Raw genomic sequence first — 58,173 nt, 5'->3', positions numbered from 1 at the left:
GAATGAACAATGACTAGAGCAGATGAGGAAGAGGAAAAGTCACGCCTGGGAGGACTGTTGGTGCCAGAAGCTCGGAAGTTGGTGATGGTGTCATTTCTAAAAGAAAATTCAGGGCTGGCCCGGTGGCACAGCGGTTAAGTGCACACGTTCCGCTTCAGCGGCCTGGGGTTCGCTGGTTCGGATCCCAGGTGTGGGCATGGCCCCGCTTGGCAAGCCATGCTGTGGTAGGTGTCCCACATATAAAGTAGAGGAAGATGGGCATGGATGTTAGTTCAGGGCCAGTCTTCCTCAGCAAAAAGAGGAGGATTGGCAGTAGTTAGCTCAGGGCTAATCTTTCTCAAAAAAAAGAAAAAAATTCTTTAAAAAAATTTAAAAATTAAAAAAATAAAAGAAAATTCAGTCACTCCTATTGCTTAAGAGTCCAGACCCAAGGGGGCCAGCCCCGTGGCTGAGTGGTTAAGTTCGCGCACTCCACTGCAGGTGGCCCAGTGTTTCGTTGATTCGAATCCTGGATGCGGACATGGCACTGCTCATCAAGCCACGCTGAGGCGGCGTCCCACATGCCACAACTAGAAGGACCCACAACTAAGAATATACAACTATGTACCGGGGGGCTTTGGGGAGAAAAGGGAAAAAAATAAAAAATCTTAAAAAAAAAAAAAAAAAGAATCCAGACCCAAACTCTTCAGTCTGACAGCCCAGCCAGCACTCTTGATAACCTGCCCCACTTAATACCTCTAACTCTCTCTCCTCCTTATCAGAATCACTGCTGATGCTCTCTTTACCATTCTACTACCTTACTTATTGCTATTCCTTCTCAGGCACCTCAGGCTATACCTTGAAGGCACCTCTTCTTTTGTGAGCCCTTTATATGCTGGTGTACTTGAGAGTTCCGTCATGGACCCGATTCATTTTTCAGTCTACACCTTTCTTTAGAGATTTAATTTTCTTGTACAGCTTTAACTATGACTAACATGCTGATGATTCCCACATGCACCTCTCTAGCTCAGACCTCTCCTGGGCCCCACGCCTGTATGTCCAGTGGTGTGCAGGATATTGATTCCTTCATTCAGTTAATATTTACCATTCCAGGAACTGTGCTAGGTACTGGATGTACAATGGTGGGGACAAGCAGACATGGGACCCAGTCTCTGACCTCACAGAGCTTATAGTGTAATGGTAGAAGAAAGACGATGGATAAATTATTAATATTATAACCATGATAAGTGCCACAAAGGAATATAGGATGCTTTGGCAGTATGAAGTGGGGGACCTATCCTTGTGTGGGCATAGCGGAAGGCTAAAGAAATTATATTTAACTTGGAACCTGAAAGAGAAGAGAAGTTGAAGACAAAGGATCATGTCCACCTGGATGGTGGATGCTCAAACTCAAAGAGGAAAACCACAATCACTGAAGTCCTCAACTTCTCCTCCAAACCTTTGTCTCTTGTGTTCTCTCTCCCATGACTGGCATCACCATTCACTCAGTAACCCAAGGTAGAAATCCGAGAGTTGTCCTGTGTTCCTCTGGCTTCTTCACTGGCTCCTGACCCCACCCGATCCACCCCTCATCACTAGTTGTTGATTCTACTGCAGATTTAACATGTGCAAATCAGCTTGTACCTCTCTTGCCCATAGCCCTGACCCAAGTAGGTCCTCAGCATCTTTCTTACCTGCAAGGGCTCCTCACGGGTCTCATCGTTAGGCTTTAATCTATTCTCCACAGTTGTAAAATGTAAATCTTATCACATTATACTACTGCTTAAAATCTTTCAATGGTTCTCCATTGTTGATAAAGTAAAAGCCATTCTTTTTAATTTGAATTACAAGTCCTTCACAGTCTAGCTTCCTGCAGCTCCCCACTTCAAGCCAAATGCTATTTGAACTAGCTGCAGTTCCCAAAAGGACCTACACTTTGTTGTTATTGTTGTTGAGGAAGATTCACCCTGAGCTAACATCTGTTGCTAATCTTCCTCTTTTTGCTTGAGAAAGATTCTCCCTGAGCTAACATCTGTGCCAGTCTTCCTCTATTTTGTATGTGGGTCGCTGCCACAGCATGGCTGAAGAGTGGTGTAGGTCCACACCTGGGATCTGAACCTGTGAATCAGGTCACCGAAGCAGAGTGCACTGAACTTAACCACTACACCTAGGGCTAGCCCTCAAAGGACATACTCTTTCTGCTCCTCTGCACTATGGTTATCCTTATTCTCTCAAGAATATTCTTACCGGGGCTGGCCCCGTGGCCAAGTGGTTAAGTTCGCAAGCTCCACTGCAGGCGGCCCAGTGTTTTGTTGGTTTGAATCCTGGGCGCAGACATGGCACTGCTCATCAAACCACACTGAGGCAGCATCCCACATGCCACAACTAGAAGGACCCACAACTAAGAATGTACAACTATGTACCAGGGGGCTTTGGGGAGAAAAAGGAAAAATAAATGAATAAATAAATAAATAAAGCTTCAGTTGAAAAGAATATTCTTACTGCACTTTTCCTCTAGCAAACTCCTACTCATTTCCATCACCTCCTCTACGTAGTCTTCCCTGATCACTCAGTGACTATTGTCTCTTTGAAATTTCCTCTATACCTAGTCCTTCTCTCTATCATATCTTCGATCAAACTCCATGCAGTTATTTGTTAATTTACTTCTTTAAACTTTTTAATTTCCTGCCCCTTCCCCACTACATTATAAATTACTTGAGATCAGGGACCACATCTTGTCTTTGTATCCCTAGCACTTAGCACAGTGATTGGAACACAGTGAGGGCTAAATAAATGTTTGCTAAATGACTAAATGCAAAACATGTGATTCTAATTTCTGTGCTATTTTATTCACTTCTACCTAAATTTCTTACTTAGTTCAAGAATCCGAAGTGTGCCCTCTACTATCCTTACTCCATAACAACTGTTCCTGTTTTGAATTTCCTCAGCATTTGGATATCACATCTTTGTGCTGATCTAAGTTGCATTTGCTTTTCGGTACTGCCTTGAAATTATTTTTTAACCTTTCATTATATGCATGATCAGAATTTTCTCTAGGCAAAAACGTGACTCTTAAATTTCCTACAGCAAGGAGTTACAGATGCTCGAGACGATACGCGCCTGCAGACAGTAAAGCTCAGCGCCTGCGCACTAGGCACTTTTTTTTTTTTTTTTGCCTTTCGACTCCTCCTCTTTTTTTTCTTTGGAGCGTGCGCACCAAGAAAGACAAAGGTGGGGAAAGTGACCAAGCAGTCATTTAGGCGCATGCCCATCCCCAACTTGTCTAAGCCTGGGGGAGCTCCCAGTGGTGAAGTGGGTGTGGCCTGACCAGGCGCTGCAGAAATCCAATCCGACTGAGCGAGCTCGGCTCCTCCCTCCCCATGATTGGTTAGCTCTCAGTGTTGTGGGGCGGGGAAAGGAAGAGATGGGGGCGGTGGAGTGGTGGGGTGGCGAAGAAAGAGCGCCAATCTCGTTCTGCGCAAGCGCAAGTAAGCGACCAGAAGAGGGCGTGAGAGAGTGAACTGGAGTGTGGAAGCCCTGATGCGCTGGCGAGCGCGAGCTGGGTCGCCAGCCCAGACGCCTGCGCCGTGAGCCTCGGGGCCTCGCGCGCGGCGGGCGGGTGCCCGGTGCGCCTGCGCAGTAGGCGGCGGCGGCAGGGGGAGGCGGAGGCCGTGGAGAGGCAGCGGCAGCAGCGGGTCCCGGGACTGAGGCAGCTGCGGGGGCGGTGGCAGGCGGAAGCTGAGGTGACGAAGGCAGCGGCGGCGGCGGCCGTTTCCCTCACGGTGGCGGAGACCAAGGCGGCGGCGGCGGACGGGGAGCGGCCCGGCCCCGGCGCCCTGCTCGTTGGCTGTGGCAGGGCCGCCGTGGGGCCGGCCCGGCTCCCGCCCCCCGCGGCTCCCCCTCCGGCTCCTCCTCCGGGGAGACGCCGGGGGCCTGGCCCGGCCCGTAGTCAGACCGCTGCTGCAGCCGCCGCCGGGGGAGTCGGAGGCGGTGGCGGCGCCATGGGCGGCCTGGCCTCTGGGGGGGATGTGGAGCCGGGACTGCCCGTCGAGGTGCGCGGCTCCAACGGGGCCTTCTACAAGGTGAGGCGGCGCGCCGACCGGGGACACCCGTCTTTAGCCCCCTTCCTCCAGCCAGAGCAGGCAAGAATGGGGCGGGATCGAGCTTCTGGAGCGAAGTCCTGACCCTTGCTACCTGAGACCCAGGCTCTCGCCCGCAGCCCTCCTGGGGAGACCTCTGGAAGTTAACCCCCTTCGTCTTGTTTTTGGCCCCAGTGTTTCCCTGCTTTTACCCCCATCTCAGAGAGAATGAACATCAGGGCATCATTGTGCTTAGATCTATGCACCGCGCCCCCACCCCCGACCCCCGAGAGACCCTATTTACCCAGCTTCCTATTGACTTTTCCTGTTTCCTAGTGTAAGACATACCTTAGACCTTAATCACGTCTTCCCCACAGTCCAAGCACATGGAGAATTCTCATTATTCTCCCCTATTGCCCCCTTGGGAAGGCCGTCCCATATTAGATGCTTTCATCTTCCTGGGAGAGGCCTCTTCCTACTGGCTCTGGAAGACTCACCCCACTTTCATCTTATATTTCTGTTGCCAGCCCAAGGAGAAACGGTCATAATCCATTTATGACATCTCGTATCTTTGACCTCAGGAGCTCTGGGTTGTACCAGTCAAGTTGCTTCCTAGCCATAGGGTGGCATCTTTTCACAAGTCTCTCACCCCACCCCTTTATCCCAAGGCTAGCTGGTTTACCATTCTACCCAGGGATGGGTTTATATTTGTTATCTCACTTTGACCCCAGATACATTTAGATGATTCATTTAGTTTTTAAATGAGTGTAACGTTCATATTCATGATCTCTAAAAGGGGATTGCATGAGGAGTCCCTCTATCTTCTTAAGGATTTCCACTTCTAGAAGACTTTTGGCCACCTCTCCCAATTTGGGAATATGATAGCCTTTTTTTGAAGAAGGGGACTATCTTTAAAAGATCCTTGTTTACTTCAGCTCCCCCCTCGCCCAGGATTTGGTTCCTTGGAATTCCTTTTACTGCCACTTTCTTTATCTGTTCTGAATCCATTTTCTAGGATCTTTTTTCTCATTTAGATTAAGCCAGAGGGAGACCCCTCTTGCCTCTCAGGAATTTTTCTTTGTGTGACTGTTGTTATTTTGAACTTCTTTGGACTTTATGCCTGAAATTATTGCAGAGACTTTCTTGATTGCTGTCTTAATCTTTCATTTTACTCTGAGGAGCAACAGCTGAGATATCTTCTCATAACATCACTGTGAGAAGAGCCTCCTTTTCCTTCACTTCCCCTTCAAGCCTTTTCTCCCATAAAATACCTTTCCACCTTCATGCCCTTGGAAATGACTTTCTCCAACTTCTTCCTTGTGAAGTCATAAACTAAACTGGAAAGGGTCTCATATTTGCACTTGTAGTGGAAGGTTTCTGCCACAGCTTCAATTGGTAAGTTCAGTGTAGACATTTTTTACCCACTCTAAATGCATATCCATTTTTTTTTTTTAAAGATTAGATTTTTTCCTTTTTCTCCCCAAATCCCCCCGGTACACAGTTGTGTATTCTTCGTTGTGGGTTCTTCTAGTTGTGGCATGTGGGACGCTGCCTCAGCGTGGTCTGATGAGCAGTGCCATGTCCGCGCCCAGGATTCGAACTAACGAAACACTGGGCCGCCTGCAGCGGAGCGCGCGAACTTAACCACTCGGTCACGGGGCCAGCCCCTAAATGCATATCCATTTTTGCCTTACTTCCTTCACCAGGTTTATGTTCAGTGCTTGTGGGTACCCACATCTATCTTAACTTATCCCCTCAATTTAAGTCTGTTTTTTTATCCTAATGTTTCTGTATTCCACTGTAATCCTCAGGAACTACTTTATTCTGTGTATGAAAGACGCTCCCAGCCGATCCTCTTCTGTCATTTTTTTCTACATACTTTCCTAACTCATAGGACTTTTTCTTCTAGCTTGCCTCCATAGCATTTCTGTTTGCTTTGGCAATCTCTAATTCCTTTCTGATTCTGATAGAGTACATTTGTCTCTTATACCCTTTTCCCCCAAACTTGCATTAGCTTTGTTGAAATACCTTTCTTCATATGATTTTAGCCCCATTTTGTTCATCTTGTCCTTCATCTGGGTCCTTCCCACCCCTAAATTCTGGGTTCCAAGAAAAGGGATTCTTAAATTGAGTCTGATATCAAGATAGATGTTTACTTTTGTTCTAGGAAGCCTGGGAGCCAAGCACAGCTGGGAAAGATTGGTATCCAGTTGAAATTAACTGGGAAGGGAGATGTTTTCCTTTCCACATATGAGTGTCCAACAGAAAATCCCTCTCTGCATCTTTCCTTTTTCTCCTCTGGGCTGTGGCAATGATAGACTTGAGTGAATTGGGGACAGGATACTTTGAATCAGAGAGTAGAGTTTGGAGTTGAGCTTGAAAGCTACATAACATGGATTTTGTCTTTTGGCTACTTTAGCATTTTCTGCCCCCTGCCTCAGTTAAAAACAACAAGAAATCTCTAAATTCAACTGATCTTTCTTCAACTTTCAGTGCCATTTAGATACTTAACCATTCTGACCTTGCTACTGATTTAATATTCATGACTCAGCAGATTTCAGTGTGGGTCAAGGAGTGTTTGTTTACATTGCTCCTGAAACTATAAATTTGGGAAGGTCCCTTTTACCTCTCTCCGAATTGGGTTCTATTGTTGATAGTCTACAATACAACTACAAATGGCAGATCTGGAATCTAAGTTATCTCGTTGTTATCCAGTCACCTCTTCCTTTTCTGTCAGAAGTAATGTATTTTATTCTTTAAGTTATGCTCTCCCAAATGAAATATCTGTTCACTTTCCAGGGTGCAGTCATCAACTTTTCAGACCTTACCTGGATATCCTAATTCCCATTCCTTTCTTAAGGAATACAGCATCTCAACTTCAACACGTGGTTTTTACCCAGACCCTTTCTGCTTTTCTCCTAGAACTCCCTCCTTTTTTTGGGAGCCCAGGACTAGAAGATAGGTTGAAGATGGGGACTAATTTCATATCTTCTAATCTGAGGAAACTGAAGTACCTAGGAACCTAGGGGTCTCTTCCTCTGTCTGGTCCTAGGTCCTATAAACCAAAGCCATGATATACCATGGCCACTGAATTAAGTCATCCTTTGCATCTAGTTGGCCTTCTAGAATCACTCACCTGCTCTTGCCCTCACCTGCTTATCTTCCCAATGAGCATGGACTGAGCAGAACTAGGAGCTCACTTTGTAACACTGGTATCTTGGGAGGAAAAAAACTGGGATGATGTGGATAGAATTTAGGAGCAGAGACTGCATTGGAATATGAAGTTGAAGAGAAAGCTTGTTTTGGACAATGTTTAAAGGAACAAGACCCTGGAAGTATAAGAATGAATGGCGTTTGGTTGAACTGCTGAGTAATGTGAGGGAAAACTCCATTCTGAGCTCTGCATTTCTGCCTTGGGGATCATGGTAGCTGGAAAAAGCGGTAATATTGCTGCCTCCGCCTGAGGGCCAACCCTAACTGTTGGAGGAGAATTGGACTAGAGCCTTAGGCATATCCTTTGTGAATGAATATATCTAGGAGTGGGAATCTCTTCACAAAAGAAGCAGGCAAGTAATTGTCCTCTTCTTCTCCTCTCTCTTCTACTTCCTTTTATCCTTAAAATGTTTTGAAAATAGCTGACTCTCTCTTGATGAACTATTTCTAAAGCTTGGAGATAGGTATTTTGGATAAAGAATTGGATAAAGTCAGCTAAAGAGGCTGGTTGGACTGTTTCTAGAAATCCAGACAGACCCTTAAAAAGGGGGAAAAGAAGAGGAAAGAGATACAATATTAGTGGTTGTGGGAGGAGGACACTTAAGGAGCTAAGGGAAGAGCCCAAAAGGAAAGAGGGACTCAAGCAAATAGTGAAGAGTAGAAGTGCCTCAGAAGAAGACTTGAGAGAATAGTAGAAGTGGGTATTGTTGGTGCTGAATGAAGAGTGGAAAAAACATTTCTGGGGAAAGGAGTGGCAGAGAAAGCTAAAGCATGGGTAAGGAAGAGGCCAGGCAGTAGCCAGAGCACTAATGCCTTGGACAGTAGTAAGGCTCTAAGTAGTAAGGCTTCATAACAAGATCCTGTCTCGAAAGAAGAGAAAGATGGCTTGTATCAAGTGAAATTTATGCTTAGATTTTCCCACCGTAAGGAAACAGCAGTATAGTAAGTGTTTATGATTGACCAATTCTGTGAGATGGGAATAACACGTGTGCATTTTTTGTGTTTTCTCTCCTAAGCTCAGCTTTGTCCCTAGCTGCAAAGCTCAGGAATAGTTCCTGTGTATTAGCCCTTTGAAACCCCTAATTCTTTTCTAACAGCTTTAATTGACCTACAATGAAGTACACGTATTTAAAGCGTACAATTTCTTAAATTTTGACATATGTATATATAACAAACCATCACCACAATCAAGATAATGAACTTTAACTACCAAAAGTCCTCCACCAACCACCTTGGTAGATATACTTTCTGTCGTTGTCCATTAATTTTCATTTCCTGATTTTTTGACAGAAGTGAAAAGGCAATTCAGTAGAGAAAGGATGGTCTTTTCAACAAATGGTACTCAAACAACTGTATATCCATAGGTAAAAAATGAACTTTGATCATATCTTACGCCATATACAAAATTTAACTCAAAATGGATCATAGACCTAAGTGTAAAATAAAAACTAAAACTTCTTGAAGACATAGGAGAAAACCTTTGTGACCTTGGATTAGGCAAAGATTTCTTAGATATGAAATCAAAAGCTTGATCATAAAAGAACAAATCGATAAATTAGACTTTGTCAAAATTAGCAATCCCTAGTTTTGAGTATGTGAAAAATAGGGAGAGAAGGTAGAAAAATTGGGAGCATAGGATTGAACATAGATCTTTGGCTTCCTCGGTGAAGACACAGAAAATAGGAGGCTGACCAGCATTTCAGTCATTCCTTTTCCTCTCCCTTGTCATGATCTCAAGATTGGGGTCTTCTACAAATTTTATTATCCTTTTCAAATTCTTAGCAGTGTCATAGTCTAGCATTCAGAAATCTCACCTCTCAAGTCCTAATTTTTCCTTCTCTAAACTGTGTTCATTGTTTTGAACTGGTTATTCAGATTATTCTTTTAGGAAGGACCCAGGCATCAAGGCACCAAGTTTGCTCAGGTCTCTAGCTGTATTGGGGAGCTTGACCCTTCTCTCTCTTGGCAGATCCTGATGTCCTCTAGGTGTTCCAGGACAGCCTCACACTGTCTCATGGGATATTCTTAGCCTAGCTGAATGTTGTTGGTATTTTAATTGAACTCTGGCAAGCTGCTCAGTACAACACTAGGCAGACAGATAGGGAGGCCCCTGTGGGAGCCATAGAAGACCACCAGTTTCCAGGCTGTTCTGATGCAGATGATGTTTCCCCCTTCTACTTAGTTTCTGTCTCATCTTATTTCCGGATTTTGTCACATCTCTTTCCATGCCAGTATCGTTTCCTTTCACTCTACTTCATTCATATTCTTTCCCCAAGGCAGCTTTTTCTGGCCCTATCTTTAGATAGCTTGTGCCCCCGTCTAAAACTCTAGTTTAAGGCCTCCAAATGTCTCTCTGTGTTCCCTTGATGGCTGAGGTGGTGATAAATTGTCTTTTTTTTTTTTTTACTTTGTTCTAAAATTTATTCTAGGGCTTTGTGAAGGATGTCCATGAAGACTCTGTCACCATCTTCTTTGAAAACAAGTAAGACCTTGGGAATAGAGAATCCAGCATACTAGGTCCTAAATGGAGAGTGGAGAAGAGGGGGCGGCTGAGTCTCATGAGGCATGTAATAGGTGGGAGAGAGCCAGGGGTTTGGGTGGGCAACTTACGTGGATCCCAGCAGAGGAAAGGGCCTAAATGGGGATGGGGAGGGGATTGGACCCAGTATTTAGATTCTGACAAGAGGTGGAAGACACCACTATGGAGCAGGGCCTGGGGTTTAGCCTCTTTATCACCAGAAAAGTTGGAAATTGTCCAGTAGAGGCAATAACTCCTTCCTGAAGAAATGGGCAACCACATTAACCTGAACAGCTTTCGTATCACTGTTTCCCTTGCAGCTGGCAGAGTGAGAGACAAATTCCTTTTGGGGATGTCCGGCTACCACCTCCAGCTGACTATAATAAGGAGATCACAGAAGGGGATGAGGTGGAGGTAAGGGCCATGGAGTCCACCCTTTCTACATGTCACTTTTTCCAGGTTTCTGCCTCTCCCTTACCGTGATACCAGTATCCTAGGCTCCTCACTGGATGGTTTGCTCTCCATCCTCCCCAAGCGAAGCTACCACATCAGCCAGGTAGCCTATGGAAAAGTGAAATGCAACAGTTCCCTGTCCATCACTGTGGGGATCAGCCAGACTCTGGGGGAGCTTCCCAGTTTCAGGGGATTCACTTTTATTCATTTATGATAACAGCATCTAAAATCCAATGCTCTCTGATTGTGTGTGTGTGTGTGTGTGCGTGTGCGTGTGCGTGTAAGTAAGACTGGCCCTGAGCTAACATCTCTGCCAGTCTTCCTCTATTTTGTATGTGGGACGTCACCACAGTATGGTTTGGTGAGCAGTATGTGGGTCCATGCCTAGGATCCGAACCCGCGAACCCCAGGCTGCTGAAGCGGAGCATGCAAACGTAACCACTACTCCACCGGGCCGGTCTCGCCCTCTGATTTTTAATTAGCAGCTCCTTCTAGTTTTCTTTATCTTGATTTAGGATGCCTCCCAAGTGTCTTAATGCTTATTCCATTCTTGATGTTTTTGGATGGTCCTTAATATCTCTTTTATTTTCAACTTCTCTTCAGGTTTATTCTCGAGCCAATGAGCAAGAACCTTGTGGCTGGTGGCTGGCCAGGGTGCGGATGATGAAGGGAGATGTGAGTGATGGTGAAGGCCTTTGGAGAACTGCTGAAACAAATATTTTAGTCATGGAAAGGTGGGAGATAGAAGCTCAGGTCATCCACAACTTCTCCTTTCTTCCAGTTCTATGTCATTGAATATGCCGCCTGTGATGCCACTTACAATGAGATTGTCACCCTGGAACGGCTTCGGCCAGTTAATCCCAATCCCCTTGCAACCAAAGGCAGCTTCTTCAAGGTTACTATGGCTGTGCCTGAGGATCTAAGAGAGGCGTGAGTGTTAGGGATATTGGGAGTGGGGGGCCCTCTTTACAGTCCTTGTTTCTGCCCTTATTTCTCCCAGTTTCAGTCTTCTCTCTTGTTCCCTTTGGCCCTCTAGAGCCCTTCTTGCTCCCAGTTCCTCTGTTTCCTCATCCCTGTTCTTTTACTGCACTCTTTCCTCTTTTATTTTTCTTGGGCCATCTCTCTCTTCCCTGAGCCTTTGACTACCTCTACACTCTGCCCTCTAAGCACTTTTCTCTTTCTCTGCAGCTGCTCCAATGAAAATGTCCATAAAGAGTTTAAGAAGGCATTGGGAGCAAATTGCATCTTTCTCAACATCACAAATAGTGAGCTCTTCATTCTGGTGAGTTTATTCTGCCTGAATTACACATAGACTCTGTCAAAATTTTTTCCAAGAGGCCGGCCCTGTTGCTGAGTGGTTAAGTTTGCATGCTCTGCTTCGGTGGCCCAGGGTTTCGCTGGTTTGAATCCTGGGCGCGGACATGGCATCGCTGCTCAGGCCATGCTGAGGCGGCATCCCACATGCCACAACTAGAGGGACCCGTAACTAAAATATACAACTATGTACTGGGGGTATTTGGGGAGAAAAAGCGGGGGAAAAAATTTTTCCTTTTCTGCTTTTAACTCCTTTGCCGAAAGGGAGGAGCCAAAAAATGTTTATATTTATTTGTTAGAGAGGACTTTATTGCTCCTGACTCCTGTGGGCCCAGGTAGCCCTATCTTCCCTTAGTCTTCCTCGTGTATAACCTTAATTTTTTTTTTAACCTGGCCATCATATTTCAGCCTGGGCTGGGGACCCTCTTTTGCATATTTGGACTCTGAAAAATAGACTGTACAGTTCTCACCCGTGCTTGCTCCTTTCTTGATACCTAAAACCACTTTCCTTAGGCACCTAGGTAGTAGGTCCTTGTGAGACTGACAATGATTTTCCTCTTCCCTAGCTTCATTTCTTAACTTCCCATCTTTTTCCAGAGACTCAGGCATCCTAATTCCTAGTCCCTGGCTCTCCCCCAGTATGTATTGAAAGTCAGTTTTAATGACTTTTCCATTGATTTCTTCCCAGTCAACCACAGAAGCCCCTGTGAAGCGGGCATCCCTGCTGGGTGATATGCATTTCCGAAGCCTGCGCACCAAACTGCTACTCATGTCCCGCAATGAAGAAGCTACCAAGCACCTAGAGGTAAGTTTTGGCTCCACTTCTTACTGCTGAATGGTATTGTTGTCCTCTTCCCTTCCTGCTCTATCCTCCACCCATGCTCTTATGTTTACAGAAAAAAAGTCTAAGGTCTTTCTGGGCCATTAAACCTGGGTCTGCTATTTTATCCCAGACTCCTCCAGATGGCAGATCTCCATCATAGTATATAGTACAGTTGTTTTCAAACTTTTTTTTAGCCATGGGACCTTTTGATCAAGTGATATTTTATTTTATTTAAAGTACAATGCATAAAACAGATCAGTCAGAGCAGCTCTGTCTCAAAGTGGAAGAGTGTGTGGCTCTTACCTCCACCAGCCTCCCCCAAGTGACCTCCGGGAACAAACTCACTTTGCAGGATATTTCTGAGAACCATTTGCACCCTGGCAATGCCACTAGACTTGGAATCGTAAGTCTTGCTTTGTCAAATGATTGGTTTGAAATCAATCATTTGATTTCACTGAGCTTCATCTGTGACAATGAGGTAGTTAGACTAAAATATTTCTGCAAGGTCTTTTTGACATCTTATGATGCTCAGGTTCCCTTTTCTTAGGTATTATGCCATCCTAAACAAGTAGGGTGTGTGTGTTTTTGTGTTTGAACATCCATTTCCATTTATCAAGTGAACTGATATTTTTGGGAGGCTTTTATCTAAGCCTGTGCAAATTCTGGATCATGTTAATCTTTCACTTCTCCAAGGATGCTACTCAGGGTACTTGCAGTTAAAAATTCACTATTACCCCCAATGATACGAACTGTATCTGCTGCAGTTCCCAATGAGCAAGTTTCTTGGTGACAAAAGGTAGAATATTCAACTCTGCTAGGACTTTGCTGTATTGATCTGTGTGGCATAGTGTAGCAGATAGCTAAGTTGACCATAGGTGCAAGGTCTTAAGAATAAGGACATGTCTTTGTTTTTGAGAAATCTTGCCTATTTTGTTTTTTTAAAAATTATTTTGAAATATTGACTGTATAAATACACCACCACCCTTGTACCCAGCAGACAATTTAGGCAATAAGACCATTGGCAAAGTTCTCTAGAAGACATTTGTAAATCATTGTAGATCCTCTTCCCTTCCTCCCTAACTCAGTTATTTTGAACACCCAACTTAGTTCCTTTTGCCAGCTTTCTCCTCTTGTCTAATTTAAATCCTTGCTGTAATTCAACTCCATCTATCTTGGAAGTAGGAAGTAGTGGATTGTGATCTGAGAATGTCCCCTTTCAGATATATTTCCTATTTGGTTCTTCCTACCTAGGACTGATTCTTCCAGAACCTTTCTCGTCTTTCTGCCCCTGTACCCAGGGATCCCTCTGAGGACTGGTTGAGAAATGAAGTGATAGTATGGTGTTCCATAGGCTCCTTTTATAACTTTTCTTAATCCTTTGCTTTCTATTCACCTCTTTGGGTTCTGTTTTTAGAGCTGATATTAATTTGGTAAGGTATTGTTCCTTACCTTTGTATTTACCTTGTGAGAAGTCCTTTCACACCAACCTTATTTAATCCTTTTGATAGTCTGGGAATGAGGTGGGTCAGATATAATCATTTAGTGGGTGACAGAACAGAGGCACAGGGTATGTGTTTTGTTTAGGATCACACAACCAGATAGTGTTAGAGCCAAATCCAGATCTTTGGTGGCTCCCAGCCCAAACTCTGCCCATATTACCTCCTCTCCCCACCAAGCCATTGGTATCTGGAACGTAGGAGTCAAATGAAAAGTTCCGGAATTCTCCAGCTGGTCCTGGTGGTCAGCAGGTCATTCTGGCTTGCTTTTGCACATTTTTTCCTCATTGAAGCTATGGAAAGTGTCAGGTGCCTGGGACAGGTATTCTGAGACTCCACTAACATGATTCTCACAGTGCCTTTTCCTTTCAGACAAGTAAGCAGTTGGCCGCAGCATTCCAAGAGGAGTTCACAGTGCGAGAGGACCTGATGGGACTGGCAATTGGGACTCATGGTGCCAACATCCAGCAGGCCCGAAAAGTACCTGGGGTGACTGCCATTGAGTTGGGTGAAGAGACCTGCACTTTCCGCATCTATGGGGAGGTCAGCAAAAGATATCTATCATCCAGGTCCCTTAGGGGATAGAAGGAAGAGGGGCTGAAAGAAAAAGGAAACCTGAGTCATTTTGACCCTCCCTCCCTGACTTTGGTGGCGACATTTTCCCAAAGACCGTGAGTGGCAGGAAGATCATTGTTTGAAATCCAGGTCCTCTGTTGTAGTAACGATTTCCCAATCTTCTCTTAGACTCCTGAGGCATGCCGACAGGCCCGAAGCTACCTTGAGTTTTCTGAGGACTCTGTGCAGGTGCCCAGGAACCTGGTTGGTGAGTTGGGGGTGTATACGTATAAAAGAGAATACATTTGAGGGCCAGATGTGAGATTCTCTGAAGTGATCTGGACTCAGCACCTCCCTCTGGACTTCCAGTTTCACAAGGACAGAACAAAACAGTCTGTAGTAGGAAGAACAAATATCTAGGGATTGTAATATTTTGTCCTTTGAAAACTCATGAGAAACCTAGAAGCAGGAGAATAATTAAACAGAATCCATATAGAGAAGCTGAAAGATTGCTCATCTGTTTTTACTCTTTCTTTTCTTTAAAAAAAAAAATTTTCTCTTTTACCCATTCAGGCAAAGTGATTGGAAAGAATGGGAAAGTGATCCAGGAGATTGTGGATAAATCTGGTGTGGTGAGGGTTCGAGTAGAAGGTGATAATGACAAGAAGAATCCCAGGGAGGAGGTATGGGGCAACTATGCCTAGAGATGGGTTTCCAGAAGTCTGTGGGATTGTTCTCAAAGCCATTCTTTGGGGGCTGGGATTTCTAGGGGGTGGAGCACAGTAAGTTTTGTTTCCCCCTAGTAGATGTAAAGCCCAGAAAGATCCCATTTGGGTGGGCTTCCCTAGGAGACAGGATGGGGTTAATACTTAGATTTGACTCTCCTGATCCATCTGTCCTTCCCTCTGCCCTCCAGGGAATGGTTCCCTTTATATTTGTTGGCACCCGAGAGAATATCAGCAATGCTCAGGCTCTGCTGGAATATCACCTCTCCTACCTGCAGGTACCCAAGCCGGAAGCCTGGGAGAGATGTGGGTGTAGCAAGGGGATTAAGACTGCTCCTAACTTTATTAGGAATTGTGGTACCCAGTTTGTCTCTGAGCAGAAGAGCCCCTGGGTGGAAATTTGGGGCTGGGGAGTTGGATCTCAGAATTTTCCTTGGTTAGCCAGTCTGTCTCCTTACATTCCTGAGAATTTAGATATGTAGGGTGGAGAAGCATGAAAGCAGGAGACTGTTCATTGATCTTATACTTCTTCCTCCATCTTCTACCCGACCAGGAGGTGGAGCAGCTTCGCTTGGAGAGGCTGCAAATTGATGAACAGCTTCGGCAGATTGGGCTGGGCTTTCGCCCTCCTGGGAGTGGGCGGGGCAGCGGTGGCAGTGACAAGGCTGGATATACCACTGATGAGAGCTCCTCCTCCTCCCTCCACACCACACGAACCTATGGGGGCAGCTATGGGGGCCGGGGCCGGGGCCGGAGGACAGGCGGTCCTGCCTATGGTGAGACAGCTATGGGAAAGGGAGGCGAGCACTGATAGGATTTGTGGGCAGAGGCAGAGGTCTGGGTAGAAGCTTTGAGGAAAGAGTGATGGCTGGGGGACCTGTGGGTGAGAAGGGGTAGTCTTCAGTTTGGGGGCTGTGATGGATCCTGGGGTGGGGTGAGTGACCCTGATTGAACCCCATTATGTTCTTCAGGCCCCAGCTCAGACCCATCCACAGCTTCTGAGACTGAGTCAGAGAAGAGAGAGGAGCCCAACCGAGCTGGGCCTGGTGACCGGGATCCCCCATCCCGGGTGGAAGAAAGCCGGAGGAGGCCTACTGGGGGTCGGGGTAGGGGACCCCCACCTGCCCCCCGGCCCACCTCGAGATACAGCTCGTCATCTATTAGCTCAGGTACCCGTACCAGACAGCTGGGCTCATGAATGTGGGCCAAAAGGAAACATGAAGGACTCCTGACTCCCAACTCCTCTTCTCTAACTAGTGCTGAAGGATCCAGACAGTAATCCCTACAGCCTACTGGACACATCTGAACCAGAGCCCCCAGTTGATTCAGAGCCTGGGGAACCCCCCCCAGCAAGTGCCAGGCGCCGTCGCTCTCGTCGCCGCCGCACTGACGAAGACAGAACTGTCATGGATGGAGGCCTGGAATCTGATGGGCCCAGCATGACAGAGAATGGCCTGGGTAAGGGGTGTGCCTGGTGTCTAAAATATTAGACTCAGCTCTACTATTTAGCAATATTACATATTGCAAGGAATTGAGGGATAGGACATGGGATGCATGACTCTCATTTTTCCCTGCCCCACAGAAGATGAGTCAAGACCCCAGCGTCGTAATCGGAGCCGCCGCCGTCGTAACCGTGGTAACCGGACTGATGGTTCTATCAGTGGAGACCGTCAGCCAGGTCAGCTAACACTGGATGCAGCATCCTTCCTCAGCTGAGAGAATGGATGCCTCCTAACCTGTGAAAACCAGGATTGGGGTTCAGTGAATTTCTAGGGGCTGGACACCTGGGTTCCTTCTGAAACTCTTGATCCTCTGCCTTCCCCAGTGACTGTGGCTGACTATATCTCCCGAGCAGAGTCTCAAAGCCGCCAGCGGCCACCTCTGGAACGCACTAAACCCTCAGAGGATTCTCTTTCAGGACAGAAGGTAGGCAGGCAAGACGTAGTTGACTCCACCTCCTTTTTTATTCTTCTGGGGTGGGGGGGCACAAGAAAATTCCCAAAGAAATCTCTTACTAAATTGCAGAGGAGGCTATGTCTGATGGAGTTTAGACTGTATTTAGAATAGTGGAAAGTTTAAATAGAAGAGAGGAAAGTTTGGTTCATATTTTCTGGATCCCAGTAAGAGTGACTAGAGACATCAGGGGACCAACCCTAAGGTCACCACATGCCAGGAGGGCTCGGGTGGTAGGGAATGTCATTACCTGAATTTCTACTGACTGCTTTCTTTTCCTTCCTCTTCCTTTTCTTTCCCACTTTCCTCTCAGGGTGACTCTGTCAGCAAGCTTCCTAAGGGCCCCTCAGAGAATGGGGAGCTCTCTGCCCCCCTGGAGTTGGGTAGTTTGGTGAATGGGGTTTCATAAAACCTCCAGCCCGCATCCCTCCCTTCTCCGTCTCGCTTGCTGCCCAACACCATGGCCCTCACAGGCCCGACTGACCTGCGCTGGAGCTGCTCTTATCTAGGGGGGTGGGGGGTGGCACAGCAGCTTGGGTCCCCCCCAACCTCCAGGAGCTAGTGGAGGGGTGTGTAACAGGGTCATACCCCCCTCCCTCTTGTCCACCCTACCCCCAGGGTGAGGGGAGCCTCTCTCCTTCCCCATCAGACTGGATGTGCCTTTATCCTCTAATGCCCCAATCTCTCTCTGAACACCCCCATTCTCCACCTGTTGGTGCGGGGTGCTCCTTGACCCACCCAGATTTGACAGTTCAGGGGGGCTCCCCTGCTATCCCTCCTCCCATCCTGTACCCCCCATTTCTGGGGCCTCATCACTGTGGAAGACGGGGATAGTAAGGATATAAGTGGGTGGGAGGCATGGGGAAGGTTTTGGAGTAGAACCAGGGGTGTATATGAAGGGGGGTGACAAGGTCCCCCAGGGGAGGGGGGACCAACCTTGTCTGGTGGATGAGAAGGCGTATTTATTTTTCACTGTACAGTATTTAAAAAGAGAATAAAAAAAAACCCAAATGGCACTCTGGTGCCTGTGCCTCCCTTGTGCCCAGTTTGGCCCATCTGTCTCTCTAGGACTGCTCTGCCCTGGCCCCTGGCCCTTGTTTCCTGTCCACACCTGGCTTCTCTGGTGTTCCAAAGATGGTCTATTTGTGGGAATTCCTGACATTCCTAAGTTCCCTAGGCCCAGGTACCCTCCTGGTCCAGAGGAGTGGCTTGTCTTGCTGCTGCTCCCCTCCCCCAGGTTCACTGGTAGAGGGAGCTAGGCCACTCCTATACCCTGAGTCACAGCGGGCTAGTAGGGCTGCTCACGAAGCTGGAGCTGTTCTAAAACCTGAGAGCCAAGGCAGGCTGCTTAATCGGATTACCTGAGGCCTGAAGCTTGGGCTGGGCCTTGGGCAGAGTGAGGAGCAGGGTGCCCTCACAACAGCTGGGACCTAGGTGTCGAGCCCTTTTACCTCCTGGTTCTCTGCTCTGGATCCAGGCTTTTTCTCCAGCATCCACATCACTGACCTTTCAGCCCCAGGGAGTTGTTCTGGAGTTCCTGGCTCCCTGTCTCCTGACTTGAGGTTTGGAGATAAAATGTACCATAATCCAGTGGTTCAGTGGTGGTGGAGAAACCTAGGTTTAGGGGCTAGAGTTGGGAGGGTTTCAGTTTTCTCACCTGGAGAGAGAGTTTGAATCACCACCCAAGCACCTGCTGGGATGACTCAGGAAACAAAAATGGCCTACCTCTCAGACTGCCTGACTTTCTTGCCCCAGGGGCTGGTTGGGGGTTTGAGGAGCAGTAGGCACAAGAAAAGGGTGGTGGGGTGACGAGTGGGGGGGTGGGGTGATTCCAAGTTCCTCCTAGCACAGCTCTGACCCTGAGAGCTTTTGATCACCCTGTGCTTGATCCCATCGTGCAAAGGAATTGACTTTAAATTACCAAAGCTTAAGAAGGGAGGGGAAGATGTTCTCAGCTACTGGGGCTGGAAGGCCTGACATCTGGGTGTTGGGTGGGGAGGGGGCGTGGTGCCCTGAGGAGGTGTGTTGGGGGCTGGGAAGAACAGGACACCTGGGTTTGCCTAAGGGAGGGGTGATGTTGGTGCCCTTAAGGAGGCGCGGTCTGCTGGGAGGGAATGGGGAGGAGTCAGTCGTTAAAAGCTGTTCCTGGGTTTGGCTGAGCCACCAGACACAGACACAGGCCAGGTGAGAGGGCTGTGGCACCTGGGCTGCGCCGCCTGGCAGCTACGGAACTGCAGAGACCCAGAGTGAAGGTTTACTGCTTCCACCAAAGGTCGGCCGGAGGCCAGGAGCGGGTAGGGGAGTGGGACTGGGTCGGGTACCTCCAGGCAACAAGAAAAGGAGAGTACAACCTGTCCAATACCAGGTACCAGACGGGATTTCGCACTCCCCAAAGCCAGCCAAATTGGTTGGGAGCAGGGGCTCCATTAGGACTCTGAACTTCGGGACGATATATACTTTTTAAGGACACGAGTTTCTCTGGAACAATTCCAGACCAAGAAGACACTTCCATTTTAAGGATACCGGGTTTGGGGATCAACGTTTCACTTTGGAGGGGAGCGCGTGTGGGACACCCTCTTAAGGCTTTCTCCAAACCGCCATGGCGCTACCTGGCTCCTCACAGGACCAGGCCTGGAGCTTGGAACCTTCCACTCCCACAGCCCCTAGCTCCTCGTCCTCGGGCTCCCAGGAGCGGGAGAGCGCTGGCAGCCCAGTGGTCTCCGGGGGGCTTCCCTTGGAGAAGGTGAAGCGGCCCATGAACGCGTTCATGGTGTGGAGCTCCGCTCAGCGCCGCCAGATGGCGCAGCAGAACCCAAAGATGCACAACTCTGAGATCTCCAAGCGCCTAGGCGCGCAGTGGAAGCTGCTGGGCGAGGACGAGAAGCGGCCCTTCGTTGAAGAGGCTAAGCGGCTCCGGGCCCGGCACTTGCGCGACTACCCCGACTATAAGTATCGGCCTCGGCGCAAGACTAAGAGCTCAGGCGCCAGGCCGCCCCACTTTGGACAGGGAAGCAGCAGCGTAGCTGGCGGCGCACCAGTCTGGGGGTCCGTGTACACGACTACCCAGGGGAGCAGAGGCTTTGGGTACCAGCCCCCCAACTACTCGACAGCCTACCTGCCTGGCAGTTACGGGTGAGTGCCTGGGTAGCGGGGTGAGGAAGGAAACGCTTGTGCCCCCTTCCTGGAGCCTGGTGGGGGCAGATACAAGAGGACCTGACTGGGGGGGGGTGCCCTGAGCCCAGCCAAGCAGAGGCCATTCGGGATGGGGGTAGTTGGGGGCTATTGCTGAGGTTTGCGCGGCACCACCCCAGTGCCCAGTGAGGGTGGGGGTGGGAGTTCTAGCGGCCCAGGGTTTTCCTAAAGGACGTTTCCATCGCAGTGTGGCAGTGGTGGCCCTGCAGGGGCAGACCACAGGCCCCTGGACGTGACTACGTTCCTTCTAGTTACCTGAATTTCCCATTTCCCCTGCTTCTGGCCCTCTTGTGACCCGGCTTCCTCTCCCAGCCCCCGGGGCAAGGAGAGGCCAAGCCCAACTCTGCCCCTTCCTGGCCTGCCGCCCCAAGAGGAAAACAGGCACTGCACGCAAGCCCGCTCTTGAGCGTGCCCCAACATGGCTGCGCTGCTCTCTAAGCCATCCTGAGGTCTGGTTCCGGACCTGCGGTACCCAGGGGGGCCTGGATAGCAGGGATGGGTAGGTGGGTAACAAGCTCTACCTCTGACCAGAACTGGTCAGACCCACCCCGACATGCGAGTTAGGAACTCTGCTTGACACCTCCAACCCAGGGAAGTGCTAACCCCTGTGTTTTCTCTTTGCAGCTCTTCCCACTGTAAACCAGAGGCCCCCTCGCCATGCTCCCTCCCTCCGAATAACCCCAGGATCCAAGGGGAGCTGCTCCCCCCCTATAGCCCCTACCTACCCCCAGGCTCTCCCACTTCGTACAACCCTCCCCTTTCAGGGGCCCCCATGCCCTTAACCCACCTCTAACCCTCATGGACATGGACCTGCCAGGAAGGGTTCCAGCCTCCTTTTTCACCCAGAAACACCCCCCACCCCCCATTCCCAGGCTGTAAACTCTTCTTTAGAACTGTGATGGACCACAGTTCAGAGAAGGCCTGCAGTCCCCCCACCACGAAAGCCAGGGGAAGCAACACTACACTTATATTTTTTTGTAGGACAAACACAGTTTTGTACGATTGGACCATGTCTCTGTGTCTTTATTGCCCCATTTCTGTTCCCCTCACTGCAGCAGGAACCAGCGCGCTCTCCACTCCCTTCCGCCTGGACCTGCCAGAGCAGGAACCTCCACCCCACCCCGGGGCCCTGCCTGAGTCATTCTCCGTCCCCCTTCCCCCACCCAGCACTGGGGTCCAGGAGTCAGTCCCAGCCAGGCTGAGGGAGGGAGAAGCCACAAGCCCCTTAGTCTCTTCCACTGTCCAGGGTCTGTCCTGTAGGGCCAGAAGGAAAGTGAGAAGACAGGAGAACAGGGCAAGACTTGCCCAGAATAGGTAAGTAGCTGAAAATTGCTGCTAAAGGAAAAATCTCAGCCAAATGATTAGGTGAATTAATAGTACATGCACAGGACAGCACAAAATAAATCAAAATATTACCCTGAAAATCTCTACCCCCATCCTTCCTAATGAACAAACCCTGATCCAAGAGGTTGCAATTGGCAGAAGAATGGCAGATGATTAAAAGTCACATCAGCACACTGGTTCAGATGGGAGGACCCTGAGGTTGGATGGATGAATAGAAACATGGAATGGACTCTCGTAGCCAGCTCAGCCCTACTCCTTTTTCGTGTGGGGAGCCTTTGCATTCCAGTAGAAGAGGAGCTGGGCAACAATGAGGCCATTGAAGAGGGCAGCGACAACAAAGGTTCCAGCCATGAGAGGATCTCCAGTTTCCTGGATGTGAGAGACAGAGCTAGGGTCACTCTTAAAAAAAAAAAAAAAAAGAAAAGAAAAAAGGTTCCAGAGAAGGGACAGCTTTAAAGCCTCAGCTGGGAAAGATAAGACGAGGTTTTAGTGCCCTCTAGAGGGGAGAAGGTGCACTCACCTGAATGGAGGTGAAGATTCTGGCCAGGGAGCCCCCAAAGAGCAGAACGACTGTGACAGCTGAGAGCTGGCCTGTGTGCCCGTTGCGGTAGTTGGTGACTGCCTGGAGCAGCTAGGGGCGGAGTTGAGACCCTTTGTTCTGTCATCTGAAGTCTTCCCATGTTCCCATCACAGATTTCCCCATTCCTTTCAGTACGACACCCCCACACTTTGAGCTTCTACTCTGCCCCTCACCCAGCCCCCCTCCTAACATCCTTCCCCTTGTTCCCAGTACTCACCTTTCCCACCACCACAGCAGGCACATTGGAGGCCTGGAGCAGGGTGACTACAGCCAGGGGAGTCAGTGGTGAAAGCAGCACCAGCAGGACCAGGGCGTAGCAGGCCAGGAAAGCAACACCTAGGAGTCAGGGAAGCAAGGAGTCCTCCTCAACCTCTCAAGTCCTCTGGCTTCCCCAGGCCTGAGTTCCCAGCAGGGCTCCCAAGAGCCGCAGCCTACTCTTAGGTAAGTCCCCAGCACCTTTCACAGTTTGTCCTCTGTAGTGCAGGATCAGGAAGCAGATGGTGATGGTCTGGAGCATCAGGAACAGGGCTTCACCCCAAGAGCTGCAGAGTCAAGAGTTGGGAGGAAGAAAGGCGGGCCTGGAAAGAGGCAAGGAAAGCCTCCATAGCCCGTCCATCTGGGACACAATTCCCTGATTATTCCCTGTCTTCCACAGCCCTACGGGTTCCTCACCTGCATCCCAGCAGCCCCCACCTGACTGACTCAGTCTGGATCCTGGGCATTCTTGGGATGCTCACCTCCTCTCATCTCCACAGATGATGACTAGATTTCCACAAGAGCTTAAGCCTTCCTGCCCTTTTACCTCCCTCACCCCAACCTCCACTAGAGCTGTGAGCATTTACCATTGGAGATAAAGGGCAGGCCCCTCACCTGAAAGGGAAGATGTTGGTGATGCTGTAGACCATGGTCCCAGTCAATGCCACCAGCTCCAGCATTACTGACTGGAGACTCAATCCTTCTGCGCTCTTGGCTCCCAGGATTTTAAACACCTGGGGCAGTTTTACTGGAGAAAGGATGAGAGGGGCAGGGTTGAGGAGCTGACATTCCATGGCAGTGCAACACAACAACTACACAGCAGACTGGGGAGCATGTTAACCCCACTTCTGGTTAAGGGACCCACCCAGTTTATGGCATCTTAGCACTCCACCCCCATGGCAACAGCAGGAAAGGAAGATAAGATACACACCCAGAAGTGATCCAGCCACAAGGCTCAGCCCCAGGACTTTGCTGAGGAGAATCTTGAGGCAGGGGACTGAGAAGAGAAAAAGGGGTAAGCAGAGACGAGAACTCCGGAATCCAGGCCAGGGCTTTCAGGAGCAGCACAGGCCTAAAGGCTTTAAGTGCTCCTGTGGGTGGCCGCTGCTGTTAAGACCTTGAGACCACACAAGGAAGCCTTGGGTTGTCTGGAAGCAGGTGAAAAAGGCCTGATCCTTCCTGCTCCAAATCCTACCACATTCAGACCAGGTGACTTTCCAAAACAGCTCTGACCATTCCTTTCCTCTGAGCCATTCTTAATTCCCTGTAGATTACATCTAAAACAGCTTGGTCGGACTTCCAAGGCTCTCTATTGCATCCCTGTATAAAGCTGAGCAATGCGCAAAAGCCCTTGGATGCTTTATTCCCCTCCACTGAGCAACTAGGCGATCCACTTCACCTGTCTTCTCTTCCCAAGGACAGGTCTCACTCATTCCTGGACCCTCTGTCCCTGGCCCCACTCAGGAACTTAACCCTATCCTAGGGCTTGCTCTTCTGCCCTGGCCATCCATAGCTACGCTAGCCTCGAAGCCCTCCCCACAAGGAGCTTGGCCCGGTGGGATACCATGAACTGACAGGGGCAGACTGGGAAGGCTTCCCAAAGGATCTGATGTCTGAGGTGGGCTTTGCTGTGGAGTTGCCTCGTAGACAGACAGAGGAAGGAAGTTAAGTTATTCCAAAATTAGACTGTGAGCAAATATGTAGGCTGGAAGGAACGTCAACAAGACGGCAGAAGCCTCTGGGCTGAAGGCCTGGATTCGTCAGAGGCTTTTAATCAAGTGTTACCTTGTTCCTAAAGGTACGGCGGCCTATTAAAGGTTGGAACGATTTGATCAGATTTTAACTTTGTTTTGTAAAATTTGAGTCTTTTCGTCTTTCACTATCGCTAAAGCTTAAACTTCCCAAAGAAAGTACTTCCAACCGGCAACTCCCCCTCTTGCCCAAATATGGCGTCCTCCCTCTATGGAAACCAAGACACTCTCCTCCCTCTCAGATGTGACTTCCGCACAGCACAGAGTGGCAGCAGTCGCCGTCGTCACTTAATCCTCGGTCATGCCCCACTGACAGCCCAAGGGCACTCGAGCAGAACCTTGCACGGATGCCGAGTACAACTTACCGTGAAGCAAGTCCCACTGGACAAAAATTTGGTCGTAGCATTTCTCAGGTAAAAGAAGCGGCACCAACAGCCGCTTAAGCGCCCCGTCTGCCTCGGCCGCCATATTGCAAAGCTTACTTCCGCCAGTCTCTCCAAACGTCCACTGACTGACAATGCGCATGCGCGCTCTGGGTACGCTTTCTCTTTCTTCCCGCGACTCCGCGGGACAGCGCCCTGTGTTCCGCCTTTTCTTACGCCACCCCACCTTCAGTAGCGTAAGATGGGTCTCGTCCAGAGACCACATTTTGGGCGCGCCCTCCCTGCTGTTCGAATTTTACAGCGTGCCAAGGCTGTACGCCTGCGCAGTTCGGTTTTTCGCGCCTTTATTTACGCTTCCACTTCGGAAGCAAGATTTATCCTCCTGCCTTTCTCAGCTGCTTCGGCTCGGCGCCATCTTGTCTTCTCCCAGCTGACTTTACGTTGTTCGAAGTTGAGAGAGAAGGAGCGTGAGTCTCCAAAATGGCGTTGGGTGGGGGCGCTGTAGCTCTGTATCTTCTGTTCTCCTAGCGTCTTCGGAGGGAAGGGCGCCAGCGGGAGCGGGACAGTCTGCACGGGGCAGCTCTCCATGGGCACCGGCTCGCGCAGGACCCACGCTTCCCCCTCCTCTGGTTCGCCCAGGCCTTGGCGGATGGGTGTGCCGGCGGCTGCCCGGCCGGGACAGTGAAGCAGAAGAGGAGGAGGAGGGGAGGGCGAGCCCAGTTCCAGGAGAGAACTCCAGCCCCCTGCGGGCCCCAGCGCCTAAGCCACCACCGCAGGCCCAGGCCTGGCAGCCTCCGTGAAGCACAGGGCCCCGGCGTTTCCTCCCACCCCGCTGCCCCCAGGGCACCACCTCTAGGCCAAGTCCCGTTCCTCCGCCTGCCGTGACCATGTGCTGAGCAAGGACTTAAGCAAGGCCGAGTGGGCGCAGCACCTCGGCTTGGGAAAGGGCAGCTTGGATTCCCAGGCGGGAGCGATGCCCTTAGCCACCTGCTGCTGGGACACGAACTCTCGGCCATCCCAGTGGAGGGGGGCCTGGCCATCACGCTGTGTTGGCCAGGCGTCTGCTGCGAGTACCACATTTTTGAGCAGCTCCTCAGTGACTCTCACCACCGTCTGCAAGGTCATACAGGATGTCCGTGACGCGGTAGTTGGGCTGCTGGGGCCCTGCTACTTGCCGGCTGCCCTCAGTGGGGTGGGTCTTCAGGTCCTGGTGGCTGCTTTCTGTCACCTTACAGGGTTCCTACAACTGGAAAGGCCCCATTCTGGCCCCCAGCCATTGCACCAAGGCCTACTGTAAAGGGGGGACTGGCACTCAGTGGTAGTGCAGGCTGTGGCTGGCTGGGAGGCCCTTTCTAGAATCTGAACATTGGCTGCCACCCACCACCACTAGCTACACCACCACTGGGGACTTAAGGGTTGGCTGTACGGTGGCCCAGGCTGGAGCCATGTTTTCCTAGGAGCACCGAGGGTAACTGTACGTGAAGGTCAGAGTACCTACTGCTTCCATGGTTGATGAAACCCTTTGCAAATGAGACAGGAGCATCCCAGATGCACTGAGGGTTTAATCAGGCTGTTCAGCTAGCCCTGGACACGGTGGGCAGGGAATTCTTGTGCTAAAGAGCCACAGGCGCAGCCTTTGGAGACAAAATGACACAGACTTGACTTTTCCCCACTCACTCATTGCTAGTGCTGCTTCCATCACCTGTCTATGAGGGTCGGGAAGAAGACTGTTGGGCTCCACCAGATTGGAGGGGAGGGGGATCTGGAGCAGCCAGGGGCCCCAGAGAAGAGGAGAAAGGGAGGGGAGGCAGATTCAACACCAGTTGTGCCAGGCTTTGGGAGATGAACCCATGAAGGCATTTGGTCACACATGGGCATTTTCATCCCTCCTCACCAGCTGTTTCGGGCTCCCTGAGACACAACCATGAAAAGCACAGGAAGACATGTGACAAAAAACTCACGGCTTTTAATTCTGGCAGGAAGGACAAGGGAAATCAGGGACAAAGATTTGAATAGGTTTTACCATTCTCCTACTGGGGATGGGGGAGGGGGCAACCTGCTGCATTTAATAAACATCTCTCCCCTCATCCCTGCTGATTGCATTCTCTCTACTTTTGTTCTTCAGGACAGAGAGGGAAGGAAGATAATTTGGTCTCTGAGTCGGCCGAGTAGTGAGAAATGAGGGCACCCCCTGGTGCCCTGGGAGTTGGGATAAACGCTCAGAGTGGCTGGTAGGTGGGTGGGCGTCTCCGGATGACACAGAAGGTAATGAGGACCAGGGCGAAGAGGCCGAGGAGGATCAGGCCGATGATGAGAGGCAGCAAGATGGACTGGTCACTGGGACAAGAGAAACCTGGCAGAAAGATAGGGCAAGTAGGCATTACAGTGGTGGTGGCTGGGATAAAGGTGGGAGGAGGGAGGAAGGAATGTGGGGGACATTGGGAAGTAGGAGATTGGTGAGGATCTTGCCTAGGATGACTCAGCAATAAATAAAAGGGGAGAGTATAGGCAGTCTTGTAGAGGGGGAGAGGACAGTGCCCTATGGTCATAACAGCCTGAGAGAGGGAGGAAATTTTGGGGTATAAGAAGGGAGATTCTAGACCTGGGGCGAGGGGCTTTCAGTGCAGTGGGAGAGTTCTAGGAAGGAATAGGTCTTACTTGGCCCAAAGGCTCCTGTGGGGGTCAGCTGAGCAGCTTGTAGCTTCAGGGAGAGCAGGTCAAGGTGGAAAGCTGGTGAAAGAGCGATGCTTGCGTTTCTGCAACTGAATCTCTGGCCTAGGGGGGCTTGGAGATCTCGAAGGGATGAATTCTGAACCAAGAATGTCCACTCTAAAAGAGAGAGGAAGGGTCAGCTCCATATCCATGTCCCATCCCCCTAGCTTAGATCCCTTTGGACGCCCGGACATCTAGTGCAAGTGATGAGAAACGGAAGGTCACTCACGCGCTGCCTGTGGGAAGGACACGTTGTACTCCACAGCGATATAGTTCAGGTAGACAGTGCTCTGCAGTGGCTCCTGGGGAGGTGACCAGGAAGGCTCAGGGCAGCAGGGGAGAGTGGCATCCATGTACACAGAGTAAGGAGTGCAGCAAGGGATTGGTTGGGATAGGGCGCTTGGAGGCCAAGAATGAGGGATGAGGGTGAAGTACCTGCTTGAATCCAAAGCTGAGCTGTCCGTAGGGGAATGAGAGAAGTAAGTGGGGATGGGCACAGCCCCCCTGGGCCTTGGTTTTGTTGGGGTTCAGTACAGAGATGCCCCAGGCCTGCAGAGGTTAAAGATGAGACAGTCACAAGACTACCCAGCCATGCCGCCCAAGGTTCCCTGTTCCCTTCATGTCCACCCTTCTTCTTTTTTCCCTTCTAAACCACAGCAGAAGGCCTCACCCCCTTCCCCTCATGACCTCCAGTCTTGGCTTTACCTTTCCTCCACCCAGGGTTGGGTACAGAACTCGAATCTGAATCTGGGCTTGGAGCCGGACGCAGGGCTGGGAACCATTAGTCCAAATGTAATCTCCTATAGCCTCCTTGGAGCCTGGACTAGGACTTGGAGAGGGCGGAGGTGGTCTTGGGTGGGGGGAACTGCTGGCTGATCCTGGGCTGGTGACAGTACTGTTGCTTGTCGTTGGATGAACTGTGGTGTTTCCATGACTGGTGGTGGTAGGATTGTGAGTGGCTGTTGTGGGGTGGTCGCTGGTGGTGCCTGTGGTGGTGGTTCTGTGGCTCTGGGTAGTTTGGTGGCTCGTTGTTCCAGGGCTTGCTGTGCTTTCTGTAGCTGTAGGGGTCACCGTGAAGGATGGCAGCAGAGTGGCTGATTTTTTATGAGGACAGTCATTCCCTGTCTCCTGGGCTTTCAGCGGAGGAAAGACTGGTTAGCAACCTAGGGTTAGGCTCCTTCCCAGGGGCTCCCTCCCCTCCAGTCCCCTTTCTCCTTACCTGCTAGTAGCCCCAGCAAGGCCCCTGAGAAAAGCACAGCCAGCCTCATGACAGACCAGCCTCACCCAAAGTTCAGCTAGGCTCGTCTCAGTACCAGCTGCTCGCTCAGTCAACCCTACTCTCCCCCTTTGGGAAAGGAGGAAATGAAAGTCTTCGACTTGAGATAATCCCACCCCCAACCTGACTCATGCACCTCACCCCCAGCCACCAATCTCTTAGTCATTAAATTTTTAAGTTAGATGATTGGCCCTGGCTTCTCAAAATGGGAGCCGTCAGGGTCAAGAATGTCACGTGGGCAGAATGAGATGGGGTCTTAAGGCAGTTGACCCTTGGGGACCCATTTGTCTACCTTAGCAAAATACGCTTACAGTTGTGGCAAGAGATTACAGAACAAATTGAGAAACAGGAGGCCCTCCCTTAGTGGTCTCCAGAGAAAAGTTCCATAGGATGTAAAATTAGAACTTCTTTCCACTCCCTTTTCCCCTCCCCATATATCACTTCCTCTTCGCTGAGACACGTGAAGCACTTATGATGGTGCTTGCCCAATCCCTTGCAGAAGGGTCACGTTATCCAGTCAACATGACCATCTTCTGGTCAACTCTTAGGTGGTAACAAAAAAAGCAACCCAACACAAAACTAAGTATTAGCTGAAAAGGGGAGCAGAGATGTACCCAATAGCAGGTGGGAGGGAAGGGGAGGTAAGAAATGAAAAGCCCAAAACAGGCAGTTTGCAAGTCATTTTATTCAGAATTTTGTGTTTGTTTCCTGAATCAATAAATACTATACAAAACAATGTAAAAATGGCTACCATTTTCTCTCCCCTGCTCCCCCCACCTGGGACAATCCCCTGGGCCACCTAACTCAGGGGTTCTCCCTCCAGATTTGGTCCAGCAAATGAGGTTGAGTGACATTATAGCCCCTTGAATTGTTTTCAGAGGAATTCAGCTGGGGTGGGGAGAGCCTCTGGGGTTTGGAGGTTGACTAGGTTAGGGAAATGGATTAGTGTTTTTGGGAGAAGAGACGACGCCTGGGGCAAGAGCCTACCCCAAAGAAAAGGGTGTCTAAAATGTTCACGGTTCCTTCTTTTGCCTCAAAAAGTGACATTTATTCAAAGAAAAAAAAAAAAGAAAAAAAATGACAAGATGTCCATCCCTTGGCTCCCTTCCCTCCCCCCTTCTGCTCCTCCTCAGCCCCCCAAGGATTGAACCCTGGCTGGGGCTAGGTAACAGGACAGCCCCTCTCAAATGAGGTCAGCAACATTGAGGGGCATCTCCTCAATGGAGGTGTTGTAGAAGGTCTCGATGTCTCGAAGAGTCCTCTTGTCTTCTTCTGTTACCATGTTAATAGCCACACCCTTACGGCCAAAACGTCCACCACGACCAATTCTGGAAAGCAAGGAAAGTGAGGATAAGGAGAATGGGGAAAGTCAGAAGCTTCAGCCTAGGGAGGCCTGGGCATGAGGTGGGTGAGTATTCCAGATCAACACTTACCTATGGATATAGTTTTCCCTGTTGGTGGGAAGGTCATAGTTGATGACTAAAGAAACCTGCTGCACATCAATGCCTCTGGCCTACGTCAAAAAAGACGACAACTTCAGCATGTGAACGAGAAGAGAACACAATATATCCAGAAGAGACATGTATATATGTAGGCAGCCAAAGGAAGGCAAAGGAAATAAACATCCCCTCTCCCCCGAAAACCTGAGGCATGCCAGATTTTATTCCAAGTTGCTACTTTCCTGAAAAAGGGCATTAGTAGGCCCCTTGGAAGAGGGAATCACCTTGGATTCTCCTTTCTTCCTTCCCAATCTCCTCCAAATTCCCCTCTACTCACCAGCAGGTCAGTGGTAATTAATACTCTGCTAGAGCCAGAGCGGAACTCCCTCATGATTACATCTCGTTCCTTTTGGTCCATATCTCCATGCTAGAACAGGAGATAGAAGGGTGTGAAGAGGTAGGCACTTCGGTTCTGAGAGAACTGGCTCTAAGTGGGACACTGATACACACTGCTGATAACAAGGTAGGGCAAACTCACCATGGCAGAGACAGTGAAGTCTCGGGCATGCATCTTCTCAGTGAGCCAATCAACCTTCCTTCGGGTGTTGATGAAGATGACTGCCTGGGTGATGGTCAGGGTTTCATACAAGTCACACAATGTGTCCAGCTTCCATTCCTGGGGATGGGGAGTGGGGGTGGGGGGAGAAAAAAAAATCAGTCAGGGGCTATACCCAACAACTTAATACCAGGCCCGCCTCCTGCACTAGGCCCCACCTCTCGTTCCACATTGATGTAGAATTGGCGGATACCCTCCAGGGTCAACTCTTCCTTCTTAACAAGAATCCGAATGGGGTCCCTCATGAACTTCTTGGTCACCTCAAGCACATCAGAAGGCATTGTTGCCGACAGCAGAACCACCTAACAGAAAAAAAGAGCAGCCTTAGAGCAGGGGATAGTCCACAATGCCTGTCCCCTTCCCTAGTACCACCTAAAACAGAAGCCAATGCATAAAAAGGCTTGATGTGAGACTCCAGAATTCTTTTTTTTGTTTTTTAAGATTTTATTTTTCCTTTTTCTCCCCAAAGCTCCCCTATACATAGTTCTGTATTTTTAGTTGTGGGTCCCTGTAGTTGTGGCATGTGGGCGCTGCCTCACCATGGCCCAATGAGTGGTGCCACGTCAGGGCCCAAGGATCTGAACCAGCAAAACCCTGGGCTGATGAAGTGGAGTGCGTGAACTGAACCGCTCAGCCACGGGGCCGGCCCCGAGACTCCAGAATTCTTTTTTGGTTCCTCTGGCACCTGATATTGCTGTTCCCTTACCTCAATCACACCACAATCTATAAAGAGATCATCAACTATACAAGCAAGACTATACATGTCTGTTTTTCCCACCTGGGTGTTGCTGTTGAGCTTTTGGAATATGTCATAGATCTGGTCCTTGAATCCACGGCTGAGCATTTCATCAGCTTCATCCAGTACAAACATCTTTATGTATTTGGGAGCTACAGGAGAGAAAAAATACCAACAGGTAGCAACTAGGGAAATGTAAAAGACACTTAACTTTCCCTATAAAGAAAAGGGGAGGGACAGGTGGTCTGCTCTCAGAATACAAAGACTGATCCTTTGCCCAGGAGCCCCCTGCCAGGCCAGACAACAGCCCTGGGAAGTAGAACACTACCTGGGCTGAGAAGACAGGGAAGCCAGGCTCAGATGACACGCATGGGGTTCATCACAGAGCAACTCTTTCAGAGAGGAAAACTAGCATCATTGGGAATGAGAGTGTGGCCAAGTTCAAAGACTGGGAAAGCACAAAGAAGAGGGAAATGGCCCAGAAGACGAGAAAATTGATACTTACACAGGTATCTCCGGTTAAGCATATCAAACACACGGCCTGGGGTACCCACGATGATATGGGGAGCTTCCATCTGCAGTTTCTGCACCTCGGCACGCACGTTGGTACCCCCAATGCAGGCGTGGCAGGAAGCACCCATGTAGTCTCCTAATGCCATAACTACTTTTTGTATCTGAACCCAGAAAAACACAAGTACTCACATATTAGCTACAACTGTGCCAGGCCCCATTTTGAATGTTTCTTATCTATTTATCCTTTCTAACAACTGAGACATTCACCATTAATAAATATGCTTTTAAGGCAAGAAACAAAGGCAGGTTAAATAATCCATTTGAGATAACATGGCCAGTAAAAGTGGCAAAGACTCACGATTTGAATTCTGTTTGTCTCCTGAGTATACAGATACACAGTAACAGCCCTCTAAAACAACTTTAATATAATATAGCTTCTTTCCATAGTACACCTCCTAATTTCTGAAAGCCAACTGTAGCTCATGTGTTCACTCTTAAAAGCATGTTTTAGACAGCAGAGCCCTAAGATAGACTTCTACTAAGACCACTTGCTTAAATTATCTTTGTCCAAAAGTTTAGCACAGGATGTTTAAAAAAATACATTCCTCGAGTCTCAATAATCTACTTATGAGACCAGTATTTCTGATCCTTTCCCCTCCAAGACCCAGGAACAGTCCAGCATGAGGATCTTCTGTGCCCTAGGCATGAAACAGCTCTGGCCACCAACCCAGGCATCAAGCTAGGATGAACAAAGGACTGTACAACTATTTTGCCCCTGACTGAAATAAGAGCAACACCACCAATCAGGTGTCTCTTTGCCCATTGCCAGGGAGTTTGTTCATAAAAGAGCCACCAAACTTGCCCAGCCAGCCAGGCTCCACCCAGCAGCCTTCCCATTTGACTCAGGAAATGGGTGGAGGAAGTGATGCTAATTGTGTTTGGGTAGAAAAAAGCTTATAATTAACCTAAGAAGTCTTGAGAAACCTGAAAGTCAGCTACCAATTTCCTTTCTTTACTTCAGATCATCTTTTCCCCCACCCCACCTACCCCATACTTCAGTTCTTCCAAGATGGTTGGGAAGCATAACTCTAGTTTTTTATTGTGCTAACCATTTCTAAATTGGTTCTTCAGCCGAGGAAAAAGAAGCTACGCTCTCACCTGCTGAGCCAACTCTCTAGTGGGAGCCAGAACCAAGGCCTGGGTGGCCTTGAGATCCAATTCAATCTGTTGCAGAATTGATATGGCAAAAGTGGCCGTTTTCCCAGTCCCAGATTGGGCTTGAGCGATCACATCGTAACCTAAACAGAGAAATTAGGACAGAAATTTGATATGGCAAAGAGCATACACTTTGCGATCATGAAACATCAAGGCCCTGGTCAAGAAGCAACCAATAGAGCTATGTGCTAAACATAAAGAGCTTCACAGACACCTTATCACAAAGTACCCAAGTGGGAACAGATCTGGAAGCCAGGTCCAGTTATTAACTCTTTTAGTACAGCATAAAACTAAGCTAGAAATAGCTATAAAAAGGAAGTATGAGATGGCTGAAACACTACCTTATTGAAATTCAACCAGCAATCCATGTGTCCAGGGCATGAACCAGGCATGGGCACAGACCAAAAGCCAAGCTGGGATGAACAAGGAGCTGCTTTGTCCCTGGCTGATATGAGACAGGCACCACCAACCAGGTGCCACTCTACCCAGGTCAGGGACAGTCCAGAACTTGTTCTGGAGCAGAGGAATCTTACCCTTGATACAAGGAAGAATGGCTCGCTGCTGGATGGCAGAGGGCTTCTCGAAACCATAGGCGTAGATGCCACGGAGGAGGGACTCCGAGAGGTTCATGTCATCAAAGCTGTCAACAATCTCATTCCAGTTACTCTGAAGGATGCAAACAAATTCACGTAGTAGAAGAGGGGAGGGTATGCTCTAGTGCTGGAGCAAACAGGATGCCTGCCTGCAGCACCAAAGCTTCAGAGCCCACCTTTCCTCCCTCCAGGGAAGCCAGCTGGTTCTACATGGTCTGAGAAAGCACTCTAAGGAGCCAGTCCACTTGTAAACTGTGAGGCTGGAAGTTGTAGAAGGGACGACTGGACTCAATTTGAATGCCATGTTTCATAGATCTTCTCAGGGATATGTTTTTAACAAATCACTGTAGTTAAGACTTCCTGTGGAGGAGAACTTAACCACTTGGGAGTTAGGCTATGTATTAAAGATGAATCCTGGGTGCCGGTTTTAATCAAATCTTAACTCACTGAACCACCACTCCACAAACCAGGAAACACTGCTAGTGACACTGCCTTTCCCAGAGATGAAGGGCACTGGTGATAAGAGTCCAATCTCACCTCGATGACGCCTTCGGGCTCCATCCCGTCGGGGCCATTGTCTCTGGATCTGTTGGTTTAAAGTATGAGTACGCCGACTAAGGCACGTTAGAAATCCTGACAGCCAGGTTCTGTCTACTAGCAACCGGCCTTTCCTGATGCCATCAGCCTTTTCACTCCCTGACCCAACCCCCGTCAATTCCCAGTAAACACAGTAGTTACCTTACAATTGAGTCAGTCCTTTGCCCCATCCTAGGAGCGGCTCAGGCCAGGCCGCCCCGGACATGATGGGGTAACCCTCCTAGACGACCCGGAGGCCAGAAGGAGCGGCTCTCTGCTTACGGGGCCCGGAGGTGGTGCCCGCCGCCGGACCCACGTGTCCCGGGCCTGGCTGCCCCAAGCCCAAGCGCGTGCACCTCCCATCGCGGCCCCAGCGCGCCGGAAGTCCCGCCCTTCACCTCCCAGATCCGAGGGCAGGACATCCCCTTCCCCCCCACGTCATTTCTCCCGCGCCCTCCCCCACTCCCTCCAGCCCATCTCCCCCCCTCGCGGTGCCCGGATGTGGGAGGCCGCGGGCGGTGGCGGCCTCGCGCACAATGAGCCCCAGCCGAGCTAGCAAAGGGGGAGATTGCACAACACTTAGAAGCGAAGCGGACTGGGGGAGGGGAACACCTCGGGCCGCCATGTGCTCGCTCCCTCGACCACCCAGCGGCATCTCCCCCCCGGCTTGGAACAATCCACATCCCGCCCGCCCCCGTCGCGAAATGGCGTCGCCCTCCCGTACCTCAGGCCGCTCACCCCCGAAGGAAAGTGGACCTGCCCATCCGCAGTTTGCCAATTGCCCGGCTTGTGCGGCAAAATGGACCCGCCCGCCCGGCGCCGGGTGGGCTCCTGGTGCCTCACGCGGCCGCTCCTCGGGGTTAGGCTCAGTCCTGGCCGTCAAGAAAACCAGCACACTGAACGGCCGGCTTCTTCTCCCCGACCCACACCTCAACGCAACGAGGCGACTGGATTTGAGGACCCAGACACCCCCGCCTGTAGCGAGTGGTACTGTCAGAATCCTCCGGCACCCGAGCGCGCGCGAGCCCTCCCTCCGGCAGTGAGGCAGCCGGACCTGCCGGTTCGGGGCCACGCGCGGTGGCGGCCGGCTCTACCTTTCCCACGCTAGGCTGCGACCGCGTCTTGCCACTCAGCGCCAGGGCTCCGCGCACGGCAGCGCGTCGGGTCGAGGGTTCCTAGTGATCCTCGTACGCTAGGGCCCGAAAGGCGGGCTGTCCTGGCCCCCTGCCCAAGCCCCAGTGGCAGCGCCGGCCGTGGATCTGCCCCTCACTCCCCCAGTACGGGTCCTCCCGCTTGGCCTCCCCGCATCCCTGGTGGGCCTCAGCTCCCCCCGGCGGGGCCCTCGGAAGGGAGCGGCAAGGGTAAGTAGCCACAATCTCTTGCAAATGCCTTTCTTACCGGGAATCCTGACTCGCAGACATGATCCTTAGAAACTAGGGCGGAGTGCCCGCCTATCGACGACTTATAGAGCGCCCGACCCCGCCCCAGCCATCGCATTGGCCCGGTCGCTTCGGCCCCGCCTGCTCGCGCTCAGCAACTCTGAGTGACGTCCGTTCGTAGACGCTCCGGCACGCAGCCACCATTGGATAACTTGAACACCTATCAAGGTGAAGGCCCGCCCCGCGGCCTCATTGGCTAAAGGGCCCGCCTTTCTCGCCGGTACGGAAGTGACATACAGGAGTCAGGCCTCGAGGCCTGGCAGCCATCTTGGGGCCCTGCACCTCTACACGTGCGGAGGCGATAGGGCCTTAGTCATGTGGCCTAGTAGGCCCTATCGCGTAAGGGGGGCGAGGTTTTAGCCTCCAGGGACTTCCGGGCTCCCGGGACTACCACTTCCCTTTACATCTGCTCGTTTCCACTGGACACACGTTTTATTTTGTTCTCTTCTGCTTCAAAGATAGCTCAGACGCCACCCCGCCGTGCTCCAAGTATACCAAGGACGATGGAATCAGGAGCCATATCCTAGTGGCTGGGGGAGTGCCCCTGACTGGAGGGAGGAGGGATGGATAACCGATTTCTGGGCTTAAGGGCATTTGAGGTTGCTGTTATGAATCCTGGCCGAATTCCTTAAGTATCCCTATTCCCCAGTTTTAGCATCTCTCAATCTCCCGTATTTTTGAGGCTTACCAAAACTCTCCCCTCTTCCAGCCCTGCTCCCCAGGCCGGGGGATTCTTTTGGGTGATGAAGACATAGTGTTGGCACCATCTGAGGCAGGGATGGAAACGTGGCCTCTGAAATCATGAGACCCAAAAAAGGGTCTCTACCAGCACTGGCTAGAGGAAAGCCTGAGAAAGAGCATATCCACTAGTATGAGGCCCCTTAAGGAAGACCACCACTATGTATCTCCAAAGGATCCTTTATTGACCAGAGCAGGACCGTGGCATTTATATATATATATATAAAAAAAAGTTTGAAGATCTGGCAGGCAGTAATCCCTTTGCCCGCCCACCACCCCCAGCACAGATTTTCCTGTCCCCCTCTGCACATGGAAGGAGGATGACTGCCCCACCCAGGCCACAAGGCCTTACTCCCCTGCAGACTGAGGGAAAAAGGGGCTTTTCCATGGCCACCCCCTGAACATCAGAAATCAACAAGTATTCTCTCAAAGAAAAAAAAATTACAGAAATCAATTAAAACATTTAAATATGAAAAACCAAAGGGAACTGGGTGGGAAGAGGCAAGAGAGGAAAGGAACTGGAGTTTCTTGGGAAGGAAGGGTCTCCCATGTCCCCCTGCCCATTCATTAATGGGCTTGAGGTCTGGGATACGAGGCTCACACAGTGAGTTTGCAGTGACACAGCTCCTTGTAGATCTGTCGACGAAGTTTGGGCATGTCCTGCTGGGTGAAGCTGAATGGCTGAGACAGGGCCAGGTGCTTGCAGTACTAGGTGTTAACAAAGCAAGCCATGAGAACCACCTACTGAGCATCCCCCTGAGTCAAAACCTGTGCTACCCATTTCATGAGATATGTCTCACTGGATCTTTCAGAGAACACCCCCACTTCACAAACAAAGGGAGCCAAGGTCCCATAGCCTGGGGCTCCAAAATAGTCTGACTCTAAAGCCAGTAATCTTATTAGGTACATGAAATACTTGGTTAAGAGGGAGCAAATACTTTGGGTTGGGGGGGGCGGCGATCAGGCAACTATATCAGGGCCAGAGACCAAGGACCAAAGACCCAGTGCCAGTGTGGGATGGGGAAGCCAGGAGAGGACCAATGAAATCAGAGTTTCTGCTTTTTCACACAAGGTTACTCCCACTCCATAAGTGGCTGTGAACCAAATGAGGAAGGCAGAACAGCCTCCGGCCTCCCTCACAACCCTTTTAACCCAACTGACATCTTACCTGCAACACAAAGGCGCCACAGTCACTGTCATTATTCTGCCTGGCCACATTCTAGAGAATAAAAAGGTAGGCCCTTCACCTGGAGACTCCTAAGGATGTGGCTTCAACTTCTGCCTCCTACCACCTCCCCCCACCCCCTACCCCTCCCTCTGGAAACTCACCATTTTGAAGTAACCTTTCCAGCCGTGGTGGAAATCTAGCCTGTCTTTCTTCACTGCCTCTGCCTGTAGATACTTGGCTATATGCTATGTGGGTGGAGGAAAAGAAGAAGTGATGCTTAACAGAACCCAGGGTGTGGTGGTCACAGGCACTATGACCAGGTTGCTCCTCAGAGACCCAAAATCCACCCTCTTCCTGCCTGGAATGTCTTGCCCCTCCTCCCCACATTCTGCCTGTTTTTCCCCTTCCCTCTCAAACCTTAGGGCAGCGGCGGTTTAGGGTGCGCTGCGAGTCAAAATAGGTGATGGTGCGTCGCCTCACATCAACAGAGATGAGGGACCAGTGCACCTCCAGGTGGATGGGGATTAGCAGTAGCTCCTTATTGAAGATGTCCACCTGAGGAGGCAGTGCCAGAGGTAAGGTAAGATAGCACAGGAGTCCTGCCTAGTGCCATGAGGGTTCTAAAAAGGAATGGAAGAGCAGGCAAGGAGCCAAGTGGGAGAACACAAGACCTGGGCCTTAGATTGTGAGGCAAGGCTTGGCGTCTGGATGTCTAGATTCTCAGGGTAAGGAAGGCAGGCAGGACAGAGGAAGTGGTGTCAGAACAAACACTTGAGAGCCCAGGATGGACCATACAGTTTTCACACATTAAAGGTAGAAGCACTTAGTAGCTAAAACCCAGGCTCAGGATTTCTGAGGCCAGAATGCCAGGGTTCAATCCGGCTCCTCCATTTACTAACTTATAACCATGGGCAAGCTACTTAATGACTTTCTATACCTCAGTTTCCTTATCTGTAAGAGAGTAAAAACAGTACCTACCGTCATCCATTTGCTTTATAAGGATTACACTAGTTAATATCCATAATACACTTAGAACAACACATGGCACCTGGTAAATGCTCTATCAGTTAATGCTCACAACAAACATATGGGGAAGTTTTCCTGTTCAACCTAATGAGGAGGAAAATGCAGCTTGGAAAAGTAAAGTAACTTGCCCGAGGTCATAGAAGTTAAAAACGGCAGAGATGGGATTTGAACACAGGTATATGGAAGGCCAAATTCTTTTCACTGTGTGTCACCCCACCTCTACTTGGAGAAGCAGGCCTGCCAGGTCCCTGAGGGTGTAAGCTCTTGAATCTGGGAACGGAAATTAAGAAATGCTGGAGCTGGGGCCAGCCTGGTTGCATAGTGATTAAGTTCATGCACTCTGCTTCGGAGGGCCAGGGTTTGCCAGTTAGGAACTTGGGCGCAGACCTACACACTGCTCAAGCCATGCTGTGGTGGCATCCCATATAGAAGGACTTACAACTATGATATACAACTATGTATATCAAAAGAGGGAAATTGGCAACAGATGTTAGCTTAGGGCCAATCTTCCTCACCAAAAAAAAAGAAAGAAAGAAAGAGAGAAAAAAATGCTGGAGCCAATGGTCCTACCCCACTGTAGAAATTTCCTGGCCTTTGAATTGGAAGGCAGGGAAACTAGAGATGAAAAGATCTCTGTTTTTCCTTACCAGGTCTGCATCTCCTTGCCTCCCCACCCCATTTTTCCCAGTAACTTAGGCCAAAAACCTAGATATCATCCCTGATTCCTACCTTTCCTACACTTCCCACATCCAATCTGTCAGGAAAGTCCTATTGGTTCTACCTGCAAAACTTATCCTAGGTAAAACTACTTCTATTTCTGCCTTTACTACTCTGGTCCACATTTCTCATGTGGACTTCTGTGCTATACTCCCAGTTAGTCTGCCTGCTTCTACTCTTGCCCCCCTTCCAATCTCTCACTGAAACAGGAGTTTAAAACATGAGGCACTTCCCAGCCTGCTTAAAACTCTTCAATGGCTTCTCAGTACATGTAGAATAAGATCTACCTTCTTTAGCCTATCCTCTATTCCTACAAGACTCCTCTCTAACCAAATTTTCTATCATTTTCCCTTTACTCACTCTGCTCTAACCACAAAAGCCATCCACACGGGCCCTCTGTTACTTAAACATGTTCTTTCTCCCTTTTCATCCCACCAACTTTCTGTTTCCTTCACCTAGAATACTCTTCCCCCAGATCTGCATATGGCTGGCTCCTCATCATTCAAGTCTCAGCTCAGAGGCCTTCCCAGATCACCCAAAGTACTCACTTATGCTACTACATTGCTCTGTTTTAATTTGTTCACAGCACTTATCACTAGCTGAAATTTACCTTGCTTTATTTCTTCTCACCCTATAAAGGCAAGAACTTTTCCCCTTTTTAGGGGAGGAGGGGTGAGGAAGACTGGCCCTGAGCCAACATCTGTCATCAATCTTCCTCTATTTTGTACGTGGGACGCTGCCACAGCATGGTTTGACAAGCAGTGTGTAGGTCTGCACCAGAGATCCGAACCCATGAACCCCAGGCTGCCAAAGCAGAGCATGCAAACTTAACTGCTACGCCACTAGGCCAGCCCTGAAGTTTTCCTTACTTAATACTGTAGCTTTAATGCCTACAACGGTACCTAGCACACAAAAGACATTTAATAAATATTTGAAAGACTGAATAAACAGGGTTGGGAAAAGGGCTCATAGAAAACAGAACTCTAATTCTTTCGGGATAAGGTATTGCACAAGTAGATGTGAATTCATAACTCACGTTTTTGGTCCACCTTTTCACCCCATCATAACCCTTGGTACGGAGTTTATCATAGAAGAAACTGTTGAAGAAATGCACCTGTGCAATGATACAAAAGAGCTGGATGGAATTAAAAGACCTCAGGCCCTCTTCCTAAGTCTGCCCTTCCCAGTCCACTCCATTTTATTACGGCTCTAAGGACTGGTTTCAACAATCTCTACTCCAATTGACTAAGGGTAAAAAACCAAATTGTTTTTAATCTTATCTTACAGCTTCCCATCCCAATTTGTGGAATTAGCCATAGGGGAAAAACATTAAAGACTGGGGGAAAGGAATAGAACTGATAAGTTCAGGACTAAAATTACAGATTTAAATTTAACAAGATTACCTTCCACCACCTCTCCCCCAAGAACAGAGACCCTCTTTTATGTAAAATGGAGATGAAAGGGACTGAAAAAGCTGCTTGGAACTGTGGAAGTTCTTCTGGGGACTGAAGTAACTGATTAGGCCTACCTTTTCAGGGACTGTGTCCATGACCAGGTCTCCATACATGTTCATTACCTGGGTGGGAGATGGGAGGCAACTTGCCATGGAGGGTGCAGCATGGGTACAGGGCTCCCCCATGCAGAGGGCCCCAGACACCCAGCTCCCTGAATCCCCTCTTGGGCCTGTTTCTCTCCTCCTCTTTACCTGGTCATTGAGCCAGTTCTGTCCATACAAGGTCCCCAAGTCATCCATGGTCAGCACGTGCCGCTTATAGGCCACTCGGAAGCCCCTCACCATGGCATTGCCTGGCATCCGCTGGTATGACTGGATCAGCTGCAGCACCAGGCCCTTCCTGAGTAGGCCAAGGGTGGAGTCACACAAGAGACGAGGGGGCTAGGGCACACAGAAGTACCTTCTACTGCCTAGAATAAGAGTCTATAAACTGACCCCACCCTCCCCCGTTTTTTTGTTCATGGATCCTTCTGAGAACCTGCCAAGGGCCTACTCCCCTGAAAGAGACACCTGAATACTCAGGTATACGTAGTCTTTCAGGGCCCCAAGTAAAGACACTCCCAGCCAGCTTACAGGGGTTTGGCACTGTGCCTACAGATTCCTCCTCTTCAGCTCTAGCTTTCTACTTCTCCCCAAGTAGATCCCCATGGAAGAAAAGGCAGCAGCATTCTCTCCCCATCCCCCAGGTCCCAGCCCTCTTCTGAAGGGCATCTCTTTCATGCCTTACCTGGAAGGTGTAGAAAACTCCTGCTGGAAAATGTCCTCCAGTTTCTCTACTACCTCATCAGTACTGAGGGGGATGAGGCTGCCATAAGTTTGAAGGAATTCATCCAAGATGCCTGAGTGGAGGAGGGAGACAGGAGTTGGGTGAGGCCTCTAGACTCTGATCTAGGAGTTGGCTGAGAGAAAGAGACTAGGTCCTCTAGGGTTCCTTACTCTGCACGCAGGTCACATGCTCCTCCCGAAGAGGGCTGTGCTGGCCAGCTTTCTCCCCGGGCCGCTCTGCCTCTTCTGCAGTGCCCAAATCTGAGCCCTGAAAAAGCTCCTGGGCCACATGGTCCCCGATGCTGCACACATTGCTGATGAGGATGCTGGCATCAGGGGGTGCCAGACTTCGCTCCCCTTCTGGCCCAGGTGGTCCCCCAAAACCATTGGGCAGAGCACAGGAGAGGAGGCCTGTTTCAGGCAGAGGAAAAAGGATGGGGATGAGATATTGGCCCAAAGGAGAATAGGAAGATTAAACGATGTACACAAATTATAAGACCACAAGAAGAGTGAACTGAAGCAAAATCTACCAATATAAACTCTAAGGAATGGAGACCCTAAAGCATGAGACAGGCATGTCCAAGAAGTTATAAAGGGACAGAGAGGGAGAGTTGCTACTCACAGACAGGAAGAAAGCAAGAAAAGATTAGGATTCAGAGAGATTTGAACTTCAGAGATATTTGACACTACTATCTGCCCGGCACCTAGCATAGCACCCAGCACATAGCAAAGACTCAACAAATACTTAAATAATTCATAAAGACAGAGAAAGGCTGAAATTGTTTGGTTGGGGTTCTTCAAAAGAAAAATATTCTGAGCGTGAATGTCACACACAACTGTACAGGTGATGTACTCTACTATTCAGAGAGCGTCCCTCCCACCATTATGAAAATAGCACCCTCTGCAGATGTACATGCAGGGGTCCTTATCCTGAGAGGCCCAAGGAAGAGAGATTTCAAGTGGACAAGACTGTCTGACTTTCCTAAACCATGTCCACCTTTCTCACCCATGCACAGGACACCTAGTTAGGGATTCTGTATTCCAGCATCAACTACGTCCCCAAACTTAGTTCCTGCTCAAAGTGGGGCTTAAGACATTTCACAGCTATTCTGGACGCTCTCATTCTGCCATTCTACTTTCCTCAGGCCCAGGTCTCCCCACAGCAACAGGATCTTAGACCTCCCTACTCCTTCCTCTGCCCCATTCCAACCTTACCTGAGTCAGAGTCCAGAGGAGACTTTGGAGTCCACCTTAATCCATCTTCCTCCATAGTGGGCCCAGAGGGCACTGGTGGAGACCTTCTCACCCCATCTTCAGCCATGAGAGCACCTAGCAGACCCAGCCGGGGTGGAGGTGGGCCCCGGGGGGAGTCAAAACGACAGCAGGGGGATGGCACCTGTGGTGTCGCACCACCTTCCTGGGGTGAAAGATGGTTCTTGGGCTGTGTGAGGCTCCGCCGCCGGCCCCGGTGGCGCCCCCAAAGCTTCCAGTGGAATGTCAGCGAGGTGCTTTTAGAGTAGAGCAGCATCCGGAAGGCTCTCATAGCTCTGCGGCGGCGCTGTGAGCAGGTTTTTCGATGAGTGGGGCGGGGAGGACGAGGCCGCTGGGAGGCTCCCAGCTGACCCCATCTGGGGGGCAGCCTCCAAGCTGCCACTTCCTCTTCCTCATCTTCATCTTCATCCTCTTCTTCTTCCTCCTCTTCACTAGCTGAGGCATCAAAAGAGGGCCGAGGGACAGAGAGGCGTCTGGCTGGCACTGTGGTCCCTGACCCAGGATCTGGCCCAAACCCTCCACCTGATTTGAGTCGGGGTTTGGGGGGTGCGGGCCAACGAAGACGCTCCCGCCTGGGACTTGAGTAAGCTTGGGCTATGCCGGGTCCAGGAGGCTCAGGCCCCCAAGACCCGGTCCCTTGTATAGTCTCTTTCATCTTCCAGTAAGCTGTAAAACAAAGGTTAAGAGTGTCAGAACCCAAACATCCTGTACTCCAGATCCTGCCTCTCTTCCTCAGCATCCTCCTGTGGAATCAGTGGCAAATAAACTAAGGAAAGAGGGAAAAATGCAAAATTCCTAACTTTAGATCTTCCCACTTAACATGGTCCACAAGGAGCCCTTTAGAGTCTGCTATCATCTCTGCCCCGCCAGACAGAGGCAAGGCAGAGTGGCTAAGCAGCAGGCCTGGAGGATCTTATTTCTCAGATCTCCAAGTCAAACCCGGTATTTTCAGCCTCTCTTTCTCTATTTTAACACCACCAGAGTGTCCTGAAACCCTAATAAGGGAGATAGCTCAGCACGGGAATCATGACATGGTAGAGATACCTGAAGAGAACACCACTTCCACAGGGAAACCGTGGTCTAGAGCGGCAAGAGAGTTCTCTATCAGCCTGGAATGAATGGGGGGTGTGGGCATGCTCGGCTTGTCTCAAGAGGGAATGCGGATGGCAGAACTATGGCTCAGACAGTAGGATCTTATGAAAAGGAAAGATTTTAAAGGAAACTGAAAGAACCGAATCGGTGCTTAGGCAGCCGAATCAAGGTGTTGAGACAGAAATGAGCCGCGCGAGCCAGGCTGGCCCACCCCTTCTCCTGCTCTGTCCCCGGGGACCGGAATGCGTCCCAGCACCGGTACGGTCCTACAGGCTCGGACGGCTCTGCGCACAAGGGCCTTAAGAAGCCCCTTCGAGGGCCTCCCGGGCCCCGGTTAGGGGGGAATGAGGTCCAGGAACGGAAGAGGCAGCGACAGGGTTGGGGGGAGGGGGGAAGGGGCGTCCTCACCGGGAGCGGGGAAGCCGGGCGGACGGGCCCGAGGGCGGGCGTCTCCGGCCTCAGGCTTCCCGGCTCATCTCTCTGGCGACGGCGGCGGCCCCGCCAGTCCTGCTGTCTTCAGGCGCAGCCGTCTCAATTCAGGATTCCAACGCTTCTGGGCCGCGCGCCGCCGAGCCGCCCCGCCGGGCCGCCTCTCGCTCGGCTTCAGCCTCCACCTCCACCACCTCCCCCTTCTCCTCCTCCTTCCCCTCCCGCGAGCCCCAGGCCCACCGGCGGCGGCGGCGCACGATTAGTACGTCACACCCGGCGAACAGCGCCGGCGCGGCCACCACGCGCCTAGACCCGCCTACCCGCAAACGTAGATGCCGCGGGACCGTCCCGCCCCCGAGCCCGCGCAGAGCTGCGCCTGCGCACACCAGCTGACCTCGGCTGCGCGCTGTGGCCGCGCCTTTTGCCCTTTTGAGCCTGCGTGTCCCGGGCCGCTTCACGCCTCACTGCGTAGCCCTGCCTTCTTCGCCGTCTAGGGGCCGGAGACCGGGGCCCGATACCTTGGTCAGGCGGGGCCCACCAAAGGAGAGCCGGGAGGGCAGGGAGATTCTCGGTACAGGGATGGGGCTGAGGCAAGGCAGTGGGGGAAATGGATGCGAGGTATCATTTATTTTCTTTTATTTAACTTTAAGCAGGGCTTGAGCAGAAAGAAGAGCTCAGAGGAGTGAGGCAAGACCAGCATCAGGGCGTTCGATTCATCCAAAGCTCCCCGGTTACCCGTCCCAGCCCAGAAGGGCTTGGAGTGGCCTGCCACTCCAGGGCAATGGAGAGCATGAAAGGCAAAACTTGGGACCCGAAGAGTAATGTGGCTGCAAAGGGGCCGTCGTCGTCGGGCACCCCGATCAGATGGGCGCATAATAAATACACCTCTGGAGATAGTGATGGAAACTGAGGCCCAGTAGATGGAGAGAAGGAAGTGAGGATGAGGCTTCCTGTGGGGCGATGACGCAGAGGGTACCTGGAGAGGTTTGGCATAGGGAACGTTTTCCTGAGTGGAGGGAGGCTTCATGGACTTCTGCCAACAGGCGGGATGATTCTCTCAAACTGCCGCTAGATGGTGGTGCTGTTCTGGAAGCATTCCAGTGGGACCCAGAGCAGGTCTAGACAATGCTTGGCATTCCCTCCCCCCTCCATTCCCCTTAAGAATTTGAGGCTGGATGGGCGATAAAAGCAAAATATTCTACTACTTTAACATCCATAAAATCAAAGGCTAGGGGGTGTGGGTGGAAAGGGAAAGGAGGAAAGTCATGAGCTGTCCAACCCAAAGTTCCAGTCAAACTCAGAAGAGGCTTCTGTTCCTGCCCATTTCCTGTCCTTTGTCTAGTCAGCTCTTGGCTGTCTCCAATATGTACCCACCCTGGTTTTCCAAGCTCAGAACCATCTTTTGTAACACAATCACAGTTTCACAAACCCCAGGAAGGTTCCATGTGGAGAGAGGCTAAGTTTCGCCCTTGCCCGGGGGATTAAGACACTCAGAATATCTCCTTGGTGTAAATGGAAGACACCTGAGGAAAGGAAGAAACTCTGCTCAGTGAAGAACAGTCATGCAGATACTCTGATGTTACACCCTCCCTTCTCCAGCTCAACCTTCTTTTCTGCTTCCTATAGGGACTTAGGTATTCTGTCCTTCATTCCTCAGCTCTGCCTCAACACCCAGGCTTCCAACCCCCTGTTGTAGCTCCCTCACCACTGCCCCCAGGTCAGAGATGTCCTGGTCTTCTCACGGCCGCCCTCCACTGCCCACACGGCTCTCACCTGCACTGTAGCAGCTATTGTAGGCCCAGTCCGGGTTGGAGGGCATACTTCTTATACATCGGAATAGAGTCTCTTGCCTTCCCTGGCCCTCCCGAGACACCACCTGACCCATGGTGAAAGTCACATCATGAAACAGGACCTGGCAGGGAAGGGAGGAGATGTTGAAGAAAATAGGATGGCATGGCTCAGTTCTGGATGGCCTCAGGAGCCCTGTCGAGGGAGCCAAGGAATGAAGAAGGGTCTTCTAAGTTCAGTGTGCTCAGGGGTTGGGAACCCTCAGTACTGGGGCATACAGGCTCTGGGAGAACAAGACTCCAGGCCCCCAGGTGAGGCTCAAGGTGTGTTTGGGGTTACCTGGCTGTACAGCAGATAAACTCCAGCATCCCAGACTCGAACAACATATCCTTGGGCCTCCAGGCCTCTCCCACGCCTTAGAGCTGGTTGCCACATCACCTCTGTCACATCAGAGTCCTCTGGAGGTGAGGAGTATGGTAGTCAGGATTTCTGTGCACTCTCAAGACACTTTTCACCTCTAAGATTCTCTTGGGCCCAGGTGCCAGCCCCACAGTTCCCGGATCTTGCCCCGCCCAAAAAGCCATTATATAAAATAGTGCTCACCTTTGGAGGTGATGTTAATGGGAACAAGGTGCAGAACTGAGTGCTTTTCTGAGGAGAGAAGGAGAAAATCTCAGCAGTGCCCACTACTCCAGTTGCCCTGTTGCCAGCCCTCCACCCCCACCCTGACTCTGGGTATCAATCTCCAAATCCCCATGCATCTTGATCACCTCCCACCCCTGCGGCACCCCAGAGGCCTCACTCTTCTGTTTATGGGTGAGCACTGCTCTCCTTCTCCGGGATCTCTCCCCATTCTCCCGGGCTTCCAGGGCCTCAGGGCTCTGCTCAGGGAAAGAAGGTCAGGGTTAGACTAAGATGCAAGGGTCCCAGACAGCCTTTCTCCCCAGCCCTCCCCCGCCCCAGGAATGCCTCACATCTCATGCACCTTTCCCCAGCAAGCTGAGTCTTGGTGCTGGCTGTCCTCCAGGATCTGTTAGGTACAAGAAGCATTAATCTTTAACAGTTTCCTTTCCTGGAATGGCTGCTCCCTTGACCTCCAAACCTGGGACCCTCTCTTGCACCCAGTCGAAACTTTACAGATCAGGAGGCTGGAACTGAGGCCCACAGATGGCCCTGCCACCCATCTTTCTCTCCCAGGCACCCTTCTCCCCTCACTCACCTGCTCCCGGAGGCTCAGCCATGGATACCCTTCCCCCTTCTCGGAGGGCCCTCCAGTCCTCTGCAGCCGGGTCACCTCTCTCCTTAGGGTTTGCAGCTCTGTTTGTTGGGTCAGCAGAGCCATGGCACAAGCCACAGCCCCCAGAGCTGCCCCCCAACTCAACCAGAGGGCAACTGAGAGTGCCGGCTCTCGGACCGGGCCCCCCATGTCTCCCCGGGGCCCTTTGGGGGCTAGCAAGGAAGGAGATGAAGCTGGCATGAGCTGGGGACCCTGCCAACAGCTGTGGTCTCAGGAGTGGGGTGGCAAGGAGGTGGCGGAGAGGGTGGGGGTGCAGGCGGTGGTGCAGAAGGGAAGAAGGGCGTTACGCAAGGGAGAAATAAAAAGGAACTTGAGAATAAAAAGGAGGGAGGAGGAAAGCAAGCTCGGGGCACTGTTGGTGCTCCTGGCACCCCGCTGTGGGGCCAGTGTTGTCTTGAGACCCCTCACCCTCCTCCAGCCTCAGGAGAATTTGGTGTCAGTCTCTCTAGGAAGGACGGGGCTGCCAGTGACACCCAGGAGGAGCGGCCAGAGCACAGGAACCCTGGGGCGGCCCCAGAAGTGGGGGAGGGAAGGTTGGCTGGCTGTGGGGCATGGTGCCAGGAGCAGGGATGGAGGGACAAGCTGGGCAGCTTTGAGGGTCAAGTGGTGAGGGTGGAAGACCCTCTGGCTCAGGCATGGGAGAGATCTCTGGGGAAGTTTGCTAGGAATGACTGAAAGTGGGGAAGGAGGGAGGGGGTCGGTGGGAGGAGAACCAGGGTCGCGGAAGCAAGAAACTGGCTGAGTTCTGGGGTTAAGGCCAGGCCGGGTGTGTTGGAATAAGGCCTGCACTACTCCCTGTGCTGAACTTGGCAAGCAGGACTTCCTGTTTCCCGAGAAAAGCTCTTACATAAGGCTCTGGACAAAGAGAGAAAGAGACAGCCCCAAGCACCCTACCACTGTAGGATTCCTCCCCTGGACCCAGGGGCCCAGAGTCCAGTGTTCCTGGGCCCCAGCGTCCTGCATATGGACCCTGAGCCCCCTTCCAGGCCTGCTCCCACCCCACATCCCAGCCAGGGCTTGTGCCAGCACCTGCTGAATGTCCCGAGGCTGCCAAGAGGAAGGGCCCCTGATCCTCCCAGCCAGGGATTCCCCGCAGGAGGAAGCCCGCCTCCTAGGTAAATGAGGTTGCTCTGCTGGACCTTGTGCAGAGGATTGATTTTTTTCCTGGCAGTTTGCCTTTCCACTCTCTGCTCATGCCTCGGGGGTTGGAAGCATGTCGGTCCCCACTCCCAAGCCTGTACATCACCCTGGAATTCCAAGTGTCCTGCCCCCCACTCCCCAATGCCCAGATCCCCTTCCCATGGCCCTCGGCTACACTGAGAATGTCCCCTAAGCCCCAATAAAGAGAGAGGCCATGACTTATTCTCTTTAATATCCACTTATCAACATTTTGTCACAATAATAATAAAAATAATATCTGTTTTAAAAATCCACAGGGAATTAGGGGAGGAGCTTGTCTTGGTCTCTGACCCCTCACGCTCGGGAACTCCTGGCCTAGTCCCAGTCTCTCTGGCATCCAGCCCCTCTTTGTGCCTGAAGAGGGGTATTCAGGACCCATCCTCACCCAGAGTACAGTATACACAGTGTCCTGGGGGGCTGTGGCCAGGGTGGGGAGCCAGGAGATAAATGGGGGCATCAAAAGATCAGGGGTTTGAGAGCTAGAGAGGTGGAGACCCAGAAGTGGGGGAGCTGTCAGAGTCGAACGGGAGTATTTATGTGGTGTGGAGAACACGTGAAGCCCTGGCAGCCTACAGAGGGAGGGGCAGGTCTGGGGGGAGGAGCAGCTTAGGGTGGGGCAGAGGGGACTGGGGTGCTCAGAGAGCTGTTGTGGGGAACTGGCAGCCTGGGAAAACCACCATGAGACCAGGGCCCCTCAGTGAACTTGGAAGAGTCCAAAGTAGGTGAGGAAGGGGGCGGCCTTGAGATGGGCCCAGGGGAGCGTGCGGATCCGCAGGGAGGACCCTGGCCGCAGGGGCAACAGCCCAGACACCTGGCAGAGACGGAGCTGGGGCCCGAGGGAACTAGCTGCCGTGGCTGAGAACTCTTCCAGGCAGCGCAGGGCCAGCGTGTCATCCACCAGCAAGTCCAGCTTCAGGTAGACAGCCTTCCCCTCATCAAAGTGCACCTGGGGGGGCGGGGGAGGGAGGGCAGAGTCCAGGGCTCTGCTTGCCCTCGTTGTCAATTTCACATCTCCTTGGAGACTCAGGTATGCTCTCCAGCCCAAATCCCAAGCTTCCCCCTCCCCACCTTTAGCTTGCCCCCATGCCCTAAACCAAACCCTTCTCCCTCAGTTCCTGCTTTACCCATGGAGCCAGGTGGGGCTTACCTGACAGTACAGGTAGTAGAGCCCAGCCCGGATGACTATGAATTCCCCGCTCTGGCGGTCATAGCGCAGTGGGTTGGAGCTGTTGATTTTGGCCTCCTCCCAGCCACTCACGGTCCCGTCTACACCTGAATGTGAATGTTCAGAGATAGGGGAAAGTCCATTTACAGGACTTCCTTACACTCTCCAGGGATCCACTGAGTTTATAAACCTTTGGGGCCCACTTTGCCCAGAAGATAGATAGATGGCTCAGGGGAAAGGAGGAGCCACTGCCTATGGAGCCCATAGTGTAACAGGAAGTTGCGTGAAGGAATCCAGCATATATGACCAGAACAATACAGAGCAAGCTGTCACCAGTTACTTCTGGGGAGAAGAGTAGGTTTGAAGAAGTGTGGGGGCTTTTATATTTTGGGTCTATATTGTTTGCCTCTTTTACTTTAAGAATGTATATATACAGTGCTTGAATCATACACCTCTTGAATTATTTAAATTAAAAATAGTAAAATGGTACCCAAATGTCCATCAACTGATGAATGGATAAGGAAAACTATGGTATACCCATACAGTGGGATATTATTCAGCCATAAAAAGAAATGCTATGGTGTGGATAAACCTTGAAAACATTATGCTAAGTGAAAGAAACCAGTTACAAAGGACCACATATTATATGATTTCTATGAAATGTCCAAATAAGCAAATAGAGAGAGACAGAGAGTAAATCAGTGGTTGCTTAGGGCTGGGGGGATAGAGGAAATGGGGGTGATGGCTAAAGGGTATAGGGTTTCTTTTTGAGATGATGAAAATGCTCTAAAATTACTGTGGCTGCACAACTCTGTGAATATACTAAAAACCATTTAATTGGACTTTAAATGGGTGAATTATATGGTATATGAAGTATATCTCAATAAAGTCATTACCAAAAAAAAAAAAATCTGGGCTAGGTTAGCTGCGGATTGTAAAGAAGATAAATAGTAAAATGACAGAGCAGGGTATCAAGTGGTTTCCCAGGCCCTCCGTGGGCCACTTGGGTCTACCTCTCCAATTTACTCTCCTCCACGCCTCTCATTCACAAGACTCCAGCGCCCTGGCCTTCTATCTCTTCCTGCCGTGTACCAAGCTCCTTGTCCCTGCAGAGCGTGTGACTGCTCTTCCCGCTTCCCTCTTCCCAGAACACTTGCACCTTCTGTCAGTCAGGTCGCAACTCCTCTGAGACACCTTCCCAGGCCACCCAGTTTAAAATAGCCAGTCCCAGCCCTGCCTCCATTAAGCTCTTCAAGTCACCCTGTTTCTTTCATAGCTGCCACCAACATAGGAAATCATCTTGTTCATTTATGTTTGTGATAGTTTGGGGTCTGACTCCCCTAAGAGGGCAGCGACAGTGCTCGTATTTACCACTGTATCCTAGAGCCTGGGACTGGGCCTGCTCTGAGCGGGTGCCCAGCAAACACTGGTGGGAAGATGAAGGGAATGAGGCGAACATGGCTGACAGCTCTCTTTGTTTGGGTCCATAGGCCTCCCCACCCCCATCCCCATCCCCGGCCTGGGGCCTCACTGGCTTCTTCTCAGTGGCCTGGGCAGCTGCCTTACCCAGTCCCTCACCCTCCACCAGCCCCAAGGCTCTGTTCTTGTTACTTTCTCAAGGAAAACATAAGGCTTGCTGAGCATTTTCATTCCCACCTATGAGTTCCCTCCGCCTTTACCCTGCAGACTCAGATCTGAGCCTCCAGCTCTGAGGTTTCCTGACCCTCCTCTCCCTGCTAACTGCTGCCACTGGAATAGCCTTGGGCACCTCAAACTCATCTTGACTAAAACTGAGCTTGGCCCCTCCAACCCCAAACTTGCTTTGCTGTCTGTATTCCACATTTGGCTCCTGGTTCCACCTCCCACCACGTAGCCAAGTCTCCCTCTTCTTTACCAACTTTATTCACCAATCACCAGTTCCTGCAAATTGTGCTACCTAAATAGCTCTGCCTTGTCTCCCTCCCCAGTCTGGCCTCGGCCCCTTCTCACTGGGACTCTTCTTGGCCTCCCTCCCCGTTGGACGTCCTGTTTCCAGTCGTATCTGCTCCAGTCTATTCCCTACACACGGCCACAGAGATGTTTCTAAAATGCAGATGTGAGCCTCAGAGTAACTTCCAGAGTCCATTTGTGACCTGGCTTCCACATTCTTCTCCAGCCTCATGCCCCATCCTGCTCCTCCAGCACTTCCTCCTTCAGCCACACTGAGCCTCTCATGGTCGCCCAGCCTCATCATACTCTTGGCAAACTCGGGGCTTTTGCAAAAGTGGCTCCTTCTACCTAGAACGTCCTTGACCCCTTGTCCATCTTACACTCATGCTTCAAGGCGCACACCTTCGGGGGAAAGGAGTCCCCAACTCCATTGTAAAGTTGTCTTCCTCTATGCCACTGTGTACCTCTGGCTATTTCTATTATTGTTCTTGTCATAGCATAATGTAATTTACAAATTTATATGCTTGTCTCCTCTCCTAGACAGTAATTTCTTGAGAGTAGGTCTGAGTATTATTCGCTGTGGGCACTCAGCCCAGTCCTTACAAATAACAGGTTCTCAGTGCATGTGTGTTGAGTCAATGCATGAATGAATGTCTGGGTGACTGCTAAAATAAGTGGTCCATACAGAGGGGAGGAAGGCTGGTCTGGGGCATGAAGAGGAGAGGAGAGGAAGAGGGAAGGCATTCCTGGCTATGGAACCAGCTTGAGCCAAGGCTGGTTGTGGCCAAAGGGCAGGATGTACCTGGGACCGTGGTGTCACTCAGTTTCACAACCACAAACCTCAAATCGATATTCCTTACTGTGTGGTAATCTTCCTACTTTCCCCCACTAAGCTTGCTTTTGCACTCTCCAAGATAAAGATTTTGTACCATCTCCTCAAACCTCCTGCCCCTGTCTCCCTCGTTCTCTGGAGGACCTAGAAGTCATTAGACAAGGGCTCCCTCATGTCCCCCCACCAAAACTACAAACCGACCTGTTCCCACCTCTCCTTTGATGCTCTTGTTATGATGGGACGATGTGTTCCTCTCTTCATTCTGGGTGTGGCCTTCCTGGGTGTGGCCTTGCAGGTTCCCCCCACCCCTACACCAGCAATCGTCTCTCACACAGACCATGGCCAGTACACAAGGGCACTCTAGCTGGGATCAAATCCCGGCTCCACCACTTAGTATCATCATGACCTCAGACAGTTAAATAACCTCCATCTGTAAAATGGAGATGATCAGAATAGCTTCCTTTTAGGACTGTTGTGAGGATTAGATGAGATCAAACACTCGACAGATGTTAGCTGAGGCTCATGTAGTATTGCTTATCACTCAAAGGACTGAACTTTTCCTTGATCCACATCCCCCTCCACCTACTGGCCCATTTCTCTATTCCTGTCAGAGAAACTTCTGGAAGGGTTTATTACTGTCTCCGATTCCTCTTTCCCATTTTCTCTTAACCCAATCCATGCTGGCTTCCATCCCAACTATGCCACTGAAACTGCCCTTGTCAAGGTCACCAGTTGACTTTAATATGACCAAACCCACCAGTCATTTCTCTGACCTCATCTCATGTGATCTCTCAGCTGCATTCAACACACACAGCCACATCCTTCTGCTAGAAACTGTGTCTTCTCGTAGATTCCAAGACGCTACCCTTCCTGGGTTTCTTCCCCTCACTCTGGCTGCTTCTCAGTCTCTGCTGGGTTCTCCTCCTTTGCTCCACTTCCAGATGTCAAGAGCCTCAGGGCTTTGCTCTTGGGGCCCTTTTTTCCCTTGGTGTCTCATCCAGTCCTATAGCTTTAAATACTGTCCCTATGGCCATGGCTCCTGACTTGAAATGGCCTGGCCTGGCCTGGCCTGAGCTAGTCTACTATGTCCAGCCATCTGTTAGTGGAACTCACTTGTTTATTATTGTTTATCCACTTGTTTATTATTAGATCTCAAATTTAATTATTAATTTACACACCTCCCAACCTATTTCTTTCCTGGTTAACCCCATCTTAGTAAATGGCATCATTATTCCCAAAGATGCTCAAGTTAAAAATCTAGAAGTCATTCCTGATTCCTCCCTGCCCTCATCCTGTACATCCAATCCACAAACAAGCCCTATCTTCAAGCCACGTGCTGAATCCTTCTACTTCTCTCCATCTCAGTTGCCAATGCCCTAGACCAAGCCACCCTCATGTCTTGCTTCCTGACCTGTCACATGGAAAGGCATTCCAGGTGAGGGCATTGTATGTGCAAAGTCCAGAAGAGGCAGACTGGTGGTGGCGGGGGGGAGGTCAGCCCCACGACTGTGGAGGAGGCATAAGGGTGTGCAGGGAAAAGAGACTGAGACCAGACTATGGAGACGCTGGAAGCCAAGCAGAGAAGCAATGGAATAATGAAAGTGAAGTTTAGGGGGGCTTAACTTGGCAACACAGGTGGGACAGAATTGGGAATGGAGAGTGTCTGGAATGAGGGAGGGGCTAGAGACTGGGCTTGAGGTTTTGAGGTCGCAGTGCTGAGGTAGGGGCTGGGATGAGGATAGAAAAGAAGAGCAGAGACTAGAAACATTTTGGGGAAAATGATCAGAACATGAAGATTCACGGACTATGGAGGGGAAAGAAGAGGGAAAAAGTCAATGATGCTTCTTGGAGTAGAGTGAGGACTGAAGGAGGAACTGGGCTGGGGGTTTGGTGGGGGAATCTGCCTGGATTCCAAGAGGGGAAGGGGTCTTGCTGGGGTCCCATGCCTGGGTCACAGAGAAAGTCCACGTTTGAGAGCTGAGAGAACTGAGCCCTGAGAACTTTCATGAACTGGCTTCTGGGGTTCTGAGGCTGAAGGCAGGGAGAGGGGTGGGAAGTCAAGGTTTTGAGGGGCCCCTTTCCCAGGAGGCCAGTGCTGTGGGAGTCAGGGAAGAGCTCAGAGGTGGGCATGGGGTCTCACCCGCCTGCGCTCCGTCCTGTCCCGGTCGTGAGCGAACTGTAAGATATAAGACAGGGTTGGGGAGACCTGCCCTATCCCTCTGCCACCCCTCCGCCCTGGGCATGGCTCACCCAGCACCCACCTTCATAGTGAGCTGCAATCGCTCTGCGAGCCCGTGTTTTCCGGCCTTTAGCTGCTGCAAATCAAGGAAAGACAGATGGGCAAAGCAGTGCCCCCACACCTGGAGGGTTCCTGCCACTCCCCCAGCCCCGTCCCCTCTCAGAACCCTGGCACCCTTATTCTTGTCCAGACTCCTGGCATCAGAACCTCAGGCCTTATCTTCCTCCATAAGTAGAGTGACTATATAATTTATCATCCAAACTGGGATGCTTCTGAGAGCAAAAGAGGTGCTATTAATAATCACACTGAGGGGCCAGCCCAATGGCATAGTGGTTAAGTTTGCACGCTCTGCTTTGGTGGCCCGGGTTTGTGAGTTTGGATCCCAGGCGCAGTCCTACACACCACTCATCAAGCCATGCTATGGTGGCATCCCACATACAAAAAATAGAGGAAGATTGGCACAGATGTTAGCTCAGGGACAATCCTCCTCAGGAAAAAAAAAAAAAAAAAAAGACCTATCATACCAAGTAGGCGAGGATGTGGAGCAACTAGAACTCTCATACACTGTTGGTAAAAATGTGAAATGGCATAACCACACTGGAAAATGGCTTGCAGTTTCTTAAAAAAAAATAAAAAAATAATCACACTGAAATAACAGGTGTAAGCCAGCACAGTCCAGTTCAAACCTGGATATATGGTCATATGGTCCTCCCATTCGTAAGTCTCTTTGCTTATTGGGGCCTACGCCTCTGACTCCTCCACCTGTTCAACATCAGAACGCCAGCAGTTCTCCCAACTCCTGACCATCCCTCCTGCATATTTGGGGCAGGGTCTGAAGTGAGAAGCAGGTCCATGTGATGGAAGAAGATTCAGAGTGAGGGTCAGAATTCTAGGTTCGAGTCTCAACTGGTTAGCTGCATGACTCTGAACCCCCGCTTACTCTCTGTGCCCCAGTTTCTTCATCCATAAGTGAAGATAATGGTTTCTGCTCTGCCTGCTTTACGGGGCTGTCATGATGAACAAAAGCAATACTGAGTCCAGAAGCCACCACAGAGCAGCCTTTATCCTGAGGCTGGGATAAAGGGATGCTCACCACTTCTGCGAGGCCGAACCAGTCGTTTCAGTAAAGGCACGAGATCCTGGCTTTCCTCTGTCTGGGGATTCAGTTCCTAGGGGAATTAAGGGTAGACCTAAACCAGGGTTTTGCCAGGGACTCCCAGAGACATAAACTGAGACTGACAGGGAGCCTGTCAGGAGAGGCAGCAGTGAGCAACAGGCACAGAAGTGTTAGGGAGGGAGGGAGCCCCTCAGCCAATTGTGGCTGGGGCCAAGGGAAGGCACATTCCTAGGGTCAGGCCCCAGCCCGCCTCCCCTTCCCAAGACCAGCCGCATCTTTCTTACCCCCAACCCCCACAGAACCAGCATAGACCCTGCGAGCAATTGGCACGTTACACACACACCTACACCATCAGCGTGCAGAGTGGGTACGCACGCACCCTGCACACACAACCCACATCCCTCTTCCACGGCCGGCTCACATGTCTCATACTCCCACTTCACTCACAGCCAATAAGCACCTTCCTACTCAGGTGACACAAACCCAGGACAAACCCCTTACACACAGTTGTCACCCTCTCTCTCTCTCACATACCCACGCATGGCTGGTGCACACACACTCCCCACACACAGCTGGCACAGCCAGGGCACACTCTGCACCCTCAGCTTGCACACACTTCCCTTGCCTGGCAGCCTGCCGGACAGCATCCACACCCACTCACCAGTGGGTCCTGGTCCTCCTCTGCCACCAGCTCCCCTTGGGAAGGCTCCTGCTGGGAAGGAGGCAGCGTCACCGTGTCCTTCTCCACCTGACATCTCACCCTCCACCCATCTTTCTGGCCCCTTGCCCTCAGCCCACCCGGCCCCATCAGCTGCTCTGCAGACTCCGCTCCTAATCTGCCCAGGGAGGGGTGTGCAGCAGGGCCTCACCTGGGCAGACAGCGATGCCCGGCTTCCCAGGCTGACCACGACCAGCAGGAGGCCAAGGCAGGCCAGCGCCAGGCCCAGGCCCAGCACGAGCGGGGCCAGCAGGGCGGTGCCCGGCTCCCCCCGGCGCCCCCTCCGCCTCTGGCTCCGACGGGCGGCCATGGGGGCGGGGGGCTGTGCCTGCCTCACCGCCCCCCCATCCCGGGACCCGAGGGATCGGGGGAGGGGGAGCCGGCGGGCGGATCGGGCTGGGGAGAGGGAGGGGCAAGGGAAACGGGGCGGGAGGGGGGGATGAGGACAGGAAGCCGGACACTGTGTGATTAAACTGCGAGCCCGGCCGAGCTCTCTGCGCAGAGCGGTGTGCGCGCCGCGCCGAGTTCAGAGCGCAGAGCGAGTCCCGGCGAAGAGGCACACACCGCCTGGGCGTGTAAAAGCAGGGGCGATGTTTGTGTGAGTGTGCAACCGGCCGACATGGGGTGTGTGGCCGAGGGCTCTCCATGCGGACGGCAGGAGACAGGCGGCGGCGAAAGTAGAAATGAGCAGCAGCTCCACCCAGGCCTGTGCGCTGGTGGTGAGGCTGCAAGACCACTGAACTCCTGCAGGTCCAGTGCTGGCCCCGCGGGATCACTAACTTAGGGCCCCAGACCAAGGTGACGAGGCAGTGTGTGGCTGGACTTCTCATTCTCTCAGTCAACATGGTTAGGGCCAAGGCCCATTTGGATTTTTATCGGCTGCACCTAAAAGACAGTACTCTCCTGCAAGTAACGGAGAAAAAGCCTGAGAACATCATTAACGTGGGTCGTGTTTTCACTTTTTTCTGCAAATCAATTGATAGTTGATTTAAACTTTAGCATCCTGCAACTAGAGAGAGCAAGCTTCGCTGGGCCCTGTGCCAGACTCCCCTCCTCCCCCATCAGTGTGTTCCCCAAATGCACTTCTCTGGAAGCACACGGGCCACTTCAGCTGATAATAGGGCTTATGTGAGCTCAGGGTGCAGCTACAAGAGCTCTGTAAATGAATTTGGTAAAAGCTGGGCTCTTTTTGCCATGAAAACACTCTTGTAAACAGTTAAAACCCTTGAAAGTTCACTTAAACTGTAATGTTCGCTTCTGCACATTTGCAGTGAAAAGTATTAGAAAAGAATTCTGTTGCAAAATGTAATAAACAATAGGGTAAAGCAGTGGTCTGAATAAGGTAAGTCGGTGGAAGCCTCCATCTTATGACTCTGCACTGTCCTGCCCTCTCCCCTACTACACTCCTGTCTTGCTGGTTTCCTTTCTGTTCTGGAACCTACTGAACTGCTTTTCTGCTTC

At 50.9% G+C, this 58,173-nt stretch overlaps 8 protein-coding genes and 4 non-coding genes across 22 annotated transcripts; 2 read left to right on the top strand and 10 right to left on the bottom strand.

The window, feature by feature from the left end:
• The first annotated feature begins 3,613 nt into the window (after positions 1–3,613).
• Positions 3,614–18,124, top strand: FXR2 (FMR1 autosomal homolog 2). Of its 2 annotated transcripts, none has more exons than XM_070563311.1 (17): positions 3,614–4,061; positions 9,701–9,753; positions 10,110–10,203; positions 10,846–10,917; positions 11,024–11,172; positions 11,431–11,524; positions 12,245–12,361; positions 14,248–14,418; positions 14,620–14,698; positions 15,004–15,113; positions 15,347–15,433; positions 15,709–15,931; positions 16,127–16,324; positions 16,413–16,613; positions 16,738–16,833; positions 16,981–17,081; positions 17,422–18,124. In XM_070563311.1, the coding sequence occupies exons 1-17, from the start codon at positions 3,981–3,983 to the stop codon at positions 17,515–17,517; spliced, it is 2,022 nt and encodes a 673-aa protein (XP_070419412.1). In that variant the 5' UTR covers positions 3,614–3,980; the 3' UTR covers positions 17,518–18,124. The 2 variants fall into 2 exon arrangements, with proteins under 2 accessions (XP_070419412.1, XP_070419414.1); XM_070563313.1 differs by lacking the exon at positions 3,614–4,061 and adding an exon at positions 6,918–7,624.
• Positions 18,125–18,142: 18 nt separating this feature from the next.
• SOX15 (SRY-box transcription factor 15) lies at positions 18,143–21,307 on the top strand. The gene is made up of 2 exons (XM_008530356.2): positions 18,143–20,240; positions 20,925–21,307. The coding sequence occupies exons 1-2, from the start codon at positions 19,708–19,710 to the stop codon at positions 21,091–21,093; spliced, it is 702 nt and encodes a 233-aa protein (XP_008528578.1). The 5' UTR covers positions 18,143–19,707; the 3' UTR covers positions 21,094–21,307.
• Positions 21,293–26,414, bottom strand: MPDU1 (mannose-P-dolichol utilization defect 1). Of its 2 annotated transcripts, XM_070563344.1 has the most exons (7): positions 24,596–26,414; positions 23,411–23,476; positions 23,095–23,227; positions 22,681–22,766; positions 22,442–22,560; positions 22,165–22,275; positions 21,293–22,013 (listed from the first exon to the last, which is right to left on the bottom strand). In XM_070563344.1, exons 1-7 carry the CDS (start codon positions 24,876–24,878, stop codon positions 21,894–21,896), a joined length of 918 nt encoding a protein of 305 aa, XP_070419445.1. In that variant the 5' UTR covers positions 24,879–26,414; the 3' UTR covers positions 21,293–21,893. The 2 variants fall into 2 exon arrangements, with proteins under 2 accessions (XP_070419445.1, XP_070419446.1); XM_070563345.1 differs by lacking the exon at positions 23,411–23,476.
• A 145-nt stretch (positions 26,415–26,559) lies between these two features.
• Positions 26,560–29,040, bottom strand: CD68 (CD68 molecule). The gene is made up of 6 exons (XM_008530358.2): positions 28,545–29,040; positions 28,031–28,458; positions 27,761–27,874; positions 27,555–27,627; positions 27,272–27,442; positions 26,560–26,966 (listed from the first exon to the last, which is right to left on the bottom strand). The coding sequence occupies exons 1-6, from the start codon at positions 28,591–28,593 to the stop codon at positions 26,833–26,835; spliced, it is 969 nt and encodes a 322-aa protein (XP_008528580.1). The 5' UTR covers positions 28,594–29,040; the 3' UTR covers positions 26,560–26,832.
• A 226-nt stretch (positions 29,041–29,266) lies between these two features.
• On the bottom strand, positions 29,267–36,020 carry EIF4A1 (eukaryotic translation initiation factor 4A1). Of its 2 annotated transcripts, XM_070563327.1 has the most exons (12): positions 35,688–35,821; positions 35,014–35,161; positions 34,251–34,299; positions 33,654–33,786; positions 33,064–33,203; positions 31,898–32,066; positions 31,435–31,544; positions 30,815–30,958; positions 30,579–30,716; positions 30,378–30,467; positions 30,035–30,114; positions 29,267–29,929 (listed from the first exon to the last, which is right to left on the bottom strand). In XM_070563327.1, the coding sequence occupies exons 3-12, from the start codon at positions 34,272–34,274 to the stop codon at positions 29,785–29,787; spliced, it is 1,173 nt and encodes a 390-aa protein (XP_070419428.1). In that variant the 5' UTR covers positions 34,275–34,299; positions 35,014–35,161; positions 35,688–35,821; the 3' UTR covers positions 29,267–29,784. The 2 variants fall into 2 exon arrangements, with proteins under 2 accessions (XP_070419428.1, XP_008528579.1); XM_008530357.2 differs by lacking the exon at positions 35,014–35,161 and having other exon boundaries at positions 35,688–36,020.
• LOC139074259 (small nucleolar RNA SNORA67) lies at positions 30,188–30,331 on the bottom strand. The gene has a single exon (XR_011523795.1). It is a non-coding gene; the product is annotated as a small nucleolar RNA SNORA67 (small nucleolar RNA).
• LOC139074219 (small nucleolar RNA SNORD10) lies at positions 31,640–31,780 on the bottom strand. The gene has a single exon (XR_011523757.1). It is a non-coding gene; the product is annotated as a small nucleolar RNA SNORD10 (small nucleolar RNA).
• On the bottom strand, positions 32,595–32,739 carry LOC139074208 (small nucleolar RNA SNORA48). The gene has a single exon (XR_011523746.1). It is a non-coding gene; the product is annotated as a small nucleolar RNA SNORA48 (small nucleolar RNA).
• On the bottom strand, positions 33,485–33,619 carry LOC139074207 (small nucleolar RNA SNORA48). Its single transcript, XR_011523745.1, has one exon. It is a non-coding gene; the product is annotated as a small nucleolar RNA SNORA48 (small nucleolar RNA).
• Positions 36,021–36,630: 610 nt separating the features above from the next.
• SENP3 (SUMO specific peptidase 3) lies at positions 36,631–44,793 on the bottom strand. Of its 2 annotated transcripts, XM_008530360.2 has the most exons (11): positions 44,428–44,793; positions 42,871–43,593; positions 41,827–42,066; positions 41,618–41,729; positions 41,083–41,230; positions 40,906–40,953; positions 40,414–40,491; positions 38,052–38,189; positions 37,796–37,879; positions 37,635–37,685; positions 36,631–37,174 (listed from the first exon to the last, which is right to left on the bottom strand). In XM_008530360.2, the coding sequence occupies exons 2-11, from the start codon at positions 43,580–43,582 to the stop codon at positions 37,064–37,066; spliced, it is 1,722 nt and encodes a 573-aa protein (XP_008528582.1). In that variant the 5' UTR covers positions 43,583–43,593; positions 44,428–44,793; the 3' UTR covers positions 36,631–37,063. The 2 variants fall into 2 exon arrangements, with proteins under 2 accessions (XP_008528582.1, XP_008528583.1); XM_008530361.2 differs by lacking the exon at positions 37,635–37,685 and having other exon boundaries at positions 44,428–44,750.
• Positions 44,794–45,067: 274 nt separating this feature from the next.
• Positions 45,068–48,590, bottom strand: TNFSF13 (TNF superfamily member 13). 4 transcript variants are annotated; one of them, XM_008530364.2, is made up of 8 exons: positions 47,456–48,590; positions 47,222–47,266; positions 47,039–47,117; positions 46,840–46,887; positions 46,576–46,694; positions 46,222–46,360; positions 45,878–45,971; positions 45,068–45,424 (listed from the first exon to the last, which is right to left on the bottom strand). In XM_008530364.2, exons 1-8 carry the CDS (start codon positions 47,711–47,713, stop codon positions 45,148–45,150), a joined length of 1,059 nt encoding a protein of 352 aa, XP_008528586.2. In that variant the 5' UTR covers positions 47,714–48,590; the 3' UTR covers positions 45,068–45,147. The 4 variants fall into 4 exon arrangements, with proteins under 4 accessions (XP_008528586.2, XP_008528587.2, XP_008528588.1 ...); XM_008530365.2 differs by lacking the exon at positions 47,222–47,266 and having other exon boundaries at positions 47,456–48,183; XM_008530366.2 differs by lacking the exon at positions 45,068–45,424 and having other exon boundaries at positions 45,625–45,971; positions 47,456–48,008.
• A 298-nt stretch (positions 48,591–48,888) lies between these two features.
• TNFSF12 (TNF superfamily member 12) lies at positions 48,889–57,165 on the bottom strand. Of its 4 annotated transcripts, none has more exons than XM_008530362.2 (7): positions 56,864–57,165; positions 56,656–56,703; positions 55,971–56,046; positions 54,900–54,953; positions 54,779–54,814; positions 49,860–49,984; positions 48,889–49,658 (listed from the first exon to the last, which is right to left on the bottom strand). In XM_008530362.2, exons 1-7 carry the CDS (start codon positions 57,020–57,022, stop codon positions 49,407–49,409), a joined length of 750 nt encoding a protein of 249 aa, XP_008528584.2. In that variant the 5' UTR covers positions 57,023–57,165; the 3' UTR covers positions 48,889–49,406. The 4 variants fall into 4 exon arrangements, with proteins under 4 accessions (XP_008528584.2, XP_070419452.1, XP_070419454.1 ...); XM_070563351.1 differs by having other exon boundaries at positions 56,656–56,706; positions 56,864–57,142; XM_070563353.1 differs by lacking the exon at positions 54,779–54,814 and having other exon boundaries at positions 56,656–56,706; positions 56,864–57,145.
• Positions 57,166–58,173: the final 1,008 nt, after the last annotated feature.

Source organism: Equus przewalskii, chromosome 10, assembly GCF_037783145.1.
Source record: "Equus przewalskii isolate Varuska chromosome 10, EquPr2, whole genome shotgun sequence".
In the NCBI taxonomy this organism is placed as follows: domain Eukaryota; kingdom Metazoa; phylum Chordata; class Mammalia; order Perissodactyla; family Equidae; genus Equus; species Equus przewalskii.
Note: the sequence above shows the minus strand (reverse complement) of the source record. Positions and strands in the feature narration are given on the sequence as shown.

What these genes read in the sequence shown, in the direction of transcription:
- FXR2 (XM_070563311.1), top strand. Translation starts at nt 3,981, where the DNA reads ATGGGCGGCCTGGCCTCTGGGGGGGATGTGGAGCCGGGACTGCCCGTC. An exon ending in CCTGAGGATCTAAGAGAGGC is followed by an intron (nt 11,173 to 11,430) that starts GTGAGTGTTAGG and finishes CTTTCTCTGCAG; the next exon opens with CTGCTCCAATGAAAATGTCC. An exon ending in CAGTGGAGACCGTCAGCCAG is followed by an intron (nt 16,834 to 16,980) that starts GTCAGCTAACAC and finishes TGCCTTCCCCAG; the next exon opens with TGACTGTGGCTGACTATATC.
- SOX15 (XM_008530356.2), top strand. Translation starts at nt 19,708, where the DNA reads ATGGCGCTACCTGGCTCCTCACAGGACCAGGCCTGGAGCTTGGAACCT. An exon ending in TACCTGCCTGGCAGTTACGG is followed by an intron (nt 20,241 to 20,924) that starts GTGAGTGCCTGG and finishes TTCTCTTTGCAG; the next exon opens with CTCTTCCCACTGTAAACCAG.
- MPDU1 (XM_070563344.1), bottom strand. Translation starts at nt 24,878, where the DNA reads ATGTGGTCTCTGGACGAGACCCATCTTACGCTACTGAAGGTGGGGTGG. An exon ending in TGTGGCTGGATCACTTCTGG is followed by an intron (nt 23,228 to 23,410) that starts GTGTGTATCTTA and finishes TCCTTTCTCCAG; the next exon opens with TAAAACTGCCCCAGGTGTTT. An exon ending in ACCAACATCTTCCCTTTCAG is followed by an intron (nt 22,767 to 23,094) that starts GTGAGGGGCCTG and finishes TTGACTCTGCAG; the next exon opens with CTCTTGGGGTGAAGCCCTGT.
- CD68 (XM_008530358.2), bottom strand. Translation starts at nt 28,593, where the DNA reads ATGAGGCTGGCTGTGCTTTTCTCAGGGGCCTTGCTGGGGCTACTAGCA. An exon ending in CAACCCTGGGTGGAGGAAAG is followed by an intron (nt 27,875 to 28,030) that starts GTAAAGCCAAGA and finishes TAACCTCTGCAG; the next exon opens with GCCTGGGGCATCTCTGTACT. An exon ending in TCAGCTTTGGATTCAAGCAG is followed by an intron (nt 27,628 to 27,760) that starts GTACTTCACCCT and finishes TCACCTCCCCAG; the next exon opens with GAGCCACTGCAGAGCACTGT.
- EIF4A1 (XM_008530357.2), bottom strand. Translation starts at nt 35,710, where the DNA reads ATGTCTGCGAGTCAGGATTCCCG. An exon ending in CATTCTTCCTTGTATCAAGG is followed by an intron (nt 33,204 to 33,653) that starts GTAAGATTCCTC and finishes TTCTCTGTTTAG; the next exon opens with GTTACGATGTGATCGCTCAA. An exon ending in AGGGAAAACTATATCCATAG is followed by an intron (nt 29,930 to 30,034) that starts GTAAGTGTTGAT and finishes CTTGCTTTCCAG; the next exon opens with AATTGGTCGTGGTGGACGTT.
- SENP3 (XM_008530360.2), bottom strand. Translation starts at nt 43,582, where the DNA reads ATGAAAGAGACTATACAAGGGACCGGGTCTTGGGGGCCTGAGCCTCCT. An exon ending in GCATGTGACCTGCGTGCAGA is followed by an intron (nt 41,730 to 41,826) that starts GTAAGGAACCCT and finishes TCCTCCACTCAG; the next exon opens with GCATCTTGGATGAATTCCTT. An exon ending in TGAAAAGGTGGACCAAAAAC is followed by an intron (nt 38,190 to 40,413) that starts GTGAGTTATGAA and finishes CTGCCTCCTCAG; the next exon opens with GTGGACATCTTCAATAAGGA.
- TNFSF13 (XM_008530364.2), bottom strand. Translation starts at nt 47,713, where the DNA reads ATGCCAGCTTCATCTCCTTCCTTGCTAGCCCCCAAAGGGCCCCGGGGA. An exon ending in ACTCAGCTTGCTGGGGAAAG is followed by an intron (nt 47,118 to 47,221) that starts GTGCATGAGATG and finishes TTCCCTGAGCAG; the next exon opens with AGCCCTGAGGCCCTGGAAGC. An exon ending in TTTATCTGCTGTACAGCCAG is followed by an intron (nt 46,361 to 46,575) that starts GTAACCCCAAAC and finishes CTTCCCTGCCAG; the next exon opens with GTCCTGTTTCATGATGTGAC.
- TNFSF12 (XM_070563351.1), bottom strand. Translation starts at nt 57,022, where the DNA reads ATGGCCGCCCGTCGGAGCCAGAGGCGGAGGGGGCGCCGGGGGGAGCCG. An exon ending in AGGAGGACCAGGACCCACTG is followed by an intron (nt 56,047 to 56,655) that starts GTGAGTGGGTGT and finishes TAATTCCCCTAG; the next exon opens with GAACTGAATCCCCAGACAGA. An exon ending in GATTGCAGCTCACTATGAAG is followed by an intron (nt 54,815 to 54,899) that starts GTGGGTGCTGGG and finishes TATATCTTACAG; the next exon opens with TTCGCTCACGACCGGGACAG.